At 32.7% G+C, this 72,089-nt stretch overlaps 1 protein-coding gene and 1 non-coding gene across 2 annotated transcripts; one reads left to right on the plus strand and one right to left on the minus strand.

Annotated features, from left to right (window-relative positions):
* Window positions 1-48,826: 48,826 nt before the first annotated feature.
* LOC115721467 (small nucleolar RNA R71) lies at window positions 48,827-48,933 on the minus strand. Its single transcript, XR_004012489.2, has one exon. It is a non-coding gene; the product is annotated as a small nucleolar RNA R71 (small nucleolar RNA).
* A 292-nt stretch (window positions 48,934-49,225) lies between these two features.
* LOC133035559 (uncharacterized) lies at window positions 49,226-50,761 on the plus strand. Its single transcript, XM_061111428.1, has one exon. It carries the CDS (start codon window positions 49,226-49,228, stop codon window positions 50,759-50,761), a length of 1,536 nt encoding a protein of 511 aa, XP_060967411.1.
* The last annotated feature ends 21,328 nt before the right edge of the window (window positions 50,762-72,089 follow it).

Here is a 72,089-nt window from a genome sequence, read left to right on the forward strand (position 1 = left end):
CACTCACCATGATGATTCTTCTTACAAATGGGACACTCTGGGTAAGTGTATCTGGTTTCAGAACCACCCTGCTGGTTGTCTCGACCCTGGTTCCCTCAGAAGCTCTTATTCTGACTTGAGCCACCGGGTGCAATTAGAGCCTTTCGTATTTGATCTGTGGTCGAGCCACTACCACCCCTTCCATAACTAGGGGTAGGAGGAGTAGGGGCCCCACCAGCAACCTGAGTCCCTCGAGACTCTTGGGTGCACTCAACTACGCCCTCAGCTCGCAATGCCTTTCCCACCATGTCAACATGTTGTGGTGTTGTCGTCAGTAGTAATCATAAGATCATGTTTTATCTTCGAATTTAATCAATCTAGGTACTTTTCTTTCGTAGTGAAATTAGTTGGCACAATTCTCGAGGCCAACCTAGCCAATTGATCAAACCAATTTATGTATTCAGTAACACTTATATTCTCCTTCTGGGTCAGCTGGGTAAATTCTTTTCTTTTTGCACTTTTGACCGCGTCGTTGTAGTACTTTACGTTAAACAACTCTTGGAATTCTTTTCAAGTAACAATAGTAACATCACAAGTCAGGGACACCATATCCCACCTAACCAGGGCATCCTCCTGAAATTGGAATGTGGCACATGCCACTCTATCATTGCCAGTGACACCCGTAAAATTAAGAATTCTTGTAATAACCGTCAGCCACTACTCGACTTTCTTCACATCGGGACCTCCCAAAAAGACTAGAGGTGTTTGGTTCTAGAACCTTTCATATAGTGGTTCCATTCGATTCCCTGCAGCAACCAGTCCTGCCTGCACAGTAGGGGCAGCAGCCGCCTGCATTTTTGGAGCAGGCATTGTAAGGGCACCCTGCTGTCTTAAGCGCCTGACCTCTTCCTCTTATTCGTTGATTTTGGCTTGCATTGCTAGAAACCTATTTTCCCATTCCTGGGTAACTTGTGGCGGGTTTACATTACCCTAACCGCGTGCCCTGCCTGTAGGGCCTCTACCTCGACCACGAACATTCGGGGGAATCTGTGCTCCCTGACTGCCAGTAGACCTGATCGAGTTACCCTGGCTCCTAATGTTTTGTCTGGCATCCATTTTATTAGAACAGCCTGGAAAACCAAGAGCTAGTCTGATCAGATCGCGATCAAGAAAAACTTACTTATTATCGCTTATTTTGGAAATTTAAAACACGCACCTATTCAGCTATCAGGCTACTAACATACTTTCTATCATGCTTTTCTTAAAACATACTATTAATTTAACTACTAAAGCAATAAAGGCTTACTAAACCGCGAGTAGAGCTGATCGCTGATGACGATTGTACATGTCGTGACGATCTTCAAAAGACAACCTCGCAGCTTTGATTCCAAACTGTAACACCCTACTAGTTTAGGCGTGTTAATGTAATTTTTAACTTAATCATGCAACTCGTTGCTAATCAACGAGTGTATTGAAAATTGTGAGTAATTAAAACTTTATTTAACTAATTATAAATGCCAAAATAACTTACTTATATTAAACAGGGATCCCATTTACAAAATATTTACAAAATTTCTACAGTGCATAATAAAAAAGTTTGTCACCCAGCGACTATACAAAATATGCCCAACTCTCCCAAAGACCGTACGCTCTAGCCCTAACTTCCCCGACATGTACAATCTTCATCAGCTCGATCTCACGGTTGCTCACCCTTAGCCTTGCCCTTACCTACACATACAAATAATATTTTTGAGTGATAGACTCAGTAAGAAAAGTATAATAAATAATGTATCAATAACCCAGATTAGAATCAGGCACCCATACCTCCAACCATAACCCTATCCCCATGTCCAAAACGGTGCTGAGTCAAGAACGTTCAAACAACAGTACTAGTGACCATAATATCAGCCTATACTCGATACGCTAGTCATACTCTAGTCGTACCGATGTGTACTATCAAGTAGTACAGTATTATCGACTATAATATCAGCCTATACTCAATACGCTAGTCATACTCTAATTGTACCGATGTGATATTGTCGAATAGTACTTAAGCCAACATACATGTATCGATATCCAATATAATATTAAATATAATGATATCGCTAGTATAATATAATCTAATAGGCTTATTGAACATGTATGCTAAAAATATAAACACATATGCATATCATTGTACTAATTTTACCTCGTTCCCAAATTCAGGTGTGCTAGCCAACCTGAGTGGAATAGCTGCCTGACGATTTACAGGCCCCTAAAATACATTATTTGCAAAACTAGTGAGTGACACGCTAAATCCCTTTCCAGGGACATAAACTTGAAACTAAAAATTTTCCTATCGACGGATAACATGGCAATACACTAAATATCGTAAAACGGGAAAAATAAGGGTTCCCTAAAATGCCCCAACCGGTAGACCGGTTCCCCAACCAAAATTCTAGTTTTGTGGGGTTTCCTGGGGACCAATTGATCGAACGGTTCCTACAGGTCTCCCCTAACCGGTTGACTGATTGTTAAGTTACTTTTAGTATTAATTTTAGATTAAGTTTAGTATAATTTTAATTAAGTTTTAATCGTGTTTGGAGCATTTTTACGCTTGTTATCTTTTATTTTTGCAGATTGAAAATAAAAGAAAATTAGAAAAATATTAAAGGAAAAAGATGGGAAAAAAGATAAAAAATATCTCACAAAAAGATGATATTTAAAATAGAGAAAATTATGCAAAAAAATAAAGCTGAAATTTCAAGCCTGAATTCGACTATCTTCTGGTTATATTTTGGAAAAAGTAAAAATATAAAATTTCTAAATCTCTCTTTTATCTTTCCGGAACATCTTGAATCCTGCGATTTCGAGTAATGTCGAGAGAGTTATAGCCAAAATACTATCATTCAACGCAGCTATTAAAATCACCATCGAAACATGAAATTCCAACACGGGCCGCGGCATGATAAAGCTGGGCCGCGGCCCGCACCCCTAAACAACACAAAAATAATATTTTTTTGTCTCACGTGGGTTTTGGTGGTTTCCTCTTTCGAATAGGCATTTAACATGTGCCTTTTTCTATCATTTTAGTCCCTGAAAAGCCTATATAAAGGGTGAACTGGAGTTGATTTCAGTCAAGCAATTTTAGAGGGAATAAACAGAGAATATAGAGTATGAATTGGAGAGATCAACTGCAATATTGGAGGCATTTTTCAGAGGGTTTTCAACATTCTTTTCTTCTCTATTTTCTTCTCTTTTCCTAAAGTTAATATGTGTGATTGTACTTTCATAAACATGAGTAGCTAAACATTTAATTAGGGTTTAGATGGAGATTGTTTAACATTGTTTTCTGGTTTTAATATGATTTATTTTCCCCCTAATTTTTATGTATTCTATTTCATTCGTGCTTAATTACTTTTAATTGTCTGGCCACAATTAAAGGCTTAAAATATACAAATTTAGGCTTTTATCACAACCCCCAACTAGCTTATTGCTAGTCTCTAGCAATTCAAGCGAAAGAATAATAATGTCAACATTATATTTTCTAGGTCAAAAATTTTAAAACTGGCACAAATATTCAAGCAAAATATTAGTAACAAGCCAATAAGAACTATGCAAAATTATCTTGAATAAATCTAGAATTGTGAGTTTGTGCACCAAACTTGAACCTTCTTATCGCAAAACCATAGCACATAAAACTTTTGAAATAATATACCAAGTAAAAGTCCCAACTCCATTAGCCTCACAGGTTGAAAATATTTATTCATGGCTAAGGATTTCACTCATGGAGTTGGAAATTGAAAAGTGAGCACGCGAAACGGAAATGGATAGATCTATTTAGGACAAACAATTGAATAAACATTAAAATAAAGATAGGTTGTAAAATAATTTGGACAAACTACCATAAGAGTACCACAACCCAACTTTTCGAGATTTTTGAACGAAACTAGACAATCTTTTACATTTATTCTTGCAGCCAAAACAAATAAAAAAATGAAATACTATAAACTTTTTTTTTCTTTTTTTTTTTTAACAAGAGACAACATGTTGGATATAGTGATGGAAATGTTGCTCTTGCATTTTCTTTCTTTCTTTTTGGAACAAGAGGCAACATGTTAGATATAATGATGGAAATGTTGCTCTTGTATTTTCTTTCTTTTCTCTATTTTTTCACATGTAGAAAATAATTACACAAGGGTTCTCTAATAAGATTTGTCTATATATAAAACTTATCCCTTAAAGCAATATCTAACCTCACCCTAGTACCATGTCCAAAATAATTATAACCATTTCTAAGAATCAATGAAAATTCAAAAGTTATTTTCTCAAATCTCGCCACTCACAAAAATATGAACACTTAAACTTGGCAAATTTTCTAAGCAAATATGTGCTAACAACTATCTTACCACAAAATTTGGGATGCGTTTTATACTCTAGAAAAATTCTAAGCAATAAAGATAGTAAAAATTGACTTGAAAATAATATTTTACAATAATAAATGAGTAATTTTTGAAAAATTTGACCTTAAAAATAGTAACATGACAAAAATGAAGAAACATGCTTGAATATGTTTACCACCCCCAACTAAAACCAGACAATGTCCTCATTGTTTAAAATTATATACATGAAATGCATGAAATGAGAACACTTAGAGAGTGAATGCAAAATGACATGATATTGATTCTTAGAAAAATAAAACTAAAAGAAGAAATAAACGATCAAAACAAAATTAAATCATACCGAAAATTAAAAAAAAAAAATGCAAGGAAAGATAGAACTTGATTAGTCTTGGCAAACCGGAGACAAGTCTCCTCAGGTGGGCTTACCAACTCAATATTCTTGACTATCCAGTATCAAAAATGAATTTTCTTTTATCGTGTGTCTCAAAAATAGAAGCATTAGTTACATTTTTCAGGAAAAAGAAAATGAGCATTGTCTAAGTCGTAGAAGAAATAGTGTAAATGACTAAGTGAAAATAATTTTCTAATTTCCTCAACGACTTTGTCTATCATATCAGTATGACAGCATTTTGTTTCATCCAGAAGTAGGGGAAGAATGGTAGAATGAGAAAGAGTTTCATTCTGAATAGTGGTGGTATCATCCTCCTCTATGAATAATGTAGGTACCACATCAATATGGTAGTTCTCATATGTACTTGATAGAGTGGATTCTTCAAAATTTTCACCACTAGTTGTAGAGGTGACACTTTCCTCATCGGAATTGTGAAAGGTAGTATTGGAGATTAGTGCTTCATTCACCTGTTGTAGAGGAAAACCGTTAGCATGTGAACTTACCAGGTGACCAGATAACTTTCTCAATTCTCGCTTAATTTGTTTCAGCTCAGCAAGTAAGTCTTTCATCATCTCACAATTTGTCACCATAGATGATTGTAACTCAACAATAGTGTCATTGAGGGAACTGTTGTATAGATGCTGAGAGTTATAAGAAAACCAAGAATCTTCCTCTTCACAATTCCACTCATATAATGGATTATAGTCGCACTCAGGCTTCCAACTATAATCATCAGAACTTTTGTGATTAAATGACGGATCTTCCTCACAACTCCACTCATATAAGGGATTACAGTTGTAATCTGGCTTCTAACTATAATCATCAAGACTATTCTGATAGTAAGAGTTGTAGGACTGTTCTTCCTCTTCTTCATACGGATGTGCACCAGGTGATGTATGTTCACAAGGACGTGGTCGATGAGACTCGTACCAAGTCTTCCATTTTTTGGAACTCTCACTCTTGTAAAAAGAATAGTATTGGAAAGCTTCCTCCTCATCACTAAATTCTGGTTCAATAAAATTACTAGTACCTTCAGTAGCACTAGAATTTTTTATTGTTTAATGAAGCAAGATATAATAGATACAAATATTCAAATCGACAATGATCTTCTTCATTCATATTTTTTATTAGTATAAAATTTAACTATGTAATAATTTAAGGGTATAAGCATGATATATTCCCAAGATGATTGGGAAGGTTGCCAAGGTACCGCTTCGTCCCACACTTTGCTTGAACTCCCCGGGGTTGCTAGAAAGTGTAGAGGGTACTCTACCACAAACCTTTAAAGCTAATATTTCTTAGACAGAATATTCTCAATTTTACCACTTTCACTATTACACAATTTTTCTCAACACTATAAAAATTTTTATGATTTTTTTTTAAGTTAAAGGACTAAAATTAATATAGAAAGATAAAAATAATAAAAAGAAAAAAAAAGTCTAATCGTAGATCTAAAAGTGTTCTAAAAAATAAAGTGTAAAATAAAAACTAAAGAAATAATATAAATATATGATATATATAAAAAAATAAAATATATATATAAAAAATCAGCTAGACTATATTTTTTTTACTAACAAAAAAAAAATTATACAGAATAATGATAATAATAATAACTAAAAAAAACTCATCCTAATTATGTAAATATTATACTTTAGTAATACTAAAATAAAAAGAAACTAATAGAAAAAAAATACCGCTAACAATATTTTTTGTTCACAAGATAAATTCATCGAATAAATACAGCAAAAAAAAGAGAGCCATATTATATACAACATCTGGGGTTTTCTTTTTTTTGAAACTAATTAAGAAAAGTAAAAAAAAAAAAAATTGCTATACTAACCTTTTGTAGCGCAAAAACCTCCACGGTAACGGCACCAAAAATTGATATCGCCCAATTAGTTACACTGCGGTCGCGGTAGTAAACGGGTTGTATGTCGTATCCACAGGGAGGTAAATTACCACTAAAGATTAGTATAAATGAAAATGATATAAATGTGAATGACGTAATAATAAAATGATGAGTGAAAAGGTGTGATCAGATAAAGAGTTTGGTAAGGTAAAAATGTAGTTATGCAAATCCTATTCTAATACCGATATTAATTCAAAACACAGTTGCAATTCTACACCATTAATTACAACTGGAAGATGTATATAATGAAACCACAAATTAATTAATCTTGCATAAATTGAATCTCACCTCTAACTTCACAACATATCATATTATATATCATAAATCGACAAAATACCACTATTGGCAGAATGCAGTAAACGACATACAATATAATAAATATACCAAAATAATTAATAGCCCAACTTACATAAGAAAAGTATGACTGAACTTATATAAAAGATACTATCAACTTTGGAAGAAAAATTAGAAGATGAAGAACAATTTAATAAATGAGATATGGAGATAAAGCACAAAAAAATCAATATCAATATTAAGAATAAAAAAGTACAACAGCTACACTCTAACCTCATCAATATTACAATTTTAATACACTCATTTTTGTCACTACACTTAGTATAGATAAAATAGTATAAGAAAGAAAAATAAAATACCCAATTGATTTTCTACTCTCTAAAATTTGATATCTTTTTATTGTATTTTTATCCTTTTTATAGTGCAAATTTACTCCTCAAATCTAATATTTTACGTGCATGATTTAGTGGGCATAATGACCCAAAAATGCCGAGCAGTGTACTCAGCTATTCCCACGTCTCTTGTGCTTCAGAGATGAACAAATTAATGTGGCCACATGTCAAGCTAGTGGAGACTTTGTAGGTGAAGTAATGTTGTTGGAGAGTGGGAAAAGAAGCCACTAACGTTCAGCTTTAGACTTGGTCTAATTTGGGCCTTATTTGATTCAATCGGAATTAAACCTCAAGTCATACATACACATACACATAGGTTGATTGGAGAGAGAATACAAGGGAGAACGAGCTTGAGCTGTTGGGCTTTTTCTTTAATCATTTGCAATTTTACCATTGGTGCTCCAAATCTAAATAATAACATAAAATTAAAATAAATTAAAGATTTTTAATTAAAATAATTATATAATTAAAATCATAAAAATATTTAATTAAATTAAGTTTACATACACAATTAAAGGCTTAAAATATACAAATTTAGGCTTTTATCAGTGCTTGCCTCACAAAGTAGGCAAAAGAGTTATGCAGATCTGCAGTGCAGAAATATAGAATTTCAAGTAGGAGAACATGTAAACCATAGGGTGTCTCTGAAGAAGGGGATCATATGTTTCAGGAAAAGAGGCAAGTTATGTAGTAGGTTTACAAGGCCTTACGAGATTCTTAGGAATGTTGGACTAGTAGGTTATCGTCTAGCCTTGCCTCTAAAACTTTCAGCAGTTCACAATGTGTTTGATGTATCCATGTTGCGTAAGTATGTTTCGGATCCTGCTCATGTGCTAATGTATGAGAATCTTAAGCTTCAAAAAGATCTTTTGTAGGAGGAACAAAGAGTTCAAATCTTGGACAGAAAAGATAAAGTTCTTCGAAACAAGACCATAGCTTTGGTTAAGGTGCTATGGAGAAACAGTAAGGTGGAGGAAGCCACCTGGGAGTTAGAGTCCGACATGAGGGCTCAATATCTAAAGTTATTCAGGTTATATTTTGAGTACGAATTCCTTTTAATGGGGGAAAAATTGTAAAGACCGCTTAAATTTAAATTGGAATTAATAGATAATTAGGGCTTAATTATGAAATTACGATATTAATTATGAATTATCATTTTATGGAGATTTATTTAAATTCAAGATGTATTATTTATGCCATATATGGAATTTTACGTTTTTATGTTTTGTGCCTGGCAACATCAGAATGCGGCGTTTTGCCTTTAAAATCACATTTTGGTATTTTGGTAGTAGTGGGACAATATAGCTAGACATTGGGAATGTCGAGAATAGTCGAGGTTTTAGAATTGACCAAATTACCTCTAGAAGGTGTTTAGACTTTTTGGTTGAGTGGGGGGAAAATGGTCTTTATTCCCTAAGATACTTTTGTCTTCTAGTGGAATTTTAGGTGTGTTATAATCTGAGATTAGTGATTAATTAAGCTAGATATACATTAGATTTATTCATTTTATCCAAAAAGGAAGAAAATCAAAAGAATCAAACTCTTTCTCTCTCCAAACTCTCTCTCTCTCTTTCTCGAGCCCCCTAGAACCAGCTAGGGTTTGGGAATTCTGTTGGAAATTATTTTACCAGGATATTAGATCTACTCACAACTATGTTGATTAACACCCTAAATATGAACTTCTAAAACGATTATGAAATAAACACATATAAAGTATGAGAAACCTTACATTGGGTGCAGCGGAATAAAATGTCTCCTTCCGTTCAGATCTCTAACCCTTGTATCCTTTCTGTCGCAGAGTATTATCAAGATCTAAACCTGGATCTCTTTCTCTCCTTCTTTAGAGCTGAAACTCCTTCTTGTTGAATATCTTTCTTCACGATCTTCCTCACTATGATTGAGGTATCACTTGCTGTGTGTGGGCACTACTCTATCACCAAGAGGTTCGAAATTTAAGAGGGAAGAAGAGAGTATAGGTGGCGGCTAGGGTTTAGAAGAGAAGGCTCAGGTTTTCTCTGAAGGAAATCAGACGTGAAGGTGTAATTTTCCTGAAGCCTTCACTATCTATTTATAGCATTCCACTAGGGTTAGGTTTGAATTATTTGGCATTAAAATAATGAAAATATCATATGAAAAAACCTATAAAAGTGGCCGGCCTAGGCAATGTGGATTTGGGCCTCACTTTTTGCAATTTTGCAGTTTTATCATTTCTGCATCTCATTTTCTCAAAAATGCCAATTTTCAAATTCAACCATTTAAAAGTCAATTCAAACTATTTAATAACTATAAATAATTATTAAATAATATTGTCATTTATCATATTTATTAATTGAACCATACAAAGTATCATAATTAATAAATATGCCCTAAAAACTCTTTCTTTACAATTTCGCCCTTACTTAGTGAAAAATTCACAAATAGACATAGTCTAATTTGAGAATTATAATTGATTAATCAAAACCAATTATATGAGTCTTACAAGTAATATTGTCTCAACTAGTGGGGGGACCATGAGTCTATATAACCGAGCTTCCAATAAGCAGATCAAGAATTTATAACCTAAATTCACTGACTTATTAATTCTTCGTTGAATCCACGCATAGAACTTAGAATTTCACTCTCAGTATATAGAATGCTCTATATGTTCCACCACATAGACACATCATTAGTTATCCATTGTTATAATCCTAATTTGATCAATGATCCTTTATATGAATGATCTACACTGTAAAGGGATTAGATTACTGTTACACCCTACAATGTATTTTATCCTTAAAACACTTAACCCCGTATAAATGATATTCAGCTTATGTGAAATGAGTACTCCACTATTTATTTTCGTTTGGTCAAGCTCGAAGGAGATCATCCTTTACTTACTATTCGCCAGATAGAAGCTATAGATTCCATGTTTATGTTAGCGCTCCCACTCAATTGCACTATCGTGTTCCCAAAATGTACGTATCACCCTGACCCAAAAGTAGGCTTAACTAACAAATCAAAGAACACGAATAACACTCTTGAGATTGAGCCTAATCATAACAGGATTAAGATCATTTGATCTAGGATCAACTAGGCGATATTGACTTGAATAGATATTACGGTAAGTTTAATAAATCTAAGTCAAAGTTCAATATCGATCCCTTCCGATGCATACTCCACGCACCCAACCTGAGCTTTACTTTAATCGATGCTCTGGAAAGAACATAGCATTTCTCCAAATGCAAGTAAACTCTGTTGTAGATTATCATATCAGTAAAACCCTGTGTCTGATAAATCTAGGAAACTTTATTCACATAGTCATGTTTACTTTCCAATGTGTTGACAACACAATAAACAGGATCAAGTATGTGAAAAGGGTTTCTGATGAATTTATAAATGAAATAGACAAGCAATTGATAACATGAACCAAAACATACACAAATGAATGAAAAATACTTATGTTTCTTTATTGATGTTGAATAAAATGGATTACATTGAAATGGAGTTTTATTTAGGGCATAAAACCCAACAAACTCCCACTTGCACTAATATAAAACTAATCAGTACATATCAATTAATCCTAAATTCTGACGGTGCTTTTCAAATGCAGTCACGGCCAAGACTTTGGTGAATGGATCAGCTAAGTTGTCTTCTGTGTCCACTTTCTCAACTAGTACATCCCCTCTTGCCACATATTCTCTGATGATGTGATACTTTCTTTCTATGTGTTTGCTTCTCTTGTGGCTTCGAGGTTCCTTACCATTGGCTATTGCTCCATTATTATCACAAAGTAGGACCAGAGGCTTTTCCATTCCAGGCACGACACCGATACTGGTGAAGAACATTCTTAGCCAGACAAGTTCTTTAGCAGCTTCTGCTGCAGCTATGTATTCTGCTTCCATCATCGAGTCCGATATCGCAGTTTGTTTTGCACTTCTCCAAACCACTGCTCCACCCCCAAGAGTAAACACCATCCCAGATGTAGATTTCCTGTCTTCAAGACATGCCTGGAAATCTGAATCAGTATAGCCTATGGGATTTAAAGCACCACCCTTGTAGACTAACACAAGATTCCTAATACTCTTTAAGTATTTCAGAATATACTTAACTGCATTCCAATGTTCCTGTCCTGGATTAGACTGATACCTGCTCACGATTCCAACTGCATAGCAGATGTCAGGTCTAGTGCATAACATTGCATACATTAGACTTCCAACTGCAGAAGCATAAGGAATTTTTGCCATGTCCTCTATCTCTTGAGGATCAGTAGGAGACTGTTCCTTAGATAGATGGATACCATATCTAGAAGGCATGTTTGCCCCATTGGTGTTGTTCATGGAGAATCTCTCTAAAACTTTGTCAATATAGGTTGTTTGAGAGAGAGCAAGAGATCTGTTCTTCCGGTTTCTGATAATCTGAATACCAAGAACATAGGCTGCTTCACCCAAATCTTTCATATCGATTTGAGTGTTAAGCCATTCCTTGATGTGAGTCATTTTCTTGATATTGTTTCCAATAATCAAAATGTCGTCAACATAAAGGACCAGGAATACTACTACTTGGTCTTCCTTGAGTTGGTAAACACAAGGTCCATCTTCATTCTGAAGAAAGCCGTAGGTCTTGATGATTTTATCAAACCTTTTATTCCATGAGCGAGAAGCTTGCTTAAGTCCATAGATAGACCTATTTAATTTGCAAACTTTCTTTTCCTGCCCTGGAAGAACATAGCCTTCTAGTTGCTCCATATAGATGGTTTCTTCAAGTACCCCATTAAGGAAGGCAGTCTTGACATCCATTTGCCAGATTTCATAATCGAAAGCAGCACCTATGGAGAGAAGAATTCAGATGGATTTGAGCATGGCAACAGGACTAAAAGTTTCCTCATAGTCCACACCTTCTCTTTGGGTATAACCCTTGGCTACAAGTCTAGCTTTAAAAGTTTCGACTTCGCCTCCAGCTCCTCTTTTCTTCTTGTAAACCCACTTACAACCGATTGGATGATAATCATCTGGTGCGTCTACATATACCCAGACTTTGTTCTTTTTCATGGAATCCATTTCTGAATCCATGTCGGCTGACCATCGTTTCCGTTGCGGACTAGCCATTGCCTATTTATAGGTTAATGGGTCGTCTTCAATACCGTCACCAACGACCATATTGATTTCACCATCCAAGCCATAACGAGCTGGTTTTGTTGATACCATCCCACTACGACGAGGAGCGGTGATCTTCTGAACATGAACTTTGGTAGAAGTTTTCTCAGTAGGTTCAACTGAGGGAGTGGGATTGTCCTCTTCTCGAGTGGAAGGGGACGGAACATTGGAAGGAGTTATATCTGAAAGCATTTCCTCTAAAACAACTTTACTTTTCGGTTTGTTGTCTTTAATATAGTTTTCTTCAAGAAAAGTAGCATTTGTAGAAACAAATACTTTGTTATCCTTGTGAATATAAAATAGTTCACCCCTAGTCTCTTTAGAATTTCCGACAAACATGCACACTTCAGTTCGTGATTCAAGTTTGCCTTCTTTCTTTCTCAAGACATGAGCAGGGCACCCCCAAATTTTGTAGTGGCGTAAACTAGGTGTACGACCATACCAAAGTTTGACGGGTGTCTTAGGGACTGTTTTAGATGGAACAACATTTAAAATGTCATTAGCCATCTGTATAGCATATCCTCAGAAGGACGTAGACAGAGTTGAATAACTCAGCATAGACCAAACCATTTCCAAAAGAGTGCGATTTCTTCTTTCTGTAACTCCATTTTGTTGTGGAGTGCCTAGGGCAGTGTATTGGGATTCAATTCCAAGTTCAATTAAATGATCTTTGAAGTGCACATCCATATATTCTCCACCCCTATCAGTTCGCAAGATCTTTAATGTTTTACCTAATTGGTTTTGAGCCAAAGCATGAAATTCTTGAAACTTTTCAAACGTTTCAGATTTCTTTTGCATTAGGTAAAGAAAATTATATCTAGAGTAATCGTCAATGAAAGTGACAAAATACTCATAACCACCTCAGGCTTTTACATTCAAAGGTCCGCAGACATCAGAATGCACTAACCCTAGGGGTTGTTTGGCACGCTCTCCCTTTGCAGAGAAAGAACGTTTAGTCATTTTTCCTTCCATGCAGGACTCGCATACTGGCAATTCACCTAAGACGACATTTTTCAATGGACCGTCTTTGATTAGCTTATTGAGTCTATCAAAGCCTATATGACCTAAACGTAAATGCCACAGATAAGTTTGATCATCATTATCAATCTCTTTTCTTTTGAGGTTTCTAGGTTTAGCTACATTGAAAAGTTCACAGTTTAGTGAGATTTGTGTATTTGGTCTTAAAACATAAAGTTCTTGTTCCATGGAAGCAACACATATTTGAAATCCATTACGAGAAATTAAACAATAAGAACTTGAAAAATTCAATATATAAGATTGTGTTTGAAAACATGAGACACTAATCAAGTTTCTACTAAAGTTTGGAATAAATAAAACTTTTTCTAAAATTAAAAATCTTTGTTGAAACTTGATGCGGGCTTTTCCTCTAGCTTTGATCGACATTAACTCGCCATTACCAACTTTAAGCTTTAACTCTTCTGGAAGCAGATTTTCCCAAGTTTCAAGCAGCTGCAGTGAAGAACATACATGGTTAGTAGACCCAGAATCAACAATCCAAGTGGATTTGTCGTTCTCTAAAACACATGATTCAAAGACAAAAGCATTACCTTCGTTTGAATTGTTTAGAAGCCGGGGACATCGTTCTTCTTGATGTCCCTTTTCAATACAATTCGAACATAGAAGATTATGTCTGATAATTGTACTTGAAGAAGCAGCTTTGCTAGAGCCTTCATGCTTAATCCTTTTCCTCTGATTAAGATTTGCAAACCCAGGAGGTCCCATTGCAATCAGATTCCGTTCATGGGCTCGTAATTCTGCTTCGAGCTTGTCCATGTCGAAGGAGTTGAAATTGTTGATCATGTAAGAAACAACAAATTCATTATACTCCGGAGGAAGACTATTAAGAATGAATTGGACCCATTGTTCTCTTGATAAATCAATTCCTAGTAGATTTGCCTTTTGGAACTTCAGATTCATCATCAACAAGTGCGAGTTTATGCAACTACCATGATGCATTTTCACACTATAGAGTTTTTTTTTTTTTTTGCTAAGATATTAACTAGGAGGGGATCAGGGTGAGGATTATTCATATTGGCACTACAACACATCAATAAAACAGAAGTAAGGTTTTGGTTCATAAATTCATACACATGTTCAGAAAATAACAAATAATCACATATGTTATAAAAATACTAAATCTAACATAGTTTATTTTCCAAGATTTTCAACAAACTGATACAGTGTCCCATTTAGGCGAGAGTCAAAGTATCATCCATTGAATAGAATTGTCAATTCATCTAAAATGATAATCATTCTAGCAACCTCTTATTCGATCAAGATTGGAATTCAGCGTTGTCCCATTTAGGCAAGAGTCAAGGCAATTCTATCTTATGAGCCGCCACCATTGTTTCATATTTTGTAAGTCAAATATAGTCGCCACCATTAGGGTGATCCATACCATATAAAACACTTACAAAGCTACTTATCTTTCGAGATTAAACGGTGCGAACTTGCTAATGAACGTTCCTCCATTAGGGAGGATTACTCACTAAAGCAAACGCTATGTAAAACCAACAATGGAGATCGAATATCTCTTGATTAAAGCTCATTATTTTAAAATATGTATTTTATTTAATCATTTATTCCGTATTATAATAATGAAAAATTACAAATTAAAGTTGGTTTAAATAAAAAATCAACTTTAACTAAATTTCAATTATTATTTAAATTCGAAAAATAATTTCGAATATAATGGAACAAATTTGAAAATATCTTGTTTAAGTTGTTTTAGAAGAATCTAAAAAAATCAACTTAAATAACTTTCAAATTAGATTTAATTAAATATAAAATTAAGTTGTAACCACTTAATTTTAAAATATTCCATTTTAAGTTAATATTTGAAAAAATATCAACTTAAAAAATATCTAAAGAATCTTAATAACCAATTCCTAAAATTCCTCAACTTAATTTTGAAATTTGAAATTCAAAAGATATTCAGATTTAAGTTGATTAGTTAGAGATAACTAATTTTCAACTTAAATAGGAATATTTAATGAAAAATTTAAATTAAGCTTCAGAAAGAATCTAATTGGTTATAATTCTATATTTAATTAAATACAAGAAAATACATATAGTTTAGCTTATAATAAAATTCCTTAAACTATGGTTTTCTTAAATTAATTTCAAAATAAATGAAATTAATTATGTTGCTAATCAATTTTATTAGGTTCAACTAATTTAATTAACTTAGTACAATTATTCAAATCAGGCAAATGGGCCTTGACAATTGGGGTAGTTCATGTGAGGGGGGGCTAGGTTCAGTGTGGCGTACCCACTACTATGGCTCCCAACTCTCACACAAGGCCCAAAAGAGAGGAATTTAACCTTAAAATGAACAACTGTTATTAATTGAATAGGCCCAAAACTAAATGGGCCTAAATAAAATCTATCAAAAAACTATGATATTTTATTTAGCAACAACAACCTATATGCATCTATAACAAAAATTAAACATATAGGCTCACACAGGCACACATTTGGATGGATCATATCATGTTGCTAGGTCATACACAGATGAAAGAAGATTGTAAAATTTACCTGTTACAAATTATTTACTAGACCAATTGAACCATGGGTTAAAATCATATCATTAGATCTGTCAACAAGTTAACCATGGCTATTTGCAATCAAGCAATAATAGGTTTTATAAAACTTACATACAAGCTAAAACACATACTCCTGCAACAAGACGAATTGGATAGTTGGATGTAGGATTTATTTAATTTTAAATAATTATTTTTCGAAAATATTTAATTAAAAAAATATTTCGGTTTTAAAAAATAAAATAATAATTAAAAAAAAATTAAAATTAAACCTACAATTTTTGAAAAATTAGGTTTCAACTAACCTAAATATCATTTCAAAAATAATTGCTAACTACCTTTTAAATTTTTAAAAATTATTTTATAAATTAAATATAAATTTAAAAAATAAATATTTTTCAGATTTTATAATTTAATTTAAATAAAATAACAAAAAATTTAAAAAATTAGCAAAATATCTTACTTCTATTTAAAATTACATGATTATAATAATCTTATTTTAAATTTAAATAAGGGAAAATATTTAAAAAAAAAATTAATTTAAAAAATATTTAATATCTGACCTTTTTTTAAAAGATAAGATAAAATAATCAAATTTAAAAATAAGATATAAAATCAAGCAAAAAAGATAGATATTTACTTGTTTTCAAATTAAAATTACACTAATATCTAAAATTAAATTTAAAAAATTCAAATTAATTTATTTCTGATATTAGATTTGAAAATTGAAAAGTAAAAATCAAAATACAAAACTACACAAAAAAATCGGAAGATAGTTCCATGAAATAGCATGAAAAATCGAAGAAAAACGAAAAAATTGCGAGTTGTACGGACAATATGCATTGCATACGGTCCGCGCGCGGGCTCAAGGGAGGCTGACCGAGAAACGTCAGCGCAGGAGGCTGCATGCAGCCTCTCCGCGCGCAGAAGCCTTGGTTTCAGACAAGAAACTTGTCTGTGCGCGTGTTGTCCGAGAGACAAGCCCTCATGCGCGCGCGTGGGTAGATGCACGACCCCTGATATTTTTCCATACTAATTCAAATTAAATCGAAATTGACTTCTGTAAAAAAGTAAATTGCTTAATTTTTTCCATACTATCTAATAAAAGTAATTCCAGAAACAGATATTCAATTATTTTGCACGGAAATTCACAAACATCAATCAATCATCAAACAACACTAAAAAGAACATGATACCATCCAAAACATCAAACAAATCGTTTTAAGTCCAAATTTCTTGCAGGAAAGTCAATTACCATGGCTCTGAGGCCAGTTGTTGGAAATTATTTTACCAGGATCTTAGATCTACTCACAAGTATGTTGATTAACACCCTAAATATGAACTTCTAAAACGATTATGAAATAAACACATATAAAGTATGAGAAACCTTACTTTGGGTGCAGCGGAATAAAATGTCTCCTTCCGTTCAGATCTCTAACCCTTGTATCCTTTCTGTCGCAGAGTATTATCAAGATCTGAACCTGGATTTCTTTCTCTCCTTCTTTAGTGCTGAAACTCCTTCTTGTTGAACATCTTTCTTCACGATCTTCCTCACTATGATTGAGGTATCACTTGCTGTGTGTGGGAACTACTCTATCACTAAGAGGTTTGAAATTCAAGAGGGAAGAAGAGAGTATAGGTGGCGGCTAGGGTTTAGAAGAGAAGGCTCAGGTTTTCTCTGAAGGAAATCAGATGTGAAGGTCTAATTTTCTTGAAGCCTTCACTATCTATTTATAGCATTCCACTAGGGTTAGGTTTGAATTATTTGGCATTACAATAATGAAAATATCAGATGAAAAAACCTATAAAAGTGGCCGGCCTAGGCAATGTGGATTTGGGCCTCACTTTTTGGAATTTTGTAATTTTATCATTTCTGCATCTCATTTTCTCAAAAATGCCAATTTTCAAATTCAACCATTTAAATGCCAATTCTAACTATTTAATAACTGTAAATAATTATTAAATAATATTGTCATTTATCATATTTATTAATTGAACCATACAAAGTATCATAATTAACAAATATGCCCTAAAAACTCTTTCTTTACAATTTCGCCCTTACTTAGTGAAAAATTCACAAATAGACATAGTCTAATTTGAGAATTATAATTGATTAATCAAAACAAATTATATGAGTCTTACAAGTAATATTTTCTCAACTAGTGGGGGGACCATGGGTCTATATAACCGAGCTTCCAATAAGCAGATCAAGAATTTATAACCTAAATTCACTGACTTATTAATTCTTCGTTGAATCCACGCATAGAACTTAGAATTGCACTCTCAGTATATAGAATGCTCTATATGTTCCACCATATAGACACATCATTAGTTATTCATTGTTATAATCCTAATTTGATCAATGATCCTCTATATTAATGATCTACACGGTAAAGGGATTAGATTACCGTTACACCCTACAATGTATTTTATCCTTAAAACACTTAACCCCGTATAAATGATATTTCAGCTTATGTGAAATGAGTACTCCACCATTTTTTTTTGTTTGGTCAAGCTCGAAGGAGATCATCCTTTACTTACTATTCGCCAGATAGAAGCTATAGATTCCATGTTTATGTTAGCGCTCCCACTCAATTGCACTATCGTGTTCCCAAAATGTACGTATCACCCTGACCCAAAAGTAGGCTTAACTAACAAATCAAAGAACACGAATAACACTCTTGAGATTGAGCCTAATCATAACAGGATTAAGATCATTTGATCTAGGATCAACTAGGCGATATTGACTTGAATAGATATTACGGTAAGTTTAATAAATCTAAGTCAAAGTTCAATATCGGTCCCTTCCGATGCATACTCCATGCACCCAACCTGAGCTTTACTTTAACCAATGCTCTGGAAAGAACATAGCATTTCTCCAAATGCAAGTAAACTCTGTTGTAGATTATCATATCAGTAAAACCCTGTGTCTGATAAATCTAGGAAACTTTATTCACATAGTCATGTTTAGTTTTCCATGTGTTGACAACACAATAAACAGGATCAAGTATGTGAAAAGGGTTTCAGATGAATTTATAAATCAAATAGACAAGTAATTGATAACATGAACCAAAACATACACAAATGAATGAAAAATACTTCTGTTTCTTTATTGATGTTGAATAAAATGGATTACATTGAAATGGAGTTTTATTTAGGGAATAAAACCCAACAAATTCTTCAATACAATTCAAGGACTTTCTACAAAGCTTTTAGTGATTCTAATCCAAGGTATCACTCCTTAGCCCTTCCCTTATTGATTCCTTAAGTTTCAAGCTATGTTTTGCATGACTTTCTTGGAGTTTCTGATGTTAAGTTTGTTATGTTAGGTTTTTAGAGGCTATTAATTATGGTTTGAGCTAGTTTTGTTCTATTTGGGGGGTTGTTGTTGTGTTTGAGCCAAGTTTGAACTTAGAGCTCAAGCTTTTCTCTCACATGGTAGATTTTGCTCCTATGGATTTATTCCTGTTTTATTACATGGATTTTGTCTATTTTTGTATAAATAGGTATTTTGGAGGTTCTTGTGAAGTTTGGGGTTGAATTGAGTTGTTTGGGTTGTTTTTGGTGTTATCTGCACTGAACCGGTCGACCAGTTAAGGGGGACCTGTAGGAACCTGCTGACCGATTGGTCCCCAAGAAACCCCATAGAACTAGAATTCTGATAGGGGAACCGATCTACCAGTTGGGGCATTTAGGGAATCCTAGTTTTTCCCATTTTTATGATATTTAGGGTATTGACATGTTATCCATCGATAGGGAAATTTTTAGTTTACATTTTAAATCCCCAGAAAGTTATTTAGCATGTCCACTCACCAGTTTTGCGAATAATGTTATTTAGGGGTCTGTAAATCGTGAAGCAGCTACTCTACTCAGGTTCGCTGGGACACCTGAATTCAAAAACGAGGTAAGATTAGTATAATGAGATGCATATGTGTTTACATGTTTAGCGTACATGTTAAATAAGCCTGTTAGATTACATTATAATAGTGATATCAGTATATTTAGTATTATATTGGATATCGATAAATGTATGTTGGCTTAATGATAACTCTATGGTATAGAGTTATTTTTTACGCTTTTAAAGTAAAATTATTGTGAGAAGAGTAGTGAAAATATGTTTGTTTGCTTAATTTTAGTTAGTTTTAGTTTCATTTCTATTTAGTAAGCTAACTTTTAAGTCTTGTAAAAATTAATATTGTTAGGTGTGTTTTTCTAATTAATTGTGCTTGTTTGCTGTTGAAAAAGGAAGAATTAAATTGATAGGAAAAAGAAAAAGAAGCAAGGAAGAAGTGGGAACAAAAGCTGAAATTGGGACAGATTGCTGAAGCAATGTTGAAGTAATGCTGAAACGAACTCAGCATTCTGGCAGTGACGTGGAAACACGAGATTTAGCTGTCCACATCAGCAGGAGTGTATTTGTCACTAAAAATGAGACCAGCTGGAAGCTTTGTAAAGGGAGGACTAAACCTAGTGGGCCAAAGTGCAAAAAGGATTGGGCTTCTAATTTTAGGGTGTGCTTTTTGTAGAGAAAATTACACTCTATACCCTTTTTATATTGTCTTCTTTTATTTTTACCTTCTTTTTTAAAGTCTATCATATTTACCTCTTTTTTTTATACATTGTACCAATTTTTCCCCTATCACTTCAACATACTCTCCTTGTGACTCTCTTATGTCAGAGTATTTTGGGTACAATACATATAAAAAGAGGTATGTTTCAATTAAATATAAAATTAGAGGTAAATTTGATTAATTGATAAATCAAAGTGGTATTTTTCAAATTACCCCAATTCTGTACCCTAAGGACCCAACAACTAAAAAAGGGGAGAAGGCCAAGTACACCCATCATCTTCTCTCTAACATGAGGGCAGCTGCCATTTTTGAGGGGAACTAATTGCAGAAAGTACATAGAGGAAGAAAAGAGAAGGGGGACCCAAGTGCAAGAGAAGAGAAGGATAAAAGCTCTATTTGTTTGTATTTCTCTTCCCTTTTCTTTTATACTTTGTTCTTTTCTTTCTTGTCTTTAAATACCGAAAACTTGATAATTTGTAATAAGGGCAGCAGCCATGGAAGACAACTTTTTTCTTTGGATTTTATTTTCTAACTTGAATATGAGCTAGACTTTTGAGGCTTGAATGGCTATGAACTTTTAAGCTGGGTATGATTAATTTTTATGCTTACTTTAGTATTTTTGCCTTTGTTCATTCAAGTGAGTTTCATTTTATTTGATTGTTGTTTCTTGGCCATGAATAACAATTTGCTAAGCTAGATCTTGTTTTGGAAGGGCTAGATCTAGTAGTTCAACTTGAATGGAGCAAGTGAAAACCTAGATTTAGGTTTTTCTTTGTAAGTGGAATAGGAATATTTCAATTACCTTGCATAACTTAAGAATTAATGTTTGAATAGTGTTTTGCTTGTTGGTTTGATATAGGAATATATTGAGCTAAGCGGTAGACTTTAATTTGTGAGTTTTGGAAAATTCTCACAAGCCTAGAGGAATTTATGTTATCTCTGTGGAAAATGTTGGAGTATTAATGCTGAACTGATGCTGTAACACCTGGGAGAAAACCTAACTAGGAGGAATCAGCTATTCAAGCCACTTTTACCAAATTATTTTTTTTTCTTGCAAGCAATTTTTCTAGTAGCAGTAGTATTAATTTTGGCAAGTTTAATTCATGTCATTTTTAATTTTGAATCATTGCTCAATCAATTTCATGTTATTTCCTCTTACTTTGAGCTGTAATTAGTTTGTTTTACATCATATTTTGTTTGCAATCCCAATGGAGACGATCTTACATATCACTTTATTACTTGTTTGACTATGTATACTTGGGTATATAATTTTTACAACACTTAAGTTCTATTCGACAGTATCACATTGGTACGACTAGAGTATGACTAGCATACTGAGTATAGGTTGATATTATGGTCAATAGTACTGTACTACTTGATAGTATCACATCGGTACGACTAGAGTACGACTAGCGTACCGAGTATAGGCTGATATTATGGTCACTAGTACTGTCATTTGAACGTTCTTAACTCAACACCGTGTTTAACACGGGAATAGGGTTATGGTCGGGGGTATGGGTGCCTGATTATAATCCGAGTTATTCTTATGTTATTGATTATGCTTTTCTTACTGAGTCTGTCGACTCACAAATATTTTTTGCATGTGTAGGTAAGGGTAAGGCTAAGGTTGAGCTGTCAGAGCGAGCAGATGAAGATTGTGCATGTTGGGGCGGTTAGGCATGGAGCGATGGTCTTTGGGATAGTTGGGCATATTTTGTATAGTCATTGGGCGACAAACTTTTATATTATGCACTGTAGAACTTTTGTAAATATTTTGTAAAAGGGATCCCGGTTTAATATAAGTAAGTTATTTTGGTATTTATAATTTGTTAAATAAAGTTTTAATTATTCACAATTTTTAATAAACTCGTTGATTAGCAACGAGCTGCACGATTAAGTTAAAAATTACGTTAACACGCCTTAACTAGTAGGGTGTTACACTTCTCTTCCTTGACATGAAGTTTTCAGAATTGAGAAAATATTGCGTGTTGAAAAACCTGACTTGGATCCTAAAATCCTCGACTATACCAATACAGCACAAGTCGCTGAAGAAACAATCGAGGTACCTATTGATTCATTTGATAATACTAAAGTATTAAAAATTTGTTCCATACTAACTTTTTAGCAGCGAGAAAAGCTTGTCACTTTTCTCAAACAAAACTTGGATGTTTTCACATGGAAACATTCAGACATGGTCGGAATATCACCAGAGGTCATGTGTCACTGGTTGAACATTGATCGTGAAGTGCAAGGAGTACGACAAAAGTCCTGTAAAATGGACCCCACGAGATACTAGGCGCTCAAAAATGAGGTCGACCGTCTTTTGGGATTCACCTTCATAAGGGAGTTATTTTACCCAAACTTGTTAGCTAACCCTGTTCTTGTACAAAAGACCAATGGCTCATGGCTCACATGCGTCGATTTTAAGGATTTAAATAAAGCATGTCCCAATGACAGCTTTCCTTTACAAATCATTGACCAACTTGTCTATGCTACCACAGGTCATAAACTTCTTAGTTTTATGGATGCATACTCGGGATACAATCAAATCCCGATGTATGAGCCTAATCAGGAACACACCTCCTTCATTGCTAATCGAGGTTTGTACTATTATAAGGTAATTCCTTATTGTTTGATAAATGCAGGAGCAACATATCAAAGATTAGTTAACATGATGTTTGTAGATTTACTAAGTAAGACCATGGAAGTGTATATTGATTATATGCTCGTAAAATCTCAACACATAGAGGACCATGTCGCTCAGCTAGATTCCATGTTCAGAATCCTATGACATTATAAAATTTGACTTAATCCTCTAAAGTGCATTTTCGAGGTAGGCTTAGGGAAATTTCTCTATTTCATGGTAAACCAATGAGGAATCGAGGCCAATCCAACAAAACTAAAGGCAGTAGTGGAGATGCGACCCCCCGCCAAACCAAATTGTTGGTGAAATCGATGCACTAAATCGTTTTGTATCTCATTCTTCTGACAAATGTAAAGAATTCATTAAGATTCTAAAAGGTGATAAGATGTTTCAGTGGACTGATAAATGCGGAGAAGCTTTTTAGGCACTAAAAATGCACCTGGGGCGACCCCTAATACTATCCAAGCCGATGTCTGGAGAAGTTTTTTCAATCTACCTGACGGTGTTAAAATACGCAATTAGCTCAGTGTTAATCCCCAAAGACCAAGGTAGACAACATCTGGTTTACTATGTAAGTAAATGCCTACTAGATGTTGAAACTCGCTATCCACAAATAGAGCGACTAGCATTTGCACTAGTGGTTGCTTCTCGAAAGTTGCGACCATATTTTGAAGCACACAACATTGAAGTACTGACAAATTATCCTTTGCGACAAGAATCGGCAAAACCAGAAGTATCAGGGCGACTGCTTAAATGGTCGATAGAGCTAAGCCAATTGGACATAAAATACAAACCACGGTCGGCAATAAAAGGCCAAGCCCTTACTGATTTGATTCTCGAATTTCTAAGCGACGAGGTGCAATCATTACAGAAGAACGAGTCGATCCAAAATTACGATCGATAGAAGGATGGACTTTGTATGTTGATGGGGCATCAAATAATGAAGGATCAAGTCCTAATAAATTCAAAGTGCACGCCACCTTAAAGTTGGAATTCCCTACCTCAAACAATGAAGCTGAGTATGAAGCACTAATCGTAGGATTAAGGCTTGCTCTTCAAATGAAAGTCGAGTACCTCGAAGCATTCAGTGATTCCCAAATTGGGGTTTTTCAGATCAATGGAGAATATATGGCTAGGGGAGGACACTTGGCGAATTACCTTTCCTATACTTGTAAGTTGTTATCTAAATTCAAAAAAGTTATTATTAGTAGAATACCTCGTGCTTATAATTCTTATGCAGAGTATTTGGCCACTTTGGCCTCAACAAGAGAAGCAAAATTACTCGATGTAATTCATGTTGATGTGTTGGCTCATCCAACTATTCTTCGCAAAGAGATCATGCAAGTCGACATAACTGAGAAAATCACTTAGATAACCCCAATTATTAATTATTTAACAACGGGAAAACTCCCTAAAGATAAACTTGAGGCTAAAGAGTTGCAATATTGAGCTGCTTGATATGTCATTTATGACAACAAACTGTATCGCAGGAGTTTTAGCCAACAGTTGCTTAAAAGTATCGATGGAGACGAATGCGATTATATACTCTAAGAAGTACATGGTGGTATTTGTGGCAATTACACCGGAGGTAATTCCCTTGCCTTGAAGATCATGCAACAAGGTTATTACTTGAAAACCTTGCAAACAGACGCGACCAATTTCGCCAAGAAATGTGATATATGCCAACGAATTGCGACCTATGTCAACAGACCAACAAGCCAGTTAAATTCTATCACTAGTCCCTGGCCATTTGCAGTCTAGGGCATAGATTTAATTGGCAAGTTACTAAAAGGAAAGAGAGGAGTAAAATATGTAGTGGTCGCAGTAGACTATTTCACCAAGGGGGCTGAAGCTGAGGCTCTAGCGACAATAACAGCTGCAAAGTTACGCAAGTTTGTCTATCGATCTATTATTTGTAGGTTTGGCATTCCCTACCAATTAATCTCTCATAATGGGAAGCAATTCGATTGTAAGGAAATGCGTAAACTGTACAATGATCTGGGATTCAAAAAGTTTTTTTAGCAGTCGCATATCCTTAGAGTAATGGGCAAATAGAAGCAGTCAACGAAATCATCAAGCATACCATAAAAGGTAAAGTTTAAGAGAAAAAATGCATGTGGCTAGAAGAGCTTCCGCAATTTTTGTGGTCATACAACACTACTCCTCTCTCAATGACTAGTGAAACCCCCTTCTCACTCTCATATGGATGTGAAGCCATTGTACTAGTCAAGGTTGGAGCTAGGTCAATAAGAAGAGAAGTTTTCAATGTCGAGACTATTAAAGAAAATCACTTGATCCAACTCGATTTTCTAGAAGAGAAGCGCGATCAGACCCAATTAAAAAATGCAGCCTATCAATAGCGCACAACTCACTATTTTAACTCAAAAGTTAAAGAAAGAAGACTGCGAGTGGGAGATCTGGTATTGCGAAGAGTCATGCCCAGTACACGAAATTCTGTGCATGGCGTATTTGGCGATAATCGGGAAGGTCCTTACCTAATCACTGTAAAAATTGGTAACGTAACTTACCGATTATCCGATCTCAATGACTCAAGTTTTGGCAGAGCTTGGAATGGAGAACATTTAAAGTATTGTTATCAATAGTACTCACATGTATATACTGAGTCAATTTATTTCATTAATATCCTAAGTATAGGGAGTGTAATCATATATTGTACTCTTGATTATCTAATAAAGTCTTAGTTTTCAAAGTTCTCAAAATTTTTGAAGTATTTATATTTTTGCATGTTTATACTTAGAAAATGTTCATCACACTAAGCTGTGAAAATTAATCGCATGAGCATACTTAGAAAATGAGTTGTGTGAGATTAAAGTCTTTTGAGGCATTAAGTGGCAATTAAAAGCACACATCAAATTTAGTGATAAAAGTACTTAACAAAAGGAGTATCCCCAAAGGGATATGTTGTTCGAAAATATGGCAAAATAAGTTTTCTTAAATACAAAACGCGAGTACCCATGTACCGATTAAAAGAAGTTCGATAAAAGAAAGAAAAAATTTAATGGCAGGAGTGTTGGGATCATCTACCACCCTGGTCGTACCATCTGTGACTTTAGCAGCAGTCGCATCTTCGACATCATCGGGAAAAAGATTTCAAACTAACCCTTGAGTCTCAGTAGGCAACATGGTACAGAAAGCAATGGCCATCTTGTAACGCCCCGATTTCCCGAGACGTCACACTAGCTAGTCCGTTTAAAACCATTTAAGATAAAGACAATAAAAGACTTCTTTAATGAAAAATAACTAAGCATGAGATCTCATTATTTTTAAAACAAAACATTTATTTATTCATAACCTTAAAATATAAAGTTTTACAAAAACTATTTGAATCATAATCTTAAATGAAATATTTTAAAACCAAAACATCGTGACAATCCCCTAACATGTAATCCATGCCTCGAGCTCGCCACCCTCACTGTATAGCACACAGAGTACCCGTGAGCTAACGCCCAGTAAGAAGAGCTATGTAGGACATAACCCCCCAACTAGATAACATAGTCATAAGTATAACAATATCACAACATCAAATGAATTCATACCATACTTGCATACATATAACAACATGTCATATCACACATTATTCTCACATACAATACAACATCATATCACAGTGTAATCTTAATGCATGCTATACTCACACACATAACATATAGTATCTTATCGTACATTGTCCTCACATACGATAATCTACTCCCACTCATGTTGATCAGACATGAAGTGTAACTTGCCCTGCCTTGTGCTGTTCTCACACTCGGCATCCAATAGGGCAATCCCTTATCACAAGTTGTACTCACCCATGATAGGATAACCTGCAAGTAAACCCATACAAGCAGCCAAAAATATATCCTGCAGTGCTATGCTCACACCAGCAGCAGAAAACCTATCGTATAAGTGTTATCCTCACACAAACAGTCAAAAGCCTTATCACTATCACACACTAATAACATTAGCATAAAACAACAATCTACCATAAAACATGTAAATACAAACCCATAATACAGTTGTATGTTTCAACATACACCCTGTGCACAGATGTCCACTCTTCTTACCTCAATTGTTAAGAACACCTTCTTGCTACTCCAAGCACCTCAATGAATTTTCTTGTTGAGGACAAGATCCTCAAATCCCGCTGCTTAAGACTTGTTATCTCGTCACTACTACCTATAACAGCACATGGTTCAAGGCCCTAATATTAAAATTCGTACTCTTATAGTACAGCAGAAAGATCACTATTTTTGACAAACAACTATACTAATCCAGTGAAAGTTGTCTTCATAAAAATTATAGAAAATTTTATTATCTTTCCAATGATATAAATATCATTAAAAATGGATTAAAACGGAGGGAGTTATGATTGTTTTACTGAAACTATTTCTGAGAAAGAATATGGAGTAACGAATTACACAACTTAGCAAAAATACAAACTTTTGACATTGAATGGTTCAGAACTAGAAGATAACATCTTCATCAAAGTTTTAGGAAATTAAATTCCCTTTCCAATGATACCAAAATCTTTGAAATTGGAATTATATTCAAAGAGATATTACAATTTTACCAAAACAGTTTTGCAAGAACAAGATTCTAGAAACGAATCACATGATATTGAAACAAAACTAACTTTTTGACATAGTATAACTTCGAATTAACAAAAAGTTTCTTCATAAAACTTATGGGAAATTGAATAAGCGTTAAAACCACATATAGATCATTAAAAATGGATGAGAATTGAGAGAGTTATTGTATTTTAAGTGAAAGTACTTTTTCTAGAAATATAAAGAAAACGAATTACAACCATAATTTTCGACTTACAAAAACACCGAATTGGTTATTCGTTTCTTGATAAAAATTTTAGATCATCGAATAAGCTTTCCAACGATATAAAAATCTCTAAAAACGGATCAATATCAAGAGAGATATCCTCACTTTACTGAAACTTGTTTTTTTTTAAAACGAAAAATATAATAGGTCCGAACCCTAGATAACATTTAGAATTATTGAGCAAGAAAATATTTCATACCTCTTCACAACTTTCTATTTGATGTCTCAAGCCCGCAAGCCTTGATTATAAATCCAAAACTTTAAGAATGAAGATAGAAAATAAGAAGAAGTGTGGAAGGTTTGAGAGGAGCAACCATGAAGAAGAATGAAGCTTTGACTAATTGGTTTGGAAAGGAAAACTAAAACTATGATAGTTTAGGGTTTGATAAAAAATATGTACTGAGTATGAGATACCGTATTCTAATAGGTTTAGGTTAACTAAAAATAATAATATATAATAAAATGCTAAAATATTATTAAATCGACAAATATCTAATTTTTAAATTTTAAAAATAAGCCATCTATCTCGTAACTTTAGGTTCAGTTTTCACCTAGAAAACTTCCGAATTATGATATAACTATTTCTACAAAATTTATAGATCTGTGAATTATCTTTCCAACACCCTTGGAATCACCTCAATCGAAGCTCTAAAACTCTAGATATGATCATTTTAGTAAAATAGTTTTTAATCCTGCGAATTTATCAAAACCTACGAATTTTTGTGACATTAATTCCATTATAATGTTATTTAATGCACTCATACAATAAATTAAACCCACTAAATAATCTATAAAACTCTAATAGACTTTCATATTGGGCTTTAATTGAGTAATTATCCTAATTCGTAAAAACACCATAATTTTACCTTGACACTTACTATAATTTCAACTATGTTTAGAAATCTATCAATACTATTTTAAGCAATAGTCTCTATTCACTATTAGTAGAAATAAATAAATACTTATTCTCACACAAATTGTATAACGAATAAAATTTAAAATATATGTATATTTTTACCGGGTATTACACATCTCAGCTGCTTGGCCATCTCAACCGCTTTTGGTCCAAAGAATGCGAAGTCGAAGTCTGGCAGCTTGCTCAAGGTAGCGTACATATAGTCAGTGAAAGCCTGGTCATAAGACTTCTTTGTGTTCTCTTTCTTAGCTGCAACATCACGAGTAAGACTAGTGTTGTCCTCCTCCAACTTCTTGACTCGCTCATTAAGAGTCTTGACTTGCTCTTCCACCTGACCTTTGTCTTTGTCGAGATTCTCAACTTTCTTATCTTTGGCCGCCACATCCAGCTTTGCCTTTTTAAGGCCCTCTTGAAGAGTTGAGTTTTGTTTCTTCGGAAGATTGAGATCCTTAAGGCTCGCAACAAAAGCCCGCAAAAACATTGTCATGAATTGGGAGGCGAGTTCAACTGAACGAGGTAGCAGATCCTCAGTAGGAGTCCCCTCGACTTTGGAAACGAACTCGTCATTCACGAACTTGTCCTTCAAGACCATGATGTCATGAGCCTTGACAGCAGGACCGATCACAACTTTCTTTCACAAGTCAGCCACCCACGTAGGCATGATGTCACTTTTCCTATTTTGAGGAGTCGTAGGTGATGGCATCGCAGTACTAGCCTTAGACTTGCGATTAAAAACTGGAGCTTGTTTCAAGAAAGTAATGTCTGGAAGAAGAATGACAAGTAAGGATTTGATAGGGTAAAACAAGATCGTTAAAGTAATATACTAAGTTATATTACCTAATGTTGATCTCGAGGTTTGCTTGGATAGACGCTTGTCTATTATTTCCTTTTGCTTCTCAGAAGGCTCTTTGTACATTGGTTCTCACTGAAGTTTAGTGTCCTCTATGATGAGCTTGTGTTCTCACAATTTCACGGTAGTACACAACAAACGCCATCTGTGATCTTGCACAGGAAGGCCGCTTAAAACTTCAGCGATTTCTAGACGAATTGGGTCTAGTACAAATCGAGCCAGTCTATCTGCAAATAAGGAAAATAAAAATTAGTGTCTAAAAAGCAATGAAAATAAATACTAAGTGTAAAAGTACGCGACGTACGAGGTCGGTGATTGAAGTCAATCCTGACCCCTGGCATCTTAAACGCGTAGAACCATTTTGATTTCCTATCCCCATATTGGAAACTATGCCTTCTACCCCATTTATTTCAGAATTGGCCAATTTACTAAAGCAATAGAAGCCATTGTAATGGCCAATGCTCTTTATCTCATAGAATAAGCCAAAATCTTTGACTGTTGGCTCTCCTCGCATGTACTCCTGTTAAGCAAAAATTTCACATTTAGAATATTAAAAATAAATGCAAAACACAATTTCACCTATGCTAAAATTATAGCATAAGAGTTTATTAATTTAAGTTCGACCCATCCAAGATTATAAGAATAACCTCTTAATTACAATCCTTTTATTTAAAGAAAATACCCTTTGATTCCAATTACAATGACATTAAATAATTAAAATAAATTTGGGAAATTTGGGGTAAATTTGGAATTGCAGCTGAACTCAGTCCATTTAATTAGCTGAGCTGCCTACATACCTTCTTTGTGAAGGATCAAGCCACTTGTAGTTCAGAATGCGGTATTTTAGAATTTGGATATAAGGATTCCGGTAGATGACCATTTTCAGGAATCCTTTGCTATTTTAAAAATTTGGAAAAATTCCTAGGTGGATGACCTTTAAGGGAATTTTAGGATTTGTATTTTTATACCATTTTTGCGGTATTGGCGAGCCGAATGCACTTAGTCTTAGCCACTAAGTTGCCTACGTATCCTTTTATTGGAATCAAGTCAAACGTAGTTCCGAGTTTTAATCTTTTTATGAGGTGAATGACCTCTTTTTCTTTGGAATGCCATTTAATTTGTCATGACTTTGAATTTTAGTGCACTTTTTAATTTTTAGGTAAAATTACCATTTTTGAGATTTTTGTGAGGTTAATGACCTCTTTGAAATTTGGTGAGGTAAGTGACCTCTTTAATATTCCAATATTAATTTTGGTGAGCTCATTTGGAATTTTGTGCCATTTTATATGGCTTTAGAATTTTACCACCTTTTGGTGATAAAATTTGAGTTTTGAAATCTTTTTATTATCTTTTATAAATAAAAAGATTATTTGGCTGATATTTTAATTGTTTATTCCAAAATTTAAGGAATAAAAATTTATCTTTTACTAGATACTATCTCAGATTTAAATTTAAGTGATTACTTAAAATTTAAGATAGTATCTAAGATATTTATAATTCAAATTTAATTTTTTTTTCATTCGAATTATATAATTGGAACTTGATGTGTAACTCTGCCTAATTATTTTGCAGCTTGTAAAATATATTAATATATAACAGTCGTCAACATACAACAAGCAAGACTTTTCTTTCGTATCATTACATAGTCAATCGGCCTACAGGGTAAGCCTCTTTCTCTTATTTGTGACTTCATATCATGATACATAAATATAGTATAGTGCATGATTTGGGTTTGACTGCTCTTCACAAAGTCGAAAAGTCGAACAGGTGTGTATATGGGTCTTAATTGATGCAGTGACATGTGTATATTAATTATATATATGATATATATAGATATATATTATTTTGCTTTTTTTTTTAAATTCGGTAACATATATATAACAATTACATCATATATATCCTCAAGAATAATTACTGCGTTTGTAAATTTGCATCAGTGCGCATGCTTTTTCCCAATCCACCGAAGGATTCTCTTGAGGCTTTTGGGATTTAATTCAAAATTTTACATTCACTTGAATATATGTGAGTCACCTGTTCTTTTATTATTTTTCGTGATTGCTGTCTCCGTTGGCAAATGCCATGGGCACACATAGATATATATATAACTGACGCCATGAACATGTAATATATATATTTGACAATTAAATATATATAATACATATTCATTTTTTTTTAAAGTAAGCATGCGATTGAACACAAAAGAGTTACACTTCTTTATTTTGTTTTATGTATATGCATATATACATAAATCATGATTTTTATGAGAATCGATATACATATATACGATCCTTAATGACAAAGAGATTCACGCCGACAATTTTCATTTCGTCAAAGAGTAATTTTGGTAGGGTAGATCAATCAATATTTTCCTTTTAACTTACGTATTCAACTGAATTTTTTTATTCTGCTCTTATTATCAGTATTATATTTTTTAAGAAACCCACACTCAGTGATGATTTCGACGGCATTATTTTGAATCTCTTATTTTTCCCTTTGGTTATATACCACATATTGACTTATTTTCTGAAGTCTAGTGAACCAAAGGAAACTCATAAAGATTTATCATGAATTAGGCAACATAACATCGTGAAGATTTATATTATTCTCTTCGATTATATATCACATATTGACTTATTTTCTGATGTCTAGTGAATCGAAGAGAATGATAGAAATCAATAATGAAATTGGCAGCATAAAAATATTAGTCTTTTCCTTTCCCTTTGATTATATATCACATCAACTTATTTTCTGAAGTTTAGTGAATCAAAGGAGATTGGAATGACTATTTGCAGTAAACAAAAATAAAGAGAAAGAAGAAAGAGAGGTAGATCCATTTATGGATCTTTGCTTACCCTTGTAAAGCTTGAAAATCACTTGGAATAATGTAGTTTTTTTCTCTCTTTTCTCAGATCTCTTTTCTCTGTTTCACTCTTACGTATCAATTGCCAAAGATATTTTTTTCAAAACCCTTTTCTCTCTTTTTTTTTCAACCGTTCCCCACCCTCTCTCTCTTTATATCCAATTTTTTATTATTCTTTTTTTGTTGATAAAATTCACTTAATCGTGAAAGTGGTGGAGGTGGAGAAAATATCTCCTTAATTTTCTCTTCCTTTTTGACTGACCCATTCCTATAATAATAATAATAATAATAATAATAATAATAATAATAATAATAATAATAATAATTATTATTATTATTATTAAAATTTTATCGTTCAACAGATGCCCCCTCAAGCAAGTGCGTGTCATTTATGTAAACGTATCTTGCTTGAGAATTTTTATAACATACTGATTTTTTTTTCTTTTTTGCAGCATGTCTACGTTTGGGGCTCTAGGCTCTCAGAGAGCTCCTAATGAATTCAGGAAAGAGGGTAATATCGGGCCGTGTTATCCTCGCTCTATGTCATTGACAGAGATTCAGGAGTCTAATAACCACCAAGATCCTATTTCTCTTTTCAAGATCGAGGGTGTCAGTTCAGGAGACTTAAGATACCATTCTTCTGATGATGATAACGCTGTTCACCATGTCAGGGGTTATGGTGCCATTTTTCAGGCAAATGTCTTAGGAGATGTTGATAATAAAGATGATGGGGATTTGACTTACCGGGTGGACGAAGATTTCTTTCCGTGTCTTTACCGTTTCTTGAAAGATAAGAAAGTGCATAACGATTTTGTCTTTCGGGGGCGAGCCGGCTTTATGAGGTGCCTTATTGAATGGACTGATCAAGTATTACTTCAACACTCAGGTGTCTTAAATAAGGCCGGGATTTATGGTGCTGTTTCTGTATCCCGGTACCCCTTTTTATGGGTTTTTCATGTTTGGCGGGCTTTTTCAGAACTGTGGGGCCCTCTGTCCAACACCTTCCATCATAGTAGTGGCGAAATGGGTATTTCTTTGTATGACTTGAAGGTTATCGGTGGTTTGCCCATTTTAGGAGTTCCTTATGAAGAATTTATCCCTCTTAATGAGAAACTGGTGAGCGGTGATCCATGCTATTCTACTACCGCAGAGCTTTTAAGAATCCACGCTCGCCTTTGTGATTACTTAAAGAGCAGGGATATATATAGTCGTTCTAAAGGTATGGATGTCTCCTGGAAGCAATGAATTGAGTTCTTTTACAGGGATCTAATTGTCTTTGAAGGAGTAAAAATGGACCCGAAGGCTAAGACTCAAGGAAAAGTTAGCCAGCAGAGTACTAAAGAAGGTTATAATCTACGTTCTATTCCTTTGAACGTAACAAAGGAGGGTAGTCTTGCAGCATTCTTGTCCTTATGGCTAAGCCGTTTCGTTTTTCCTGCTTCAGGTCAGAATATTAGGCCTGAATCTTTTTATATGGCTTCAGTAATGGCACATGGGGTCAGAGTTTCACTTGCACCTTCTGTTTTGGGCTATATATATCGTGCTTTATATAATTCTGCATTACATTGTCAAGAGCGAGGTGAATGTTTCTTACCTATGCATTATGTGTTGGGGTGGTTAGCTGAGCATTTTTGTGATCTTTATCGTGGTTGGGATCTCATTCCCGATTCACCTCATTTGAGTAAGTATGCTGGGATTCAAGCTAGGCATCATACTTTGAATAGGGCTCGACATATTTTAAGGGGGGAAGACTATGTTATACATCGACCATATTATTTCCCTTCAGAGGAAAATCATGACTGTTTGGATAATGAAGATCTGTCTGACGAAAAATTTGAATTGTTAATGTCGATGCGCTCTGCTTTGTTACCCGTTAGAGTTGGCAAGGATATATACATGGAACCTTATTATCCCAACAGATTTGCTCGTCAATTTGGTTTTGACCAAGGTGTTCCTTCAGAGAACTTTTGTTTGAGTATCCCTAGGAGGATGCAATGTGGAATAGAAGATCTAGCCAACGCTTGGAATTTGATTTTAAGGAGGAATACCAACATTCGCTTTCATATACCTAAGATGACTCGTATGGGTCAATGTACATGGTGGTATTGTCGTTGGTGGGTGAGGAGTAGTCTTCCGTACTTAGGGAGGTCTGTCAAGAAGATTCATAAAGAATTGAAACAACCCTATGAAGAGGAAGAGTCAAAATATGTGATCCAAGACATTCGCGAAATTTACTCCACCCTTGATGAGGTTTTTGTGAGATGTTCTCCTCAAGATCATGAGTTTACAGGTGCCAACTACGCTGTCTCTAGCGCCAACCATGCTGTCTATAGCGCCAACCATGCTGATACTGAATCAAACATTGGCTCAGAGAATGACCATTCTTTTGACCCATATTTCAAACGGACGAAGCGTGCAAAGCATGACGAGTCTAGTCATATTGAATCCTTCCCACTTGCTCATAGTGTAGAGATGCCACCGTCTAATACTCGCTTTGACGCTTCAAGCTCTAAAGATGAAGAACTTGTTGATTTTGATGGGTCTGATGGTTATGCCGATAATAGATTTGACAGTGAGGCATTACCTGAAGAGGCAATTGATTCACCAGAACCCGTTATCTCATCATTAGTTGTTATTTCCTCTGATCAACCTGTTCCTTTACCAGATCCAATGTTGGCAATGTCAGCTTCAACAATCACCAACTCCGATTCGAGTGAACACATTAAGAGGTTTGTGATTGAATGCATGAAAGACATTCATCGTTTGTTATCTTCTCCTTTGACAACAATAGACGTCTCAAAACATTGTGCGGACGTGGGTGTGCAACTTGACGTGTTGAATACCCTTTGCGGGCATTATAAATGTGGCTTAGCAGAGGTTGCATGGTTCACTGACAATGTTAATGACTTGCTCGAAACTCAAGAAAAGTTTCTCGCTTCTGCTCAAGTTGTTGAGAATGCCCTTAGTCTTGATGAATCTCTTATCACAGATCTTCTTCGTCGTGATAAGGATAATTTGGCAGCTATAGATCATTTGTCCATATCTATTACTAACAAGACAAAGCATTTTGAAGATTTTAAAGCAAAGGAAGCCGAGATTATTGCGGCAGAACTAGCCATACAACAGCGACGAGCTGAGTTCGAAGCTGAAAAAGCATCATTTGAAGTAGATCTTTCTAGTCTCAATGATTCCTTGAAGGAGCAACGACATCTCGCTGAGGAGATAGATCAGTCAAAGAACCAAGCTAATGTGGAAAAATTTCATGAAGCTGAGAGAGCGAAAGCAACACTCAAGATTTAAGAAGAAGAATTCCAACGGAGACTCGGCGCTTTGACTTTATTTCTCCAGATGGACTGAAGATCTTACAACTTTGCTTCTAAAACTTTTTAGCTTTAGTTTTAGTTTTTGTTAGCCTTTTTTTTTTATTAGCCTTGAGGACTAATAGTGTTTTGTCATTTAGACCTTTTAGAATTTTGATTCCTGTGTTAGGAGGAATAAAGAATATTTATTTTTTTTATTTTGTGGCTGCATCCAATTTTTGTTCAGATTGCCTACGTACCCTTTTAAGGGATCAAGCCGTTCGTAGTTCTTTACAATTTTTTTTTTTGAGGAGATAATTTTTTTATTTTGTGTGGCTGGGCCTAGTTATAAACTAGATTGCCTACGTACCCGAAGTGGGATCAAGCCTTACGTAGTTCATTGCACACTCGCTTTTTTTTTAAGTGCGCTGTCTACACCATGGGTAAATACCCTTTTGTTTAAGTGTGGAACTTTTTGATGAACTTCCCATTAACACACGGATAAATGCGTCGGCCTTCTGAATTTGAAAGTTCATATGCCCCTCTTAGGAAGACCTTAGTAACAACATAAGGTCCTTCCCATTTTGCCTCAAATTTGCCTTTCATCCTTCTAGTTATGACAATTGGTCGTTTCACAGTAAGCACTAGATCTCCAACCGAAAAAGATCGAAATTTAACTTTCTTGTTGAATGCCCCAACTACCTGGGCTTGGTAAATTTCGAGCTTTTGTTGAATAGCAAGCCGCTTTTCATCTAATGCTTCGAGCTCGGCTAGACGGACTTGCACATTTTCATCTGGGTTTGTTAGTTGAGTAGCAATTCTTAATGAAGGTATTTGTACCTCCAAAGGTAACACTGCCTCAGACCCAAACACCAAGTTATAAGGTGTACAACCAGTCGCAGTCCTCACAGTGGTTCTATAAGCCCACAAAGCTTCTAGGAGGCGTTCATGCCAATCCCTCTTATTCTTTGTTGCGGTTTTCTTCATGATTTTGCATAACACTTTGTTAAATGCTTCTGCTTGACCATTTGAAGACGGGTTGTAACTAGCTGAGAAACTGTGCTTGAATTTGTACTTGTTCATCAACTTGACCATTGCCTTACATTTGAAATAAAGGGCATTGTCGGAGATAATTTTTGAAGGAACCCCGTATCGATAAATTACGTGGGTCCTTATAAAATCAGCGACGTCTTCTGCCCGTACTTCTTTTAGTGGCACGGCTTCGGCCCATTTAGAGAAGTAATCTGTGATGGCCAAAATATACTTATGGGCTTTGGAAGAGGGTGGCGTAAAAGGACCAATGACGTCCATTCCCCAAGTTTCGAAAGGCCATGACAGTATAGAAGGATGGAGTGGTTGAGGGGGTTGATGGATGAAATCTCCATGTAATTGGCATAACTTACAACATTTAGCAAAATTAATTGCATCTTGAACCATAGTAGGCCAATAGTAACCCAACTGCTTTAATTGAGCTGACAATTTTGGGCCAGCTTGATGGGCGCCACATGTACCGGCATGAGTCTCTTGAAGTGCATGTGCCACTTCTTCTATCGAGAGGCATCTCAATAATATCCCATCGAATGAACGCTTGTACAGTGTGTCATTAAAGACCACAAATCGAGGCGCTCTTCTTCTTACATCCACTCTTTTCTTCAAGTCTTCTAGCAAGACTCCTTTTTGGATGTAGTCTTTGATTGGCTGACGCCAGTCATTTTCATTTGCACTATCCAGGAAAGTTATCAAGTTGACTGTATTTTCTTCTTCAACTCTTTCCGTAGATTGGGATAATACATGGCGTTCCCCTATGGTAATTTGAATATCCCTTTCTTCAGGAAGTGTTAGTGATGCAGCTAAATTAGCCAATGCATCAGCTTTACCATTTTTTGATCTGGGGATGTGATTTAGAGTTATATCTTGAAATTGGCCAAGCAAATATTTAGCATTTTCGTGATAAGGGACTAAATTTTCATGCTTGACGGCAAATTCACCACTCATTTGTTTAATAACCAAAAGAGAATCGCCAAATACCTCTAATGATTGTATTTTCATTTCGAGTGCAACTTCGAGGCCGATAACTAATGCTTCATATTCTGCTACATTATTTGTGCATATAGCTAGAATATGGAAAGAGTAAGGTATCAGGCCTCCTGACGGTGTCACAAAGACAATTCCCGCACCTGCCCCACTACTTCTTGCTGCCCCATCAAAATATAATTGCCACGATGAAGTATCAATTGCGAAGACTTCTTCATCTGGAAGATCCTCCCACAACTCCATATCATCTGGAATTGGGTGTGCTGCAAAAAATCATCCAAAGCTTGTCCTTTTATTGCTTTTTGGGGGACAAAGTTGATTTCAAATTCTGATAGCATCATGGACCATTTGGCAAGTCGTCCAGACAACACGAGCTTGGATAGGATATATCTTAGAGGGTCAGCTTTTGACACTAAAGTCACAGGATGTGAGAGCAAATAGTGTCGTAGTTTTGTGACAGCAAAGATTAAAGCCAAACACACTTTCTCAATTGGAGGGTAGTTTTGTTCTGCCCCTACTAAAGTTCTACTTAGGTAGTAAAGAGCAACTTCTTTTCCCTCCTCATTGTTTTGTGCCAGCATGGCTCCCAAGGAGCGGTTGAGTGAAGTGATATATAACATCAATGGCTTTCCTAAGATTGGAGCTCTCAACACTGGTGGGTGCAACAGGTACTTCTTAATGCTTTCAAAAGCATTTTGGCATGCCTCATCCCAAATAAATGGGACATTTTTCTGCATCAACCTCGAAAAAGGTTGACATCTACCAGACAGGTTTGAGATGAATCTTCGAATATACGTAAGTTTTCCCTGTAGTCCACGTAGTTGACTTAAATTACGCGGGGGAGGCATTTCCAAAATTGCTTTGATCTTTGCAGGGTCGATTTCAATTCCTCGATGTCTGACGATAAACCCGAGGAACTTTCCCGATGTTACCCCAAATGCACATTTTAAAGGATTCATCTTGAGATTGTGTTGCCTGAGCCTGTCAAAGACTCGTTTTAAATCATCAAGATGATTTGTCCTTTCTTTTGTTTTGACCACTAGATCGTCGACATAACATTCGACAGTATTGTTCATCATGTCTTCAAAAATTGTGGTCATTGCTCTTTGGTAGGTTGTCCCTGCATTCTTGAGGCCAAATGGCATAACTGTATAACAAAATATGTCTTTTGGTGTCCGAAAAGCAGTGAGATCTTCGTCCTCGTGTGCCATTTTGATTTGGTTGTACCCAGAAAATCCATCCATGAATGATAAGGCATCAAAACTAGTGGTAGCGTCTATCAATAACTCAGTGATGGGGAGTGGGAATTCATCTTTTGGGCAAGCCCGATTAAGATCTCGACAATCCACGCATATGCGGAGTTGCCCATTTTTTTTCATCACTATGACAATGTTTGCAAGCCAAGTAGGATACTGAACTTCCCGAATAAATCGGCAGTCTCTTAACTTGTCAATTTCTGCCTCGACTTTGGGAAGTAATTCTGGTCGAATCCTTCTTTGAGATTGTTTAACAGGGGTAGCATCTTTTGATACTGCCAACCTGTGCACAGCAACTTCTCGGTTCAACCCCGGCATGTCTCGGTATAACCAAGCAAATACATCTTTGTTCTCGCGAAGGACTTGTATGTATTGTGGTAACTCTTCTTCAGATAATAAAGCACTGACAAACACGGGCTTTGGATCATCCTCGGTCCCGAGATTGATCTCTACTAAGTCATCCACAGTTGCTTGTCCTCCATCTTCGAATTCCCGAGGTGCTGGTTGAAAGATGTCTATAAAATCTTCCGAAGGGTTTGAGCTTGAGCCTTCATCTTCTACGGTCAAGCTTTCTTCGAAAGAGAGGTAATTGACTTGAGCAAAATTTTCTCCATCTTCTTGTGTTTCATGCCCCAGAATAGTAATTCTCAAAGATTTCTTCTATTTTGGCATCCACTGTTTTTGCTTTTTATTTCCCTTTGACTGTGGAGCACTTGGGAAAACAAGCCTTTCGAATGCTGACACTCGTGGGGTGGATGTGCTTGGTTCAAGTCTATCAAATACTGAGACCCGCGGGGAAGGTGTAGGAACATCGTCGCTGTGAAACATTTTTTGTTCCTCCTCTGTTAACTCATCTGGTTCAAAAGAAGCTTTTAAACAATCACTATTTTGATGGATTGTGACTCCTTTTTGCTTCTTGAAATGAACATTTTTCTTCATTGTTTTGAAGGTTTTCGAAGTTACAGAAGTGGAGGACGTTTTATTGAGAGTAATGACACTTTTATTTTTCTTGCTATCTTTACCAAAGGAAACTGAAATTTGCATTTTACCCTTAGGTAGTGACTGATCGATTTTCCTTAGTGGTAATGTAATACCCGGAATTATGAGAAAGGATTAGCAAAACCCTAACTAGATAATTATGTATAATTGAGGAATTATATTATTATATAGTTCAATAAATGTGAAATTATATGAATTTTAATATGTTAAGACCCCATTGGTGAGCCAAGGGTATTTTGGTAATTATGACCCGAGAAGGGTAAATTGATGAAATTAATTTAATTACGTGCTTCTAGAACTATATTATTATATAGTATGCTTGTGTTGTCTTTTCAGGTGTGTTCTGACAGGTTGGCGCGGTATAGTCACAACCGGGTATTTCGGGCCGAACTGGGTTCGGGCCCGAAATGCAATTTGAATTGAAATATTTGGCATTTTTATTTAATAGTGATAATCTGAAATTAATTGGGTTTGAAATGTACATGAAATGACAATTATGCCCTTGTGAGTGATTATGCATGATTGCATGGCCCTAGGGGCAAAATGGTCTTTTGACCTTTATTGATTTACTTTAATAAAATTAATTTTTGAGGGAATGAAATTAGAAAATGCTGGCTTTTGCTTCCTCTTGGCTGACTCCCTCTCTCTCTCTCTAACCCTCTCTTATTTTCAACTTGAAATTGGTGAGAGATTAGCTTGAATTAAAGATTGTTTGTTGGGAAAATTGTGTTGAAGGCTTGGAGTTAGCTTGTGCAAGGAATTGAGGTAGTTTCTTGCTGAGTTTATTTGAAATCTATTGTTGAATTCTTGCTGAATTTATTAGGGTAAAAGCATGATTTGGGTAGTTTTGATCTTGACTTGCATGTTTTGAGAAATAGGTGTTTAATCTTGTGAATTTGAGAATTAATCTCTTGAATTGTGGTGGTTCCTATGGTTGAATTATGAATGAAATCCTAGGATGTTTTTAATGCTTGAATTTAGTCTTTACTTGTTAATTTTGTTGCTGGAAAATTGTTTGGAAGGATTGGATTTAAGCTCAAGTTCTTGAGCTTGTTGAGTTTGTATTTTAGGATTTGAAGATTCAAGGTGTGAGTTTGAATTTTGTTGATTAATGTTGGAATTGAAGTTGTTAGCTCTCTATTGTGATGATTTTGATCTGTAAGAAGTTAATTTTAGGTATGGTATGATTGGGGTTCGAATTTATGGAAAAATTGGCATGTTTAGGCCTTAAAAATGGAGTTTTTGGGTGTTCTGAACCCAGTCGTCGCGACGGGGTTTTTGGCCGTCGCGACTGGGTTTGGCAGTGAGAAATTCTGTTTTTCCCAATTTTATTTTGGCCATAACTTTTGACTCGGGACTCCGTTTGGGACGTTCTTTATATCGTTGGAAAGCTCGTTCCGAGCTCTATTTGATTATCTGTGTTTTGAATGCCATGTTTATATTTTGTGAAAGTGAAATTGGGGATTAACCCTATTTGTGAAATCCCGGATTGTGTGACTAGGATTACCGGCACCTGATCAGGAGCACCCAGGGGTTCGGAATCTCTTTTATTGCGGGACAACAGGTAAGACAGTAGTTTGCACGTAGAGTATGCGCGGTGGCGCTTATGTTGAATATGATATATGTGAGTAATTGCAACCGGGATTAGGGTTATTACCCTAACATGAGCGGTTTAATAGCCTAGGGTTATTACCCTAGTGATATATGTTGTGTAACACTATGCCATGTCGGATATATCTATATATTGGGATTATGAATTATGCGCTTAAGGCATAATTAAACTAGACTCAGTAAGCTAGTACCTTGAGTTTAATTTTAATGCAGTCTAGGGTTATTACCCTAGAATATTGTGAGTCCAATAAAAGCATGAGTTAGGGTTAACACTCTTAGTAAATGTTATCTGAGTATATAGAAATGTATTATATGAGTGATTACATAGTGTGCAAGTTAGGGTTATTACCCTAAGATTATATATGTTGTAGTAAATATTGAACACGCGCATGTATGTTAAGAGTTATGTGTATAAGACATAACTGGGTTAGACCTGGTATATATCACCAGGATAAACCACTGAAAGAACGTAATACATGGATTACGTATATTCACGAATAGGGTTATGCGAGCAAGGCATAACCAGGTTAGGCTCGGTAACCAGAACCGAGGTAAACCCTACTGAGGCCTTATTGTATATAGACGTGTGAGTGCAACACGTAGGTCTACGCCACGCAGACATAAATAGGCATGTGAGCGTAACATGCAGGCCTATAGCAAATAGACAAATATTGCAGTGGCACCAATAATTATGTGTTACATATTGAGATTAAAGGTTATGCGTCAAGGCATAATCAAGTTGGACTCGGTAACCAGAACCGAGATGAGCTATTCTAAGGCCTTATTGTAATTAGACGTGTGAGAGCAACACGTAGGTCTACGCCACGTAGATATAAATAGATGTGTGAGCGCAACACATAGGCCTACGCCACGTAGACATAAATATGCATGTGAGTGTGACATGCAGGTCTGTGACATACAGACGTATATGAATGGCATTACTGTTTAGATAGCATGATGAGCATATTATATTTGTTGTGATTTATACTGTCTTGCTGGGCTTGGCTCACGGGTGCTCTACTGTGCAGGAAAGGGTAAGTCAGTGGCTGATCAACCATGAGTTTCAGGAGCAGGGCGAAGAATGTACATGTTCATGCCACTTCAGACCAAGCGGGTTATGGGTCTAACAGTGTTGAATTTTGTATTCTGTTTTGCCGCTTAGGTCGGCTAGTAAGAAAGAACTTGTGATAAGTTTGTAAATATTTTTGGGATCCCAACTATTTTGAAAAGTTTAAATATATTACAAGTTTATTTTCAGTCAGTTTAATATAAAAGTTTAAATTCTACGCTATTTTAATTAGTAATCCCAATTAGGGGATTAGGGTTTCATAAGCAATTATGGGTAGCGTGCCTAATTATTTAGGGCGTTACAGGTAAAGTAAAGCTTGTCATCAGGGCTGTCATCGAATCTTCGATCGGTGTCAAAGCTTTTTGCCCTACTCCTCGTTGACTTTTAGGGATATACTTAAAGGTTCGTTTTTGGTTAGATACCTTCAAGTTCTCCTCTTTGGACTGAGGAGATTTCACCAGCGATAGTCGCTTAATTTGTGGGGAGTTTTGTATGACTGAGTTTTCATGACGTTTGTTCTCCTCAGGTTTCCCTTTCAAGATGGTGACATTAGCTGGCTTGTAAAATTTTGCATCGGCATAATTCACTTGTTCCCCGTAAAAGGGATTCGGGTCTGCATTGACACTTTTGACTTTGCCTTCCTTGCAAAACTTAAAGCATTGGTGGAGTGTTGAAGGAATGACTCCATATTCATGAAGCCATGGTTGCCCTAACAACACATTGTAGGATGTATCTGAATCGATGACATGAAATAAGGCCTTAGAATTTAACTCGCCTATTTCAATTTTTAGTGTGATACTTCCCCTTACTTTTTCTCCAGCTTGGTTAAAACCTTGAATAGTCAATGATGATGGAGACAATTGACGTGGGTGTAACCCGACATCTCTCAAGGTTTTTAAGGGGAGTACATTCACAGCCGATCCACAATCCAACATGATGCGGCTCACGCGATTATCAGCAACCATACCCGTCACGTACAGAGGTCGATTATGTAAGGCAGCTCCCAACTGACGATCTTTATCATCGAAAGTTATGCATGCCATACAAGAGGTATGCGTCTCAATTGATATAGGTTTCATTGGCTCTATTTTCTCCGTATAAAATTCAGGACTTGTCAATGCGACAACAAGTGCATTTCTATGCTCAGGAGACATTTGCAGTGCATCATAAACGCTTAAAAGAGCAGGGATGCGTTTTAGATGAGCCAATATATCATATTTTGCTCGCGTCATCTCATCTTCACCAGTGCTTTTACATCTTCGATTGTCATTGGCGGATTCTTGGTTGGCCAAAGATGAAGGCTTTTGAAGGTCTTGTTTAGCTTTTTCAAGCTCTTTCGCCTCTTTTTCCTTCTTTGCAAAAATTTTCTGCCGCATATCTTGCAAGGTAATTTCATCTACCTCTTTTTCACTTTCAGGTGAGGTAGATTTAGGATCTTCTTTTGTTAAAGTCATGCAGCAATCCGACACACTGTCATTACAACTAGCTGCCTTGTCCCGTAACTCTTTTGGTAAAAACTCCTCCAGAGTTACTAGATTTCGTTTTGGTTGTTCGAGTTCGTTTCTTTTGGAAACGGCCTTTTGCTTGCCGATCCTTTTCTTACTCTTTTGATCCTTTATATCTGGTCTACTCCGAAATTTGACTCTGGAGCTTCCAGATGACTTCCGAGATGGAATTTTTGCCGGTTTTTTCCGAGTACATGTTTTCCATGTACTTTCTAAATCCTCTTCACTATCATACCAGTCCCACTGGGCGTGCCAAAAATTATGTTAAGCAAAAATTTCACATTTAGAATATTAAAAATAAATGCAAAACACAATTTCACCTATGCCAAAATTATAGCATAAGAGTTTATTAATTTAAGTTCGACCCATCCAAGATTATAAGAATAACCTCTTAATTACAATCCTTTTATTTAAAGAAAATACCCTTTAATTCCAATTACAATGACATTAAATAATTAAAATAAATTTGGGAAATTTGCGGTAAATTTGGAATTGCAGCTGAACTCAGTCCATTTAATTAGCTGAGCTGCCTACATACCTTCTTTGTGAAGGATCAAGCCACTTGTAGTTCAGAATGCGGTATTTTAGAATTTGGATATAAGGATTCCGGTAGATGACCATTTTCAGGAATCCTTTGCTATTTTGAAAATTTTGAAAAATTCCTAGGTGGATGACCTTTAAGGGAATTTTAGGATTTGTATTTTTATACCATTTTTGCGGTATTGGCGAGGCGACTGCACTTAGTCTTAGCCACTAAGTTGCCTACGTATCCTTTTATAGGAATCAAGTCAAACGTAGTTTCGAGTTTTAATCTTTTTATGAGGTGAATGACCTCTTTTTCTTTGGAATGCCATTTAATTTGTCATGACTTTGAATTTTAGTGCACTTTTTAATTTTTAGGTAAAATTACCATTTTTCAGATTTTTGTGAGGTTAATGACCTCTTTGAAATTTGGTGAGGTAAGTGACCTCTTTAATATTCCAATATTAATTTTGGTGAGCTCATTTGGAATTTTGTGCCATTTTATATGGCTTTAGAATTTTACCACCTTTTGGTGATAAAATTTGAGTTTTGAAATCTTTTTATTATCTTTTATAAATAAAAAGATTATTTGGCTGATATTTTAATTGTTTATTCCAAAATTTAAGGAATAAAAATTTATCTTTTACTAGATACTATCTCAGATTTAAATTTAAGTGATTACTTAAAATTTAAGATAGTATCTAAGATATTTATAATTCAAATTTAATTTTTTTTCATTCGAATTATATAATTGGAACTTGATGTGTAACTCTGCCTAATTATTTTGCAGCTTGTAAAATATATTAATATATAACAGTCGTCAACATACAACAAGCAAGACTTTTCTTTCGTATCATTACATAGTCAATCGGCCTACAGGGTAAGCCTCTTTCTCTTATTTGTGACTTCATATCATGATACATAAATATAGTATAGTGCATGATTTGGGTTTGACTGCTCTTCACAAAGTCGAAAAGTCGAACAGGTGTGTATATGGGTCTTAATTGATGCAGTGACATGTGTATATAATTATACATATGATATATATAGATATATATTTTATTTTGCTTTTTTTTTTATTAAATTCGGTAACATATATATAACAATTACATCATATATATCCTCAAGAATAATTACTGTGTTTGTAAATTTGCATCAGTGCGCATGCTTTTTCCCAATCCACCGAAGGATTCTCTTAAGGCTTTTGGGATTTAATTCAAAATTTTACATTCACTTGAATATATGTGAGTGATTAAGACTCATATTGGTACATTTTAAGCCTTTATTTATACATATATAATTAATATAAATTAAATATTCTTTAGTTTTTATGGTAAATTTATTTTAATTGGAAATATTTAATTTATATTCATTTTGTGTTATTTTTCCAGAAATTTTATGAGGTGATAAAATTATAAATGAATGAGATCAAGGAAGAAGTCCAATACATGACCTAATCAAGGCCTTCTCTTATGTCATCATCAATAATATTTGTTGGAAAAATATTGTTCATGTGAGTCCAAGCCCAAGCACCACTCCAAATTTTCTCTTACCAATCAACCAATATCAACCACTCTCATCTAAGGCCTAAACCAAGTACGTGGGACCACACCCCATCACTGATGCGCACAAGCCACTTCCCCAACAATTCTAACGCACAAGTCTCTCCAACAAAGCCACGTATCCCCCATGTTGCCTTTTGTCTCCTAGTGCTGATTGAAAATTGTTCATTATAGCAATTTTCTCTCAGAATTTTGCGCCACTTTCCCCATTATACTGTACACGAAAATATCAATTTTGGGGAGCATTTTAACTTTATAAATAGGACTAGTTAGGAGAGCAAAAGCATCAGATTTTACCTAGAGTTATTATACTAAAATTGTGTCTTTTCTTTCTTTCTTCTTTATTTTGTTTTATTAATTTTGGTGTAAAGACAATGGCTTTTCTAGGCTAATTTCTTTGGCAAGACTCAAGTGTAAGTTCATGCAATTTTTATTCTTCTAATGTATTGATTCTCTTTGTTCTTCATTTTCACATTTGTTATATTAAATTTCTCTTCTTCTAAATTGCACTTTAAATTTAATAGTACCTTTTATATAAGTTCAGTCATGCTTTTCTTATGTAAGTTAGGCTATTAATTATTAGAGTGTTTATTATATTATATGATTTTTACTGCATTCTGCCAGTGGTATTTTGTCGATTTAAATTATATAATATGATAGTATTTTTAGAAGTAGTTTTAATTTAATTAGAGAACATATTTTTCTAGTGAGCTTAATCATATACATTTTCCAACTATAATTAATGGTGTAGAATTATAGTTGAGGTTAAGGAATCAATTTTATTAGGAAAATATAATTGCATGTACAAAGCTTGTGTCTTCCATAATCATTTTCTGATCACTTCTCATTTTAATTACTTGTTTAATTTTGAAAAATCATTTCTCAATATTCTCATCACATTCAAGGTTCATATTTTATTCTTGTAAAATTACTAATTGTCCTTTTGAGTGTATTTTTCCTCCCTGTGGATACGACATATAGCCCGTTTACTACCGTGACCGCAGTGTAACTAATTGGGCGACATCAATTTTTGGCGCCGTTGCCGGGGAGGTTTCTGCGCTACAAGAGGTTAGTATAGTAGTTTTATTTTTTTTTTTTGTCTCTCTTTATTTGTTTATATCAAAAAAAAATTAGTTAATATAATATAATTTAGTTTTTTTTAAAGTTATATATAGATTCAAAAAAAAAAATCATTATATATTATTATTATTATTATTCTTTACTCTTTTAGTAAAAAAAAAAAGCAAGTACTTTTTTGTTTAGTTTATTTGTTAGTCGTATTTATTATTTTGCTACTATATTAGGGTGTTAGTTTTTTTTTTTTTTTACATTATTTTATTTTGTGTACTTTTTTTTTTAGGATTAGCCATTTTTTTTTATTTATTTTAGGTTAGTTGTAGACTTTTATCCTTTAGGCTAAAAAAAACAAAAAAAGAAAAATTGTGCATAAAATATTTTCATAAACTTTTTAGTGTAAACCCAATTGTGTAATGGTAAAAGTGGTACAAACTGAGATCATTCTGTCTAAGAAAGATTGGCTTTAAAGGTTTGTGATAGAGTACCCTCTACACTTTCTAGCAACCCCGGGGAGTTCTAGTAAAAGTGTGGGACGAAGCGGTACCTTGGCAACCTTCCCAATCGGCCTGGGAATATCTTGTGTGAATACCCTTGCATTATTACATAGTTGTAATTTACATTATTTAACAAGTGAAAATACACACACAAAAAAAAAAGTGAATGTCACGAAATAGAGACAAATTAGGGAGATTTGTAAAACAACAAATTGAAATTTTAGAAAACTCTCCTAAATCGTCTTCTTCCACTCGTTCTCATTCACCACCATCACCCATACTTCCTGCACTTCCAATGATGGCTCAACAACAGGAAATCCAACCAAGAACGCTACAGGATTATCTACATCCTACGCGTACGGCCACACCTTCATGCATAATGTATCCCATGAATATGCCCAACTTCGATTTCAAACCTGGCATGATTCAACTTTTACCAACCTTTCATGGTATGGAAAATGAGAGTCCATATGTGCATATTCAGGCCTTCGAAGAGGTGGTGGCCACATTCAACAACCAAGCTGACATCATTAACTTGGTGAGATTAAAGTTCTTTCCTTTCTCACTCAAGGAAAAAGCCAAAAGTTGGTTGTATTCTTTAAGGCCAAGGTCTATTGGGACATGGGAAGAAATGACAAAAGTATTTTTCTCTAAATTTTTCCCACCCCATAAGACCAGCAACCTTAAGAGGCAAATCTCTACCTTCACCCAAAAGGACCACGAAAAATTTCATCAGGTCTGGGAGAGGTTTAAAGATTTGATGGGCCAGTGCCCACATCATGGATACGAAAGTTGGCGTCTTGTCAGCTATTTCTACGACGGTCTCACAGCCGACAAAAGACAATTTGTACAAATGATGTGCAATGGCGACTTCCTTCAGAAAGATCCCGAAGAAGCTTTGGAATATCTTGAAGAATTCTCAGAAAAATCATACACATAGAATGCGCCAAGTCCTACGGACAAGCCACGAACAGCCGGAGTCTACCAATTGAAGGAGGAGGATAGTGTGAAAGCTCAACTTGAAGCTTTGAAAAAACAATTTGAGGCTTTCAAAACTCAAGAAGGTAAAGCACTCCAGATGGCTGCAAAAGTGGAAAAGCAAGAACCATGCTTCATTTGTGGAGGGACTGATCATCAACCACAAGAGTGCCCTAGTCTTAGTATGTTGAGGGGAGGAGATGAGGAACAGTGTAATGCCTTAGGGGATTACACGAAGGCTTATAATGCCTACTCCAACACATACAATCCTAGTTGGCGTAACCATCCCAATTTCAGTTGGAAGGATACAAGTCAAAATCAAGCATCTGGGAGCCAATGGAAACCTGATCAACAAAATAATTCTCTTGAGAATTCCATGAAAATTCTCGCAGACTCTCAACTAGAGTTTAGGACTTATTTTGCTCAGGTGATAGAGGAATTGAAGGACATAAAGATTCAATTAACAAAGTTAAATGATTCTTCAGCCATTCAAGAGCGTGGTAAGCTTCCCGCTCAGCCTCTAATCACTCCCAAAGGGCAACATATGGCACAAACCTCTACTTCTTCAGAGTCTAATCTTAAGGGGGTTAATGCCATAACTACTCGAAGTGGTCAAAGTACAGTATCACCATTACCTAAGACAACTAGTGCACCAATGCCTGCTCCAGATGCTAATATGCCACAGAACCCTCCAGTGAAGGTGCCCTTCCCTCAAGCTTTGAAATCTTCTAAGAAGGTACTGGAAAATCATGGTGAAATCCTAGAAAATTTAAAACAAGTGAAGATCAACCTGCCTCTCTTGCATGTGATCAAACAAGTACCAGCATATGCCAAGGTCATCAAGGATTTATGCACCATGAAAAGAAAACACCATGTCAAGAAAACTGCATTCTTGACAGAACAAGTAAGTGCGGTGATTGAACAAAAGATACCGATCAAATACAAAGATCCAGGTTGTCCTACAATCGCTTGCCAAATTGGGATACAAGGATTTGGTCAAGCTCTCCTAGACTTAGGTGCAAGTGTTAATCTCATGCCTTATTCAATTTACTTGCAACTAGGCTTAGGAGAAATCAAGCCCACATCTGTGGTGCTACAATTGGCTGACCGCTCAATTAAAAAGCCACGAGGAATAGTTGAAGATGTCTTGATTAAAGTTGGAAAATTCTATTACCCCGCTGACTTTTTGATTTTGGACACTCAGTCTGAGGTTAATACTGAGTCAAAAATTCCCATCATTCTCGGTAGGTCTTTCCTTGCAACAGCCAATGCTCTCATTAACTGCAGGAATGGTCTCATGAAATTATCTTTCGGGAATATGACTATGGAGGTTAACATTTTTCATGTTGCGAAACAACCACCAGACGAGGAGGAAGATTGTTATCATACTGATGTGATAGACACAATTGTTGAGGAGGAAGTTCTTTTGCATGATGATTCTGATTCTTTAAATGATCTCCTCCATGACTTTGATACTGAAAATATGCTTTATCCACCTGAGGAAGCTAATGTTTCTTCCATTCTTGAGATGTCCCAAGATGAAGCATCACCGTCGCAATATGAGAATTTGCGATTCCAAACCCGATCTATGAAACACTTCTTCGGGTCCATGTGCGATATTGACAAATTCTGGTAAGAGGGTAGGCTTACCTGAGGAGATCACCTTTGTGACTCTGGCCTACCCAGAATGATCAGGTTGTTTCTATTTCTGTTTATGTTTATATTGTATTCACTATTTATTTCCTTTGTTTTTGTTTTGTTTTTTTTTTTTCGAGGATCAATATCGTTGCTATCCATGGTTGCTTGCTCTCCAGGTGTTCTCTTTCCCTATTCTTTTAATTTTTATATATTTAGACATTGAGGACACTGTCTAATTTTAGTTGGGGGTGGTGAGCATATTCAAGCGTTTTTCTTAATTTTTTGTCATATTAATATTTTCATGGTCAAATTTTTCAAAAATTATTCATTTATTCTTGTAAAATATTATTTTCAAGCCAATTTTTGCTATCTTTATTGCTTAGAATTTTTCTGGAGTTACAAAATGCACATGCCAAACTTTGTGGTAAGATGGTTGTTAGCACATATTTGCTTAGAAAAGCTACCAAGTTTAAGTGTTTATGTTTTTGTGAGTGGCGAGATTTGAGAAAACAATTTTTGAATTTTTATTGATTTTTAGAAATGATTATAATTATTTTGGACATGGTACTAGGGTTTGATTGGATGTTGCTTTAAGGGATAATTTTTATAGACAAATCTTATTAAGGAGCCTTTTTGTAATTATTTTCTTTATGTACCAAAAAAAAAAAAAAGAAGAATACAAGAGCAACATTTCCATCATTATATCCAACATGTTGCCTCTTGTTCAAAAAAAAAAAAAAAGAAAAAAAAGAAAAAGAATTGCAAGAGCAACATTTCTATCCATTTGTCTAACATGTTGCCTCTTGTTTGAAAAAAAATAGAAAAGAAAAAAAAAAGTTTGTAGTATTTCGTTTTTTTTTATTTGTTTTGGCTCTTAGAATAAATGTAAAAGATTGTCTATTTTTGTTTAAAAATTCCGAAAAGCTGGTTTGTGGTACTCTTATGGTGGTTTGTCCAAATAATTCATAATCTATCTTCGTTTCAATATTTATTCAAATGTTTGTCCTAAATTAATCCTTTTCGAGTGCTCACTTTTCAATTTCCAACTCCATGAGTGAAATCCTTAGCCATGAATAAATATTTTCAATACCTGTGAGGCAAATGGAGTTGAGACTTTTACTTGGTATATTTTTCGAAAGTATTTATGTGCTATGGTTTGTGGTAAGAAGGCTCAGGTTTGGTGCACACACTCACAACTCTAGATTTATTCAAGGTAGTTCTGAAAAGTTTTTATTGGCTTGTTACTAACATTTTGCTTGAATATTTGTGCCATTCTTTTTAGAATTTTTGACCTATAAAAATATCATGTTGACATTATTTTCGCTTGAATTGCTAGAGACTAGCAATAAGCTAGTTGGGGGTTGTGATTAAGACTCATATTGGTACATTTTAAGCCTTTATTTATACATATATAATTAATATAAATTAAATATTCTTTAGTTTTTATGGTAAATTTATTTTAATTGGAAATATTTAATTTATATTCATTTTGTGTTATTTTTCCAGAAATTTTATGAGGTGATAAAATTATAAATGAATGAGATCAAGGAAGAAGTCCAATACATGACCTAATCAAGGCCTTCTCTTATGTCATCATCAATAATATTTGTTGGAAAAATATTGTTCATGTGAGTCCAAGCCCAAGCACCACTCCAAATTTTCTCTTACCAATCAACCAATATCAACCACTCTCATCTAAGGCCTAAACCAAGTACGTGGGACCACTCCCCATCACTGATGCGCACAAGCCACTTCCCCAACAATTCTAACGCACAGGTCTCTCCAACAAAGCCACGTATCCCCCATGTTGCCTTTTGTCTCCTAGTGCTGATTGAAAATTGTTCATTATAGCAATTTTCTCTCAGAATTTTGCGCCACTTTCCCCATTATACTGTACACGAAAATATCAATTTTGGGGAGCATTTTAACTTTATAAATAGGACTAGTTAGGAGAGCAAAAGCATCAGATTTTACCTAGAGTTATTATACTAAAATTGTGTCTTTTCTTTCTTTCTTCTTTATTTTGTTTTATTAATTTTGGTGTAAAGACAATGGCTTTTCTAGGCTAATTTCTTTGGCAAGACTCAAGTGTAAGTTCATGCAATTTTTATTCTTCTAATATATTGATTCTCTTTGTTCTTCATTTTCACATTTGTTATATTAAATTTCTCTTCTTCTAAATTGCACTTTAAATTTAATAGTACCTTTTATATAAGTTCAGTCATGCTTTTCTTATGTAAGTTAGGCTATTAATTATTAGAGTGTTTATTATATTATATGATTTTTACTGCATTCTGCCAGTGGTATTTTGTCGATTTAAATTATATAATATGATAGTATTTTTAGAAGTAGTTTTAATTTAATTAGAGAACATATTTTTCTAGTGAGCTTAATCATATACATTTTCCAACTATAATTAATGGTGTAGAATTATAGTTGAGGTTAAGGAATCAATTTTATTAGGAAAATATAATTGCATGTACAAAGCTTGTGTCTTCCATAATCATTTTCTGATCACTTCTCATTTTAATTACTTGTTTAATTTTGAAAAATCATTTCTCAATATTCTCATCACATTCAAGGTTCATATTTTATTCTTGTAAAATTACTAATTGTCCTTTTGAGTGTATTTTTCCTCCCTGTGGATACGACATATAGCCCGTTTACTACCGCGACCGCAGTGTAACTAATTGGGCGACATCAGTCACCTGTTCTTTTATTATTTTTCGTGATTGCTGTCTCCGTTGGCAAATGTCATGGGCACACATAGATATATATATATAACTGACGCCATGAACATGCAATATATATATATTTGACAATTAAATATATATAATACATATTCATTTTTTTTAAAGTAAGCATGCGATTGAACACAAAAGAGTTACACTTCTTTATTTTGTTTTATGTATATGCATATATACATAAATCATGATTTTTATGAGAATCGATATACATATATACGATCCTTAATGACAAAGAGATTCACGCCGACAATTTTCATTTCGTCAAAGAGTAATTTTGGTAGGGTAGATCAATCAATATTTTCCTTTTAACTTACGTATTCAACTGATTTTTTTTATTCTGCTCTTATTATCAGTATTATATTTTTTAAGAAACCCACACTCAGTGATGATTTCGACGGCATTATTTTGAATCTCTTATTTTTCCCTTTGGTTATATACCACATATTGACTTATTTTCTGAAGTCTAGTGAACCAAAGGAAACTCATAAAGATTTATCATGAATTAGGCAACATAACATCGTGAAGATTTATATTATTCTCTTCGATTATATATCACATATTGACTTATTTTCTGAAGTCTAGTGAATCGAAGAGAATGATAGAAATCAATAATGAAATTGGCAGCATAAAAATATTAGTCTTTTCCTTTCCCTTTGATTATATATCACATCAACTTATTTTCTGAAGTTTAGTGAATCAAAGGAGATTGGAATGACTATTTGCAGTAAACAAAAATAAAGAGAAAGAAGAAAGAGAGGTAGATCCATTTATGGATCTTTGCTTACCCTTGTAAAGCTTGAAAATCACTTGGAATAATGTAGTCATATTTAAATACTCGTCATTCTAGGTTGAGTACTCGCGCTCTTTTATTAAATAATTATATATATATATTTTGTATTGTCAAAATTCCACATAAATAAGTTAAATATGGACTAAGAAGCTCAATTGGGCTGAATGGGAATATCATATTGAATGTTTTGACTGATTTTATTACTTTTTCATATTATCAGTTCTCAACTTATTGTGGTTGGAATAAAATATAATATAAGTGGAGATGGTAAGGATTTAAAGCATAAAAGCAATGGACATAATTTTCTTATGGTGTTTGGCGAATATGTCCAATATTTAAATTTTTATTGTTTAATGTATGAAAAATGAAAATAATTAATACACATAAAATAATAACAAATGAAGAATCGTATCACTTTTGTTCATTATTATTTTTTAAAAACATAGCAAGGGAATTTACTGTGAAGGATTCCATTTGAGCGAAGACCAATATATTAGATATTAACTTTGAAAATTTATAACAATATAGAAATTATAAAATATTAGGTAAAAAAAATTATGTATAAAAAAATTATGCATTTAGAAACAATATTTTTATTTTTATATATAAATTATATAAGTTAATTAGGATTTTTTTCTACTGAATTTTGACATGTACCAAATTATGTCTCCCGAACTTTTAAGGTCGGTAAAAATGCCACCTGAACTATTGAAATTGTTAAATTTAAGGGCTTTTGTCTAATTTTATTCAATTTTACTATTTCAGTAATTGTTTATGTACTAAATCATACTCCTTAGATTTTGAAATCTACGAAATTATACTCCTTGAACTTTGACACGTACTAAATTATGTCCCATGAAATTTCATCCATGTTAAACTTTTTTACTAAAATTGGACAAAAGTCCTTAAATCTAACAATCTCAATAGTTCAGGAGGCATTTTTAACGACCTTAAAAGTTAAAAGGGCATGATTTGGTACATGTCAAAGTTTAAGGGGCAAAAATCCTAATTAGCCAATTATATATGGTTATAAATTTATACATACTAATTTAATTTAGTAGGCTTGTTATTAATTAGTTAATCATGTTATAATTATATCATGATTTTATTATATTATTAATGTATTAATCTTAGTCATTGTTAATAATAATTTTTTACTAAATTTATTTTATTAAATTTTATGATATTATTGTGATAACAAATATTAATAGTTTATTTTTTATTTCTTTAATTTAAATAAAATCACATATAAACTTTTTTTAATAAATCATAATAAAATGAATAATAAATATTTAATGTTTAAGAAAACATTTATTAGGTTTAGTTTTGTAAAAAATTATTCTGACCATTTAATTAATTTTATGAATTTTTTTTATTTTATTTTTAAATAGACATGTGATATTAAAAATAATAAAGATATATGTTGGCAAAAGAAAAGTATTGTTAGCGCAGATTTTCGTTAACAAAAAATAATTAACCTTTACGTAATAAATATATCACAGAAATAATGAGAAATAATAAATGTATAAGTGACACCAGACATTTTTACGTAGTTTTTATAGTTAAATCTGCATACTCCACGAGTCTATATTATTTAAGATATTTTTTGAATACAATATACAATTGATTGTATATCTTTTTCTCTCTAAAATTCTCCGTCCCTTTTTCTGTATAATATGCCCCTATTTATAGGAATATAGGTTGGCAGTTATTGACATGAATCTATTTGAAATATAACCATTCATGAAACGTGGACACTTTCCACGTTTCATTTAAATACATGTGGGATAATATTAGATAACTGCTTAACTGCTTGTAATTCTTATCCTTTTTCGATGGTCAATGCTGATTTGGACAATGGTATTTCGCTAAACCTGAGTTAATTCCTTCTCTATTACAATGTGGAAAAAAGTACTAAGTGTTAGCAAATGATTCGCCTCGTTAAGTTTTCTTAGAATAGCGAGGTGTGTGTCTTGCTATTCGTAAGCCGAGGTCGCTTTGCATAACTGTATTCACTCCTTTGAATAAATGAATTATCTTCCTGGGCTTGTGTACTCTGAGGCAGGTATGTATCTCCTCAATATAGGTTTCAACAGTCTTCTATTGTTGTCTTGCTTACGACTATATAGTCAGCGTGTTATGAATATTTTCTATTTATCTTTTATTTAACGAGTTACTCTTTTTTCGTCGTATTAAATGATATAATTCCATTATATCAAGTGGTTCATATTCCACTGCAAGACACATGTCACTTTCTAAAATGTAGCCAAATTTTGGGTATAATAATTGCCCCTTAAAAAGTTCTCTTTTTTAATAAAAAAGAGATTTTTAGATGATTACAAGGGTATTTTTGTCTTAATCTAATTTTGAAAAATTGCATGCTTTGAGTTTTGGCGATTTATGATCTTGAGGCACATCATTAGCATTAAATGTCCATCTTTTCCAATTCTCTCTTGCTCCCTTCTCTTAGATCTTTATTCTTTCAATCTAACTTGGCTTGTTGTTTTTATAAACTTCTTGTTTCATATTGTAAATACTTGTCTAAGGTGTCATCTATTGATGAACAGCTAGATGTTGCATTTACAATATTTATCTATCAAGATCTAACACTATTATGTTTGTCTAATGGATGACAATCCATTAGGGATTTGTCCCATTAAAACAACAAGCCAAGTTAGACCAACAATGAAGATTCAAAATTTAAACTACAATTAATAACAGAAAACATGGTTCAATATAAATTCACACACAATTAAGAAATTATTAAGCATTTAGCACGTAGGCATGAATTGCAAAAATACTAAAACATATAGTCCTAAATAATTTCCAAGGTCTCCAACAAACTAATATTAGTGTCTCATTTAGGCGAGAGTCAAAGATACCATCTATTGAATAGAGTTGTCAGGTCATCTAAAATGATAAACATTCTAGCAACCTTTTATTCGATCAAGATCAGAATCCAGTGTTGTCCCGTTTAGGCGAGAGCCAAGGCCATTCAATCTTATGAGCTTCCACCATTGTTTCATACTTTTGTAAGCCTTATTAAAAGTCACCACCATTAGGGTGATCCATACTAAAATAAACACTTACAAATAGTACTTATCTTTCGAGATTCTACGGCGTTAAATTGCTAATGAACGTTCCTCCATTAGGGAGGATTACTCACTAAAACAATAACTATGTAGAACCCACAACGGAGATCGAATGTCCTGATAATAATAAAGCGCATTATTTAAAATGTATTTTCTTCTAATATTTATTTTAATCATTTTATTTTAAATATATATTTGTTTAATTAAAATTTCTAATTTAGAAAAAAAAAAATTCTAAATATAAATTTTAATTTAATATTTATAAAATTATACTTAGATGGATATGAAAATAATATGAATTATTTCCATCTTAGTAACAATTTTTTAATAAATATTTAGAAAATTATTCAATTTGAGTTGTATCAAAATTAATTTAAATTAATTTACAACTCAAATTTAATTTTCTATAAATATATATTGCATTTCGAAAAATTAAAGTATATAAGAATACAATTTTTGAAATTGCTCTAAAATAAAATAAAATAAATTCTGAAAAATTATTCTAATTTTATGTTGGTTCAACAAAAATATAATTTTCTTATTTAATTAAATATTAAGAAAATTTCAAATATTTAAGTATCATGATGAAAATCAACTTAAATATTAATTTTCTATTTAATTAAATATCACTAGAAAAATACTTCAAGCAAAACAGATAATATCTATCTAGACTTTCATTGACTAATTAATTTATTTTCTAATTATAATATATTTTAATTCATTTATTTTAATTAATCATTAAATGAAAAATATATTGATTTAAGTTGGTCCAAAATTAAAAGAAATAATTTTCAACTTGAATCTATTTTTCAAAATAAATTCAAAAAATTTCTGCATTTAAATAAAAAATGCAATTTCTAAATTTATATAAAAAATGATTAATAAAATAAAAATAAAATATATATTGAAAATTATTCAAATTTAAGTTGTTCTAAAATTAAAAAAAAAATCCAACTTAAAATAATTTTCTATTTAATTAATTGTCATGAAAATAATAATATTTAAGTATCAAGAATGAAATCAACTTAAATATTTAATTTTCAATTTAATTAAATGTATTAAATACAAGAATTAAATAATCAAGTATAAAAGAAACTTAATTATTAATTCTAATTTAATACTAGGAAAAATATTCTATAATTAAGTTGGTCCAAAATTAATTATAATAAATAATTAATTTTTAACTTAAAATATTTTCCTAATTAAATATTAGAAAATATAACTAGTACTAGAAATAACTATCTAGAATATACATCATTAACTGAGGCGTTTGGTTGGGAGGAATGAAAATATAGGAATAGGAATGGGAATGGGAATGGGAATAGGAATGGAATGGAATAAAATTTAAAATGGATAAAAAAAATTGATAAAAAAAATAATTAAATTTTTTTTCTTGTTACATTGGAATGGTCATTCCTTCCTTTTTAAAATGGAATAGCCATTCCACCAAAATGGTGGAAAGAGCATTCCATTGGAATGCCATTCCAATACTTTAAAATGCAACCAAACAAAGGAATGGAATGAAAATTATTTCCTTTCCATTCCATTCTATTTCATTACCTCCAACCAAACGCCACCTAAGTGTTTTTTTAAAATTAACTTTAAAATATTAAATGAAAAAAAAAATCATATATTTTAAAAGTTAATTATGTTGCTAATTCAATTTTAAATTAGGTTAGACTAATATAATTAACCTAACACAATTATTTAAATAAGACAAATGGCCTTCAAAATTTGGGTTGTTCATGTGAGAGAGGGTTGGGTTCAGTATGTCGTACCCACTGCTATTGGCCCCCTAACTCTCACACAAGGCCCAAAGGAGAGGAATTTAACCATTAAATAAATAATTGTTATTCATGGAATAAGCCCAATTCTAATTGAGCCTAAATAAAATTACTTATGTCAAATTTTATTTTAGTAACCTAGTTCATTTACTTAGTAAAACTTAAATGGACTTTTTATATGCATCTAAGCCCAATAGCAAACATATAGGCTCACACAAGTCAAATGATTTGGATGGGCCCTATCATGTTATTAGGTTTACACAGATGAAAGAAGTACAAAATTTACCTGTTCAAATTATTTATAGGATCTATTGATAATTGGACTATGATTAAAATCAGATCATTGGATTTGTCAACAAGTTAATCATAGCAATTTAGATCAAATAAATAATAGGTTTGTTAAAAAAAATTTTGAATAAACAATATAAATTAACAAACATTGTCCATGTAACATATGTGAAATAACATATTAATATAATTAAATTATTATTCTTAAACTAACCAACTAAATTTTGAAAATTTATGGTTGTTAAAAACAACCTTAAAAAAATCTCAAAATTTAAAATTCAAAAAAAAAAACTAATTTAAAATATCAAGGTTTATTTTGAATTATTTTTATCAAATTAAATTAAATGGCAAATATGATAAATGATTTGAAACAAAATATCTTCAATATCATCTTCTAATCTTATAATTTAATAAAATTAAAATAATAAAATAAACTAATTTTAAAATAGATGTGGTTAGATAATTATTATTTTAAGAATAAAATAATAAATAAATAATAATTTCCTAATTATATGTCAAAATATCCCAAATTAAGTATTATTCAAATTTCTACAAAAATATCTAAGTTATTCAAATATTTAAAATATAATTTATAAATTTCCAATAAATAAAATGATATAAAATAGTAAAATATCATTTTTAAACTTATAATTTATAAATAATTAAATATTTAACAAAATAACAAACTTTTGAATTTGAAAATATTATGGTTAGAATATCTATAAAAATATCTAGGTTAATATCAAATTTATTAATTATTTAATTTGTCATATAAGATAATTTTAATATAATATTTCAAATAAAAAAGATAAAGTTATCTTTTAATTTAAAATATGTTAAATATCAAAATATCTAATCTTATAAATAATATATAAATACTAAAGAAATTAACAAATTTTTAAATCTGACCATAATTTAAAAAATAAAATAATCAATTTTTAAATTTAAACCTCAAAATATCATGATTAATAATAATTTATTAAAAAATAAATATTATTAATTTTAAAAATGATATTTAAGTTTAAATATATTTAAAAATAATATTTTATTTTAATTTTGGGGTTTGAAAATTGAAAAAATTGAATTTTGGGGAAAAATCCCACATAATTCGGGTTTTTGGGTGTAGGCAGCCCAGTAGGCTGCACGTGCAGCCCCAGGAGGCTACAAAAACCCATTACGCGCGCGCTTGGTGAAAATTGCAGGGTGAAGCGCCGAGTAATCTCGGTAGGTGTGTTGGAATTATTTTACCAGGATCTAGATTTACTACCAAGTATGTTTCATTAACATCCTAATATGAATTCTACCACAATGAAATTAAACACATATAAAGTTTAAGAAAACCTTACCTTGGGTGTAGCGGAATATTATGACTCCTTCCGTTCAGATCTCTAGCTCTTGATTCCTTTCTGTAGCAGAGCATAATCAAGATCTGAATCTGGATCTCTTTCTCTCCTTCTTGTTGGTGCTGATTTTCTATAGTCTTACATACTATGATTAAGGTACCACTTGATGTGTGTGGGCACTACTCATTCACTCAAGTGTTTCGAAATTTAGAGAGAAGAAAAGAGAGAGAGGGGCGTGTGGCTTTTCTGAAAGAAACCAATGTTCAAAGTTGTGTGTTTCCTGAAGCCAACACTTTCTATTTATAGAATACCATCTAGGATTAGGTTAGAATTGTATGACATTAAAATAATGGAAACTATAAATGGTAATTTCTTGTGCATGTGGCCGGCCATACAAAGGGAATTGGGCCTCACTTTGCCACTTTCCCATTTTGTTATTTCCATTCCCATTTTCTCAAAAAATGCCAATTTTCCAATATAACCTTTTAAATGCCAATTTTAATTATTTAATAACTTGAAAATAATTATTATTAAATAATATTGCCATTTAATATATTTATTAATTTCGACATGTAAAGTCTCTTAATTAATAAATAAACCTAGAATCTCTTTTCTTTACAATTTCGTCCTTGCTTAGTGAAAATTCATATAGTAGACATAGTCTAACTTTAGAATTATAATTGATTAATTAAAATCAATTAACTGAGTCTTACAAGCAGTATGGTCTCAACTAGTATGGGGACCATGGGTCTACATAACCGAGCTTCCAATAAATCGAACTAAATTTACCAAGTAAATTTCCTAACTTATTAATTCCTTGTTGAATCCACACTTAGAACTTGGAATTGCACTCTCAACCAAATAGAACGCTCTATATGTTCCATGATATAGACACGTCATTAGTTATGCATTGTTATAACCCTAATGTGATCAATGACCCTCTAATAGATGATCTACATTGAAAAGTCACTAAGTTACTGTTACACCTTCAATGTATTTTATCCTTAAAACACTTAGCTCCGTATAAATGATATTTCAGCAAAGTGAAATGAGATCTCCACCATTTATCTCTGTTTAGCCAAGCTCGAAGGATATCATCGTTTCACTTCTAAATTCCTATAGAAGTTATAGATTCCATATTTATGGTAGCGCTCCCACTCAATTATACTATCATGTTCCCAAAATGTACGTATCACCCTGACCAAAAAGTAGGCTTAACTAACAAATCAAAGAACATGTATAATACTCTTGAGATCGAACCTAACCATATCAGGATTAAGTGTTGGAAATATTTTACCAGGATCTAGATTTACTACCAAGTATGTTTGATTAACATCCTAATATGAATTTTAAAACAATAAAATAAACACATAAGAGTTTAAGTTATTTAAATATTTAAGATATGATTTATAAATTTCCAATAAGTAGAAAAATGATATATATATATAGAAAAATATCATTTTTAAACTTATAATTTATAAATAATTAAATATTTAACAAAATAACAGACTTTTGAATTTGAAAATATGATGGTAAGTATATCTATAAAAATATCTATGTTAATTTTAAATTTATTAATTATTTAATTTGTCATATAAGATAATTTTAATATAATATTTTAAATAAAAAGACAAAGTTATCTTTTAATTTAAAATATGTTAAATATCAAAATTTCTAATCTTATAATTAAATATCATATAAATATTAAATAAGTTAACAAATTTTTGAATCTCACCATAATAGGAAATATTTAAAATTGGAAATATTCTAAATTAGAAATATTTAAAAAAGGAAATATTTCAAATTGGAAATATTTCAAATTGGAAAAATCTAAAATTGGAAAAATCAGATTTTGGGAACCATAAAAAATCAAATTTTGGGGAAAAATCCCACAAAATTCGCAATTGATGCATCCACTCGACAACCTTGAATCCCGATTTTCCAAAATTCATAACTCTTTCAATTTTTATCGGAATCAATATCCGTAAAAAATAAAATTGCTTAATTTTTCACAAGGAATCCAAATAAAATATTTTAAAAAATAGAAAAAATATTTTTCATGCAAAAATTTCGTACAACACATACATTCATCACATAAGCACATAAACCAACATGAAACCATCCAAATCAACACAAAACATCGTTTTAATTCATATTTCATGAAAGTAAATCATTACCATGGCTCTGATACCAGTTGTTGGAAATATTTTACCAGGATCTAGATTTACTACCAAGTATGTTTGATTAACATCCTAATATGAATTCTAAAACAATGAAATAAACACATAAGAGTTTAAGAAAACCTTACATTGGGTGCAGCGCAATATTATGACTCCTTCCATTCAGATCTCTCGCCCTTGATTCCTTTCTGTAGCAGAGCATAATCAAGATCTGAATCTGGATCTCTTTCTCTCCTTCTTTGATGCTGATTTTCCACAGTCTTACATACTATGATTGAGGTACCACTTGATGTGTGTGGGCACTACTCTATCACTCAAGGAATTTTTCGAAATTTAGAAGAGAAGAAAAGAGAGAGGAAAGTCGTGGCTCAGGAATTCACTCTGAAAATAATGAGATGCAATTGTGTGTTGTTTCCTGAAGCCATTACTTTTTATTTATAGAATGCCATCTAGGTTTAGGTTAGAATTGTATGGCATTAAAATAATAAAAAAAATAAAATGGTAAAGGGCTTTGCATAGTGGGCGGCCATTTAAGGAAATTGGGCCTCACTTTGCAACTTTCCCATTTTGTTATTTTTTATTCCCATTTTCTCAAAAATGCCAATTCAAATGTCAATTCTAATTATTTAATAGCTTAAAAATTATTATTAAATAATATTGCCGTTTAATATATTTATTAATTTAGACATATAAAGTATCTTAATTAATAAATAAACCTAGAATCTCTTTTCTTTACAATTTCTCCCTTACTTAGTGAAAATTCATAAAGTCGACATAGTCTAACTTTAGAATTATAATTGATTAATCAAAATCAATTAACTGAGTCTTACAAGCAGTATGGTCCCAACTAGTATGGGGACCATGGGTCTATATAACCGAGCTTCCAATAAGTCAAACCGAATTTACCAAGTAAATTTCCTAACTTATTAATTCCTTATTGAATCCACTCTTAAAACTTGGAATTGCACTCTCAGTCATATAGAACGCTCTACCGTGTTCCCAAAATGTACGTATCACCCTGACCCAAAAGTAGGCTTAACTAACAAATCAAAGAACACGAATAACACTCTTGAGATTGAACCTAATCATATCAGGATTAAGATCATTTGATCTAGGATCAACAGGTGATATTGAATTGAATAGATATTACGGTAAATTCTAATATATCTAATCAAAGTTCAATATCGGTCCCTTCCGATGTATACTCCATACATCCGATACTGGTAAACTTTGCCAATGTCCTGGAAAGGACATAACACTTTTCCAAGGTGTAAGAATACATATCGTTGATTATACCATGTCAGTCTAAATCCAGTGTTCTGACAAATCAGGGAATAAACTTTCGAACATATAATTAAGATTATATTCCACTGTGCTGACAACACTATAATCTTTAGCAAATTCATTTGTTCTTGACTTAAATAGGATTCATACATTATATATATAATCATGAAATAAATCATGTGAACCATGCAACATAAAATGTTATTTCTGATCTTTATTAATAAGTAAATCTGATTATATTGAAATGGATTTTATTTAGGGCACAAAACCCAACAAACTCCCACTTGCACTAATATAAAATAAAATGTGCATTTCAAATAATGTCAACACTTTGATATACTAATCAAGTGTAATAGTAGTAAACTCCTCGTAATAGGATCTGACAGGTTTAATTAAACACAACCTCTTCTCCACCATTACTCTTCCTTAATCACAAAATCCTTGGTAATGTGAAATTCCTCTCTATATGTCTACTCTCTTGGGATACTGGATTCTATACTTTTGGCAACTACTTTTTGGTTATTTAGGAAGTAACACTAGTACTTAAGGCAAGTTGGAACAATGCCACAAATGTATAGAACTTTCCTTAGACTGAATAAGTACCTTTCCTGCAACTTTAACATTCACTCTCTTTCTGGTAGACTAAGAGACTTCAGATAGGTTTTTACACTTCTCCAAAATCACTACTCCATTCCCAGAGTAATCACCATTTTATCAGCAGACTTTCTAGCACAAAGGCAAGTCTTGAAATCTGATGTGGTGTAGTCTAAGAGTTTTAAACACACCCTTATTGACTAACGTATAGTTCCTCTTCTTAATCTTAAGATTTACTTGATTGTCTTCCAATGTTCCTCTCCTAGATTAGTCTCATACCTACTCATTACTCCCACTCCACAGCAGGTGTCTGGTCTAAGGCATACTAAAGCATATTTGAGACCTCTCACTGTTGATTTAAGAAATTCTTTCATGGCTTTATCTTTTCTGGAATAGTTGAGACTTTTCCTTAGATAAATAAAATCTATGCTTAGAAGTTGTGAAGCTTCTATAGATTGCCATTGGAAAGAAAATGCTTCAGCATCTTACTAAAGTAAGTTGCTTGCATTAGAGTAAGTAATTACCAGATATACCACAAGCCATAGGTTTAGATAAACTCAAACCTAGAATACTAGAAACAGGAAGTTTTGTTAAGTCTATTGAATAGACTTATTAACGAAAATTTCCTTTTATGTCCTTGTAATAGAAAACTTTAGGTTACTCCATGTGAATGGATTAAACCATAGTTCTCTTGGCTTTCTTCTTAGTTTCTTATCTTGACAATCCATTACTTGTTTAAACTCACAATGGATTTTAATCACTAGTGTCTTCCAAGTCATAAGAAGGTGAGTTCCTAGAAATTCTCCCACTACGACAAGGTACCGTGAATTATGTCTAAGAAAACTAAATGGTATTGACCTCTTCGGTTGTGTTAAGACAACAGAGGCAGTGGGATCATCTTGTAAAGAATAAGATGATAGAACACTTATGGAATCAAGAAAAAAAAATATCTCCTTTATTTGCAACTTTATTTTCAGACTTAGTCATTTTCTTAGAAAAGTAGTATTTGTTTAAACAAACAATTTCTTATCTAATGACTATGGGATGGTCCACCCCTAATCACTTAGAATAGCTAACAAACATGCAAACCAGGGTTAGCATTTCTAGCTTTTCTTAAGATTTCGATTAGGTCATCCATGAATCTAGTAATGATTTACATTAAGTATACAACCATTGCATCATTCTGAAATTATATTACCATAGAAAGATTTAGGCAACGACAAGTAACTAATTATCAATATGCAAATCAAATTTCTGGGGAGGTAAGCTTAGATATAATTCAAAAATTAAATTAATGATCTTTGAACTACATATCTACTAACTTTTTCTCCACCCCTATCAGTTCGCAAGATCTTTAACCACTTACCTTAATGGTTTTCCACCATTGCTAGAAATTCATGAAATTTTTCAAACATTTCAAATTCTTTTGCGTAAGGTAAAATCTAGAGTGGTCGTTTTAAGAATACAACGAAAACTCATATCCACCCCTGAATGTACATCCATCTGCGAATGAGATGAACTTACTTTCAGTGGATATAGGCATATTAACTCTCTGTAGAGAATGATCTTGTCAAAACCACTATGAACAAGATACAAATGCCATAGATTTATAAAATATGTGGTTTGTATCTTTTGATGACTTAAGTTTAGTTACATCAAAGAGTTCTTAGAATAGTGCAAGTGGATTCTGGTCACAGAATACTAAACTCATACAGTTTGAATCTATTGATAGAAAATGGTTATTGAACACTTGTGAAAGTGTAACTGTATTATGAGTAATTCTTTCTTGTACCACCACTACTAATCTAACTCTAAGTTGATTTGCCAATACAAGTAGGAGATTTTTAAGATTGAGGATTTATATCATTTCGGGAATATAATCATATTCGTCATTTAATTTCTTAAGAGAAAATATAGAATGAATTTATATGATTTATAGACCATTCATCCAATGATATGTCATTAAGCTAATTCGAAATGAATAAGCTAAGAGGAATTAGGATAATTTCGTTTTAAATAAGAATCCAACGATGCTCCTATTAGCGAGAGTCAAAGTAATCTTATTTATACAATCTTCTTGTTTCATATTGTAAAATACTAGTCTAAGGTGTCATCAATTGATGAACAGCTAGATGTTGCATGTACAATATTTATCTTTCGAGATCTAACACTATTATGTTAGTCTAATGGTGAAAATCCATTAGGGATTTATCTCATTAGAAAATCAAACCAAGTTAGACCAACAATGAAGATTCGAAAATTAAACTACAATTTAATAACAGAAAATAGCATGGTTCAATATAAATTCATACACAATTCAGAAATTATTAAACATATAGCAAGTAGGAATGACAAGTAAAAATACAAAAACATACAATCCTAAATAATTTCCAAGGTCTTCAACAAACTGATATCAGTATCCCGTTTAGTCGAGAGTCAAAGCTACCATCCACTGAATAGAGTTGTCAGCTCATCTAAAATGATAAACATTCTAGCAACCTTTTATTCGATCAAGATTAGAATCCAGCGTTGTCCCGTTTAGCCGAGAGTCAAGGCTATTCTATCTTATGAGCTTCCACCATTGTTTCATATTTTGTAAGTCAAATACAGTCGCCACCATTAGGGTGATCAATACCATATAAAATATTTACAAATATACTTATCTTTCGAGATTAAACGGTGCTAACTTGCTTATGAACGTTCCTCCATTAGGGAGGATTACTCACTAAAACAAAAGCTATGTAAAACCAACAATAGAGATCGAATGTCCTAATAATAAAGCTCATTATTTAAAGAAAGTTGTATTTTCTTCTGAAACTTATTTTAAATATTTTTTTTTATTTAATTAAAATTTCCAATTTAGAATGAAAAATTCTAAATATAAATTTTAATGTAATATTTATAAATTATACTAAGATGGATATGAAAATAACGTGAATTATTTATATCTTAGTAATAATTTCCAATAAATATTTAGAAAATTATTCAATTTAAGTTGTTTCAAAATTAATTTAAATTGATTTACAACTCAAATTTAATTTTCTATAAATATATATTGCATTTCGAAAATGAAGTGTATAAGAATTCTACTTTCGAAAATGCTTTAAAATAAAATAAAAATAAATCCTGGAAAAATTAACTTAATTTTATGTTGGCCCAAAATTAATTAATAAAATTAATTTACAACAAAAATATAATTTTCCTATTTAATTAAATATTTAAGAAAAATTTAAAATATTTAAGTATCATGATTAAGAATCAACTTAAATATTAATTTTCTATTTAATTAAATATCACTAGAAAAATACTTCAAGTAAAACAGATAATAACTATCTAGACTTTTATGGACTAATTAATTCAATTTCTAATTATAATATATTTTAGTTCATTTATTTTAATTAATCATTAAATGAAAAAATCATTGATTTAAGTTGGTCCAAAATAAATAATTTTCAACTTTAATCTATTTTTCAAATAAAATTCAAAATTTCTGCATTAAAGAAATGCAATTTCGAAATGTGGGAAAAAGATTAATAAAATAAAATAAAATATATTTTGAAAATTATTCAGATTTAAGTTATTCTGAAATAAGATTCCAAACTTAAGATAATTTTCAATTTTAATTAAATAACATGAAAATAACAATATTTAAGTATCATGATGAAAATCAACTTAGATATTGAAATTTCAATTTAATTAAATGTATCAAATTCAAGAAATAAATAATTAAGTATACAGGAAACTTAATTATTAATTCTAGTTTAATACTAGAAAAATATACTAAACTTAGATTGTACCAAAATTAATTATGAAACAATTAATTTCACAATCAATGATATTTTCCTATTTAATATTAGAAATAATAACTAGTACAGAAATAACTATCTAGAATATATATCATTAACTAAGTATTTTTCTAAAATTAACTTTAAAATATTAAATGAAAAATAAATTTCATAGATTTTAAAAGTTAATTATGTCGCTAATTCAATTTTAATTAGGTTAGACTAATATAATTAACCTAATACAATTATTTAAATAAGGCAAATGAGCATTCACAATTGGGATAGTTCATGTGAGGGGGAGCTGGGTTCAGTATGTCGTACCCACTTCTATTGGCCCCCAACTCTCACACAAGGCCCAAAAGAGAGGAATTTAACCTTAAAATAAACAATTGTTATTCATTGAATAAGCCCAAATCTAATTGAGCTTAAATAAAATTACTTATGTCAAATTTTATTTTAGCAACCTAGTCCATTTACTTAGTAAAACTTAAATGGGTTTCCTATATGCATCTAAGCCCAATAGCAAATATATAGGCTCACACAGGTCAAATGATTTGGATGGACCCTATCATGTTACTAGGTTTACACAGATAAAATAAGTACAAAAACTACCTGTTACAAATTATTCATAAGATCTATTGACAATTAGACTATGATTAAAATTAGATCATTGGATCTGTCAACAAGTTAATCGTAGCAATTTAGATCACATAAATAATAGGTTTGTTAAAAAAAAGGTTTGAATAAACAATATAAAATTAAATAAACATTGTCCATGTAACAGATGTGAAATAAGATATTAATATAATTAAATTATTATTTTTAAACTAACCAACTAAATTTTGAAAATTTAGGGTTGTTAAAACAAACCCTAAAAATCTCAAAAAAAAAAAAAGAAACTACTTTTTAAAATATCTAGGTTTATTTGAATCAAATTAAATTAAATATCAAATAAGATCAATGATTTGAAAGAAAGAATCTTCAATATCACTTTCAAATCTTATAATTTAATAAAATAAACCAATTTTAAAATAGATTTGGTTAGATAATTATTATTTTGGGAATAAAATAATAAATAAATAATAATTACCATAATTATATGTCAAAATATCTTAAATTAAGCAATATTCATATTCTACAAAAATATCTAAGTTATTTAAATATTTAAGATATGATTTATAAATTTCCAATAAGTAGAAAAATGATATATATAGAAAAATATCATTTTTAAACTTATAATTTATAAATAATTAAATATTTAACAAAATAACAGACTTTTGAATTTGAAAATATTATGGTAAGTATATCTATAAAAATGTCTATGTTAATTTCAAATTTATTAATTATTTAATTTATCATATAAGATAATTTTAATATAATATTTTAAATAAAAGACAAAGTTATCTTTTAATTTAAAATATGTTAAATATCAAAATTTCTAATCTTATAATTAAATATTATATAAATATTAAATAAGTTAACAAATTTTTAAATCTGACCATAATAGAAAATATTTAAAATTGGAAATATTCCAAATTAGAAATATTTTAAAAAAAAAAGAAATATTTCAAATTGGAAATATTTAAAATTGGAAATATTTCAAATTGGAAAAATCTAAAATTGGAAAAATCGGATTTTGGGAACCATAAAAAATCAAATTTTGGGGAAAAATCCCACAAAATTCGCAATTGATGCATCCACTCGACAACCTTGAATCCTGATTTCCAAAATTCATAACTTTTTCAATTTCTATCGGAATCAAGTTCCGTAAAAACTAAAATTGCTTAATTTTTTACAAAGAATCCAAATAAAATATTTTAAAAAATAGAAAAAATATTTTTCATGCAAAAATTTCGTACAACACATACATTCATCACATAAGCACATAAACCAACATGAAACCATCCAAATAAACACAAAATATCGTTTTAATTCAAATTTCATGAAAGTAAATCATTACCATGGCTCTGATACCAGTTGTTGGAAATATTTTACCAGGATCTAGATTTACTACCAAGTATGTTTGATTAACATCCTAATATGAATTCTAAAACAATGAAATAAACACATAAGAATTTAAGAAAACCGTACATTGGGTGCAGCGGAATATTATGACTCCTTCCATTCAGATCTCTAGCCCTTGATTCCTTTCTGTAGCAGAGCATAATCAAGATCTGAATCTGGATCTCTTTCTCTCCTTCTTTGATGCTGATTTTCCACAGTCTTACATACTATGATTGAGGTACCACTTGATGTGTGTGGGCACTACTCTATCACTCAAGGAATTTTTCGAAATTTAGAAGAGAAGAAAAGAGAGAGGAAAGTCTTGGCTCAGGAATTCTCTCTGAAAAGAATGAGATGCAATTGTGTGTTGTTTCCTGAAGCCATTACTTTCTATTTATAGAATGCCATCTAGGTTTAGGTTAGAATTGTATGGCATTAAAATAATGAAAAAAATAAAATGGTAAAGGGCTTTGCATAGTGGGCGGCCATTTAAGAAAATTGGGCCTCACTTTGCAACTTTCCCATTTTGTTATTTTTCATTCCCATTTTCTCAAAAATGTCAATTTTCCAATTTAACCATTCAAATGCCAATTCTAATTATTTAATAACTTAAAAATTATTATTAAATAATATTGCCATTTAATATATTTATTAATTTAGACATATAAAGTATCTTAATTAATAAATAAACCTAGAATCTCTTTTCTTTACAATTTCTCCCTTGCTTAGTGAAAATTCATAAAGTAGACATAGTCTAACTTTAGAATTATAATTGATTAATCAAAATCAATTAACTGAGTCTTACAAGCAGTATGGTCTCAACTAGTATGGGGACCATGGGTCTATATAACCGAGCTTCCAATAAGTCGAACCGAATTTACCAAGTAAATTCCCTAACTTATTAATTCCTTATTGAATCCACTCTTAGAACTTAGAATTGCACTCTCAGTCATATAGAACGCTCTATATGTTCCACGATATAGATACGTCATTAGTTATCCATTGTTATAATCCTAATTTGTCAATGATCCTCTATGTAGATGATTTACACTGTAAAGGGATTAAATTACCGTAACACCCTACAATGTATTTTATCCTTAAAACACTTAACCCTGTATAAATGATATTTCACCTAAGTGAAATGAGTACTCCACCATTTATTTTCGTTTGGTTAAGCTCGAAGGAAATCATCCTTTACTTTCTATTCGCCAGATAGAAGCTATAGATTCCATATTTATGTTAGCGCTCGCACTCAAGTGCACTACCGTGTTCCCAAAATGTACGTATCACCCTGACCCAAAAGTAGGCTTAACTAACAAATCAAAGAACACGAATAACACTCTTGAGATTGAACCTAATCATATCAGGATTAAGATCATTTGATCTAGGATCAACATGTGATATTGAATTGAATAGATATTACGGTAAATGCTAA

The sequence above is a fragment of the Cannabis sativa genome, chromosome 1 (genome assembly GCF_029168945.1).
Source record: "Cannabis sativa cultivar Pink pepper isolate KNU-18-1 chromosome 1, ASM2916894v1, whole genome shotgun sequence".
NCBI lineage: Eukaryota > Viridiplantae > Streptophyta > Magnoliopsida > Rosales > Cannabaceae > Cannabis > Cannabis sativa.

Bases quoted from the DNA above. Each gene is read 5' to 3' on its own strand.
- LOC133035559 (XM_061111428.1), top strand. From the start codon at position 49,226: ATGGCTGCAAAAGTGGAAAAGCAAGAACCATGCTTCATTTGTGGAGGG.